The sequence below is a fragment of the Lactuca serriola genome, chromosome 1 (genome assembly GCF_051521515.1).
Source record: "Lactuca serriola cultivar US96UC23 chromosome 1, Lser_US96UC23_V15, whole genome shotgun sequence".
In the NCBI taxonomy this organism is placed as follows: Eukaryota; Viridiplantae; Streptophyta; class Magnoliopsida; order Asterales; family Asteraceae; genus Lactuca; species Lactuca serriola.
Genome location: NC_136408.1, coordinates 58766734 through 58838822, shown reverse-complemented (window position 1 = coordinate 58838822; position 72089 = coordinate 58766734). Strand labels below are relative to the sequence as shown.

At 31.8% G+C, this 72089-nt stretch overlaps 4 protein-coding genes across 4 annotated transcripts; 2 read left to right on the top strand and 2 right to left on the bottom strand.

Annotated features, from left to right (window-relative positions):
• Positions 1-16373: 16373 nt before the first annotated feature.
• LOC145089323 (sulfite exporter TauE/SafE family protein 3-like) lies at positions 16374-20326 on the top strand. Its single transcript, XM_079027776.1, has 13 exons — positions 16374-16868; positions 17728-17887; positions 18123-18323; positions 18407-18471; positions 18564-18585; positions 18710-18780; positions 18884-18970; positions 19076-19126; positions 19207-19425; positions 19504-19597; positions 19660-19800; positions 19882-19973; positions 20096-20326. The coding sequence occupies exons 1-12, from the start codon at positions 16632-16634 to the stop codon at positions 19971-19973; spliced, it is 1440 nt and encodes a 479-aa protein (XP_078883902.1). The 5' UTR covers positions 16374-16631; the 3' UTR covers positions 20096-20326.
• A 3519-nt stretch (positions 20327-23845) lies between these two features.
• On the top strand, positions 23846-26010 carry LOC145089315 (DNA N(6)-methyladenine demethylase ALKBH1C-like). The gene is made up of 5 exons (XM_079027770.1): positions 23846-24030; positions 24118-24253; positions 24471-25064; positions 25153-25482; positions 25560-26010. Exons 2-5 carry the CDS (start codon positions 24140-24142, stop codon positions 25833-25835), a joined length of 1314 nt encoding a protein of 437 aa, XP_078883896.1. The 5' UTR covers positions 23846-24030; positions 24118-24139; the 3' UTR covers positions 25836-26010.
• A 3319-nt stretch (positions 26011-29329) lies between these two features.
• LOC145055707 (SKP1-like protein 14) lies at positions 29330-30021 on the bottom strand. Its single transcript, XM_079004100.1, has 2 exons — positions 29547-30021; positions 29330-29397 (listed from the first exon to the last, which is right to left on the bottom strand). The coding sequence occupies exons 1-2, from the start codon at positions 30019-30021 to the stop codon at positions 29330-29332; spliced, it is 543 nt and encodes a 180-aa protein (XP_078860226.1).
• A 37988-nt stretch (positions 30022-68009) lies between these two features.
• Positions 68010-69703, bottom strand: LOC145068761 (uncharacterized). The gene is made up of 3 exons (XM_079015762.1): positions 69171-69703; positions 68726-68806; positions 68010-68530 (listed from the first exon to the last, which is right to left on the bottom strand). The coding sequence occupies exons 1-3, from the start codon at positions 69526-69528 to the stop codon at positions 68154-68156; spliced, it is 816 nt and encodes a 271-aa protein (XP_078871888.1). The 5' UTR covers positions 69529-69703; the 3' UTR covers positions 68010-68153.
• Between the last annotated feature and the right edge of the window lie 2386 nt (positions 69704-72089).

The window sequence follows — 72089 nt, the reverse complement described above, 5'->3', positions numbered from 1 at the left end:
AACCTTATACCCCCTTATAGACCGGCTTCGTGAATGAGGCCTACTAATGGTAAAACGACTTGTTCTTATACATATATATAATTATTAACCATTAATCTTATAATAGTATAAGGTTGAATTTTAAATTTTAAAACTTCTAGGCTATGGAACTAAAGTTTGTGTGAGACTTTACAAATTCCAAAACTTGAAGGAAAGTTTTGAACAATTCAAAAATTTTTGGATATTCATAACTTATGATTTTTAATTAAGTGTTTAAAACTTTTAATAAAGAGACTCTTGGACATCCATAACTTGAGGACAAGTTATGGAGTCCATAAAACCATTTATTATGAAAAAGACTCTACAACTTATGTAATCTATGTTTTTAATGGACTTTTTAAAAGAAAAAGACTTTTGGTAATCCATAACTTGAGGACAAATTATGGATTCCATTAAAACACATTAAGATCAAGAATTAACTAACAAACAATTTGCAAATAATTCCTATGATCTAACAAAACTCATAAGAACATGAACATTCATATCAACAATTTCAAGAATCATATGAACACATATAAAACTTGGAATTTTGATATTATCCTTGAAATTGGTTTACCACAATCATTACCGCATCAAAATCAGGTTTTACAAGTCAAAAACAATTTATGGTAGTGATTCTAGACCAATTCCAGCCAAAACAATCGAATATATGCTGTCAGGGGGTCTAACTCGTCGAGTGCATGAACAAACTCGACGAGTTGGATGCATTTTGCCTTGGACTCGTCGAGTCCCTTCATGGACTCGGCGAGTCTGCTGTGTAGACAGCATATAAACTTTGATTTTCAACAATTTGCATCAAGTATTTAAGAAAACAAGCCTAGTCTCTGATATCACTGTTGGGTTTTGAGCATTCTAACACTCCTAAGGTGTACATGCAACCCTAATAACCTTGGATCTATGTTTTCTCTAAATACATGCAAATAATGATTTCCAAGGTTACTTCCTAACTAGCATAGCATAAGGATCTTGAATCATAAAACTACTAGTAGAAAGACATACCTTTTGATTGTGATTGATTGCTTGGAGTTTGAGAGCCTAGCACCAATAGTGTGAATGCCTCAAGTGGAATCACAAATCACCACAAACTTTGGAAACTTGAAAGAATATTATATTGCTTCTTGAAATTGGCCACCCTTAGTTCTCACACAACTAGTTGTCATTTCAAGCATCACAAGCATCTTTATATAGTGTGGAGGATTAGGTAACCCATGTCTTTTCTTTTCCAAGGATCCATGGGTTAAAAGCTCCATGGATCATCCATGGACCCCCATACAAGCTTAGCCCATTCCTAATGAGTGTAAGCCCACATTATATAAAATGCAATAGCCCATGTTTAATTAGTCATCTTTTTTATCACTAAGTTAATTCATAATTAATTTAAGATCAATACTAATTAAACAATATGATTTCATATTAATATATTATAACTTATAATATATTAATTAAATAATATGATTTCATATTAATATATTATAACTTATAATATATTAATAAATCATAAACATACTATTCTCATAAGATTATCCATAATAATTGTTCGGGTGAAGTGTAACCCAAATGGACCATGCCGGGTTGGGTCAAGTATATACCAAATAAGTTATGGACTTAGACACCTTATCCAACAAACAGTCCATGTTTGACCGACTCACCGAGTGCACCCATGTGACTCGTTGAGTCCACTCGTTTCTTCAGAAGTCTCATGAAATTCCAGCTTAGCTCGTCGAGTCGACCCCCAATTCGCCGAGTTATCGCATGATCAAGCTCATCGAGACAAACCCTCACCGACTCGTCGAGTCGGCTCATAGACTCGGCGAGTCCATTCAAACTCAATCCTCATTCAGACGATACTAAGCAGATCTACCACTCCACACACTAGATCTAGCATCTCAAGACTCAGTTGTCATGTAAAGCTTCGATCTTTACGCTCATGCATGGTAGTTTTGCTCCAATCTACCAATACATGTTCTCATAAGGTGTTAAACACCATACTCCTCATATGGATGAATAAAGTTGGGACCTTTGGACTCTGGGGACCTCACAAGGTCCAGATCTGAGGTTTAAACCCCATGATAACTCTATATGCTTGAAGTCCCATCAAAAGGTGGAAGAAACCCTAATCTTCCATAATCATGATATCTAGGCAAATAAATGAGAAAGGTGCAAACTTTTACCTTCCACTGAAGCCCTTGCATGAAGATACACCAGATCCAACCGATTCTCTTGCTTCCTTGTTGGATAATCTCCTCTTCTCCTTAAGGGATGCACTAGGTTACTCCAAGTTTAGCTTCCAAGACTCTCATAGCTCACTACATACGTTTAGGGTTTTACATAGGAAGGTTAGGCAGCTGGTGAGATAGAAATGGGGGCATAAGTTCCTTTAAATAGGCCCCAACCCTGGAAATTTAGGGTCTCACAACACAGCACCAACTCGGCGAGTCGACTCTCTGACTTGTCAAGTCCATTCATTAATCTCACGCGGTCAACTTGACTCTACTCGACGAGTTGGACTCACAACTCGTCGAGTCACTCAATAAACTTCAACATTGAACAAACGAAATAATATACCTGGGAGTCCAGATGTTACATTTCACTGGAAAATCAAGTTTCAAAATTTTAATTATATATTAAAGGAAAATTGACTTATTAAGGTAATTAAATTTTTGGTTTGTTCACATCTGGATAACAATTTTTTTTGTATACATTTAGGTAAAAAGCTTTTTGAAAGTGTTCACATATAATCACTATGACTAGTTATAACAAGTTACACCCGGTCATAATGATTATGTGTGAACACTTCCAAAAAGTTTGTTACCTAGATGTGTGTGTGTGTGTGTGTATATATATATATATATATATATATATATATATATATATAGTTATCCATATGTAAACAAAACGAAAAATTAATTACCCTGATAAGTCAATTTTTTTTTCTTTTTTATTTTACCTTTTAATTTTGATTTGGTATAAAATTAACTTAATTGTAAATATTTTTAACACCATACCATTTGGTAAATATGTTTTAAAAATACACTATTTTGGTTATTAAAAAAAAAGAAAAAAAAAGTAAACTCTAGATTTGACATGAAAAAAAAAACACATCGTCGTTTTATAGACTTTTATTATTTAAGATGTTAAATATAAGAAATCGAATTTACTAGAGACTAAAAGTATCATAAATTGATACCAATAACATGAAGAAGAATACAATCTTCAATGAAGTTTGCTCTATGTATTATTAGAATTTAAAATACAAAAAATATAAGTAATTTCTATCTACATTGATAACTTTTATCTACACCAATAAAAAAATAAAAATAAATAAATAAATAAATAAATAACATTGTTCTTGCTCCATGTATTATAGGAATTTAATGATGGCAGATAAATCGATAGATTTTGGTTCTCTTAAAGTATGCGGAATCAAATCCATAATGTTGTCAGTTCTCTTATGATGTAATTTGATTCCTTTGAATTGAAAATAATCGACAAATTGTTTCTACAAAAGGGGGTAAGACAATCTTTCTAATGCTAGATTTTTATTCGATTTAGAGAAATCCATATAGATGGCACCGTTTGATGAGTTAAAACTTAGAATGTTGTTAATAGAGTTTCAGGTTTTGATTTGCATTTCAAGTTATGGTTTTCAATTGATATGGTTCTCCATTTTTTCTTTCTGGTATCAATTTTCATTTTCTATAAGGATTGTTATGCATTGGGTTGTGGTGGTGGAAAATTCGATGAAGAGACAACGAGTTGTGGTGTTGGTTCGCTAGAGTTAAGGGGCCAAAAAAGAAGGGATGGTGAAGACATCGATGTTACTGAATATGGAAAAGAAATGAAAATTAAGGAGAATAAGAGATGGGATGGTGACTGGTGGGACCCATATTAAATTTCTGGAATGTGGTTTCAGGGTTAGGGTGAGCTGAATACAGATATGTGAGATCTATTGTTTTTTTAATATATAAAAAATAAATACATAAATAAGAAAATTAATTAATAAGGGCACACTAGTCTTTTTAGGTAAGATATGAACCAAACGTACAACAAAAATAAACAGTAAGGACCATCCGAGTTAATATATATATTAACTCGGATGGTCCTTACTGTTTATTTTTGTTGTACGTTTGGTTCATATCTTACCTAAAAAGACTAGTGTGCCCTTATTAATTAATTTTCTTATTTATGTATTTATTTTTTATATATTAAAAAAACAATAGATCTCACATATATGTATTCAGCTCACCCTAAACGCACAAATTACCCCAAACCACAATGACCATGTAATTTACTCTTACATTTTTGTTTTGTTCATATTTTTGTAACTTCTATTTTTTATACACATCTTGGTAATGAACTTATTGAAAATATTCACATATGACCAGTATAATCGGATGTAACATATTACAGTTGGTCATAATGGTCATATGTGAACACTTCCAAAAAGTTCGTTACCTAAATATATACATAAAAAATAGTTACCTAGATGTGAAAAAAACTGAAAAGTTAAATACCTTAATAAGTCAATTTTCCTATATTAAACCTAAATCAAAATGTCTCTAGTGCAACGGTATCAGGCGTTGTCCTCTCTATGAGGTCGAGAGTTCAAGTCACATAGTAAACATTTATATATATAGGATTGATATATATATATATATATATATATATATATATATATATATATATATAATTTACAATTAAAAATTAAAATAAAAGAGAATCATAAAAATATTTACATTGGTGGTGGGAAACAATGTGCTGTAATGGAATTTGGGCCCAATCATTGGTCATAGTTGAAACTTGAAAGTTAATCATTATCATTTATTCATTTATCGTAGGCTTGTTCAAAAGCCCACAAAACTCGTTCATTAAAAAAGTAATGCAAACTTAAGCATGAAGAAAAGAAAAACTTATATTTCTTTTGTTCTATTCTTGCATCTATTGATGAGCAGTGGAAATGGGTACCTGTTTTTGGAAGCGGAATCGACTAGGAACTGTCGGTTCCGGAACTGGAACGCTTTATGCGGTTTCGGTTCCGGTTCCTAATGTCTCGGAACCGCATTCCAAATCTCATTTTTACGAAACCGATACCCATTGGATACCAGTTGGTTCTAGTTGCAATACCGGATACCTAAAACCGGCGGTTACATAATTTACATGGCATGTATAAAATAACAAGTTTTAATACTCAAGAAGTCGGATACTCGAAACCGAAACTGATTTCGGGAGCTCCCAAACGTTATGTGCCGAACACTCCCTAAGTTTTCATTATGTGTTTATCTAATTAACAACTTATATATAATTTTTAAATATTCATAGAATGTTTTGGTTTATGTTTCTAGCTAAGTATCATCAACATTAACTATTTGCTTTATTCATTATATATAATTATCAACAATTAAGTTATAGAATGTTTTGGTTATGCTCCTTCGTATTAAGTGGATTCAGATAATTTGATTTAGGGTTTGGTTAAGGTATTTGAGCTCATGCTCTTAGGTTTGCTTTTCCTTACACTTCAATTAAATATATAAGTCTTTAAAGAACAAAAATATAATTAAAAGTACTATAAATCTTTGACACTCCCAAACAAGATGTTTATCACCCCTAACACGTGGGTATCAACCGACTTCGTATCATAATATCACATGCAATAAAATGACTAGTGCTTTCCAAAATCATGGGAATTACTTTAAAGTTTTATAACACTGTAAATGCACAATTTTAATTTAAAACCCTTTAGCATTACTCTAGCAGTTCCAACATTCATTTGGTTACTTGCTTTCAATATAGTTTCTATAAGTTTCAACACACACAAAAAACAAAAACAAACAAACAAACTCAAGAGATCTGAATTATTTGCATCCTAGTTCATGGGTTTGCAAGGATTCTTTGAGATGTCATATTTATGAGTCATGGGGATTGCTTTTGGTATATGTAGAGGCATGGTGGTTAATTTATCGATTTTAGGGGCGTTGTGCGAAAACTAAAAAGTACGTCTTAAATATAATTTTTTTATTTATAGCCAAAATTCATTAATACTATCATATTTAGGGAAAATGACTTATTAAGGTAACTAACTATTTCAATTGTCCATATATAAGTAATGTTCTTTTTTTTGTACACATTAAGGTAACTAACTTGTTTTGTTTGTTCACATTTAGGTAATATGACCGGCTATCACCTGTTTTTGCTTATGTGGCATCCACCTGGCATATGACTTGAATACGTTGAACCTACGTAGCATGGTGCATATATGGAAAAATGACTTATTAAGGTAACTAACTATTTCAATTGTCCATATATAGGTAACGTTCTTTTTTTTGTACATATTAAGGCAACTAACTTGTTTTGTTTGTTCACATTTAGGTAATATGACCGGTATCACATGTTTTTGCTTATGTGGCATCCACCTGGCATATGACTTGAATACGTTACACCTACATGGCATCCACCTGGCATATGACTTGTTTTGTTTCTTCTTCCTCATCTTATTCTTCAAAACAACAAGATGAATTTCAAGCTGATCATCCATGTGATTGCGGCTTACCATCTCGTGTGAAGATTTCAAGAACTCCTGACAACCATGGAAGAAAATTTAGAGTTTGTCAAAACTCGATGGTAAATCAATATTGTTGAATGGAAGAAAATTTAGAGTTTGTCAAAACTCGATGGTAATCAATATTGTTGAATATGTTGCAGGAGTTCTTGAAATCTTCACACGAGATGGTAAACCGCAATCGATGATCAGCTTGAAATTCATCTTGTCATTTTGAAGAATAAGATGAGGAAGAAGAAGCCATCGTCGATCGATCTAGGGTTTAGAATTAGGGGTGGAATCGTATGACACAGTTATAGTGTAATCGAATGAAGACAATATATGCACCATGCCACGTAGGTGCAACGTATTCAAGTCATATGTCAGGTGGATGCCACATAAGCAAAAACATGTGATAGCCAGTCATATTACCTAAATGTGAACAAACAAAACAAGTTAGTTACCTTAATGTGTACAAAAAAAAAAGAACATTACCTATATATGGACAACTGAAATAGTTAGTTACCTTAATAAGTCATTTTCTCATATATGCACCATGCCACGTAGGTGCAACGTATTCAAGTCATATGCCAGGTGGATGCCACATAAGCAAAAACAGGTGATAGCCGGTCATATTACCTAAATGTGAACAAACAAAACAAGTTAGTTACCTTAATGTGTACAAAAAAAGAACATTACCTATATATGGACAATTGAAATAGTTAGTTACCTTAATAAGTCATTTTCCCTCATATTTATTATAACAATACTTATAACTTAATTATTATAATTTTTTTTACTTATGAATCATAATTTTTAAAAGTAAAATAACAATAATCATTCGAATACTCAATGAAAAATGAAACTATGAAACTAGAAATGTAGAATTCTAGAAACCTAAATGATTAAATTAGAATTCTGAATACAAAAGAAAACTACCAATTACACTGGGCCACTGGCTAAATCATGATTTTGATTTTGGATTTAAGTAAAAATAAATAAATAAAAAAAAACAGATTTCAAAAACTTAAAAAAGAAATGGTTCGTTGGTTGAAGTCCTCGGAATAGCCGAAGTTGCGATCCCTTTTCTGTGAATATGATTAACAAGTAAATCAATTGGGTGTGACGGTATTGGACTAAGGCACTAAGCTAATATGTTAATGCTTAATGGGCTACTATTGGGCTAATGGGCACGTGATGTTGTTGATTGCTACGAGAATAATACTTTGAATTTGAGGGATGGTATATGGATTTTTTAGGTGGCTGGAAAAAAATATATAAGCGTGTTTTTTAATAAACCCTGTTTCAAACTCGGACTTAGGGTTGGATTGTGGAGAGTTTTAACAGTTTGGTTGTTATTCTTCTAATAAAATTATTATATATAGAGTAGAATTCAGTTATACAGCATAGATAATAATAATAATAATAATAATAATAATAATAATAATAATAATAATAATAATAATAAATAAACCCGTAGACAATACGGACACTGTGTGGTCATACATCCAGCATGTGCTCAAGGCCTCTGAGTAGAGGAAAATTTAACATCCAAGAGTTTTGTTGGGTTTTCATTACACTTGAGGATCTTGGAAGCTTTTTAAAAAAATAATAATTAAAAAAAATACTTAACTAAGATATAAATATATTTTTGAGCAAAACTAGAAATTTGTTATTTTCTGAAGACAACCTCACTGCCATCGTATATCCACGTCAACATTTCTTTCTTTTTTGCGGCTAGAAAAGGGACTAAACATTCTACAACATGCCATAGATATTTTTTTACACGCTTTAGAAACTGTAATGGTATAATATGTAAGGAAAAAAAAGACTTTAATGATGTTTTTTATAACCAAAATAAAACTTCATTACCCTTCTAAGTCATTTTATCATCTTTAAATTATATAATATATTTAGAATTTTGTACATGATGATATCTTTTGCCAAATAATTAAATCATTGTAGATGTACAAATTTATAATCTTAACAATTATATTTCGATCGTATTTTTTTTATCCAAAATGTTGTTCGCCATTGTTTATTTGAACACCATACAAGCGGATGGAATCGTGTTGAATATTTTGTTGTTTCTTGCTCAAAATATAAACAAACACCCCTCTTTTACTCTTCTTGAATTTGCTCACCGAGTTTGGTTGGAAATAAATGTAAGTCTCTGATATCTTATAGTCTTATTTAATGAAATAACATTTGCTTTTTCTAAACTAATATAGGTAAAATATCTTTATAACAAAAACAATAAATAATGCCATCGATGATAATAAGTTTTCTAACCACGTGCTGTAAATATATAAGAGAATTAATTTTTTTTTTGAACCGATAATTATATTAAAACGGAGACCCTAACAAGATACTAGGGGCTGAAAACCTACATCATATAAATGAAGCAAAAACAGAGAAAATAGACACCCTCTATATACAACAAATGGGTACCATACACCACTTATCCCAATCAACCCCATCGCCTTTAGATATCCTATATTTCCGCCACGAAAAGACCATAGATTTTATAGAGTCCAGAGTAGACGCCGGTCTCGATATCACACCTCTGAATACCCGATCATTCCTCTCCTTCCAAAGACTCCACAATGTACCATATAAAATGCATGTCAACAACTCTTTCTTTTTTGGGCAATGACCCCAACTCTGGGCAAAATCTATCACATCAGTAACTTCAAAAAATTGTTTGGTTGGAACACCACACCAATTAAACACCATGTTTATCGTGTCACTCGCAAAGGGACAGGATGTAAGGACGTGGTTTGTCGTTTCCACGGTGTTCCTACATATTCCACACATTGAGGAAGCTACATGAATATTCCTTTTTTGCAACTCATTTGCCGAAGGAATCCGTCCTTGTTTAGCCCGTCATATAAAACTCACAACTTTCTTCGCTGAATTAATTTTTATTTTCTCTTATATTATACCATAAATATAAATATATTGCATGTATGGCATAGAAATCAAAGGAATTTATATAGAATCAAACAAAAATGAGATTAATGTACTGAAATACATTTAATTTACATGTTAGTACATGCTACTTTAATTGTTAAACAATATCAATAGAAAAAGTTATGGAGATATCAATATAAAAAGTTATGCATATAAAAAAACAATATGAATATACTAGATTTTTATTAGATTACCAACGAAAAAAAAAACAACTAACTCAAGTAATATGCAAAAAAATATAATTTCAATAGTGAAAAACCGATTAGGTTGGGCATGTGTAAATAAATTTCCATAATTATAATCAATATAACAAGTATTTATAAAATTACTTTGTACTAAATTTTAATACTATACATAGTTTCATACAATTAGGATATTAGATCATTACTATAGTAATATTACACAAAAAAAAACATTCACATTGCAAACCCATTTATGTAAACCAATTTGACCCTTCTAAAAATGTATTCATTTTGATAACTAGATAGCAACCGTCGATTTTACTTCTATTTACCTGAATGTTGTTTGAAATTTGGATGTCATCGATTGAAGTTTCCAAGAAGCTTCGTTGTTTCTTTATTTGCATGAATACAATTCATTGTACTTCTGATTGCGTAATAAATTCTCCCAATAAATATTCAATAAATTGGAATCAACATTATCTCAATTTTTTAAATGATATATTTCAGAGAATATACTTAAATTCACAAAAGTCCCCGCTTAAATCCTTCACTGTGATAAAATTACTTTCGTTCAAAATATGTAAATACGTAAGTACGTAACTTCAAAGTTTAAATTCTAATTTTAGTTAACTTAAAACACTCTATTTCTATCTTAGATACGTATGTGTTACAAAGGTTAGATTACAAAAATAGATAAATATGAGGAGTCAAAATTAAGGATTTTTAAAACAAAATTTTACATTTAGAACTAACTAAAATTAAGAATAAATAAGTGCTTTTAATAATAATAAGAACATTGTTCAAAATTACAAAAAATAGTTGTCTCATGAATAAACCAACCTTATATATGAATATCATTTACTCTTATTTATTATCATAGCAAACCATACAACGAGTAGAACTTGTCTTCACTAAAATTTGAAAATAACCATTTTGTCAGAAGGTATCAAATGTATTCTTGGAGTAAATGTCTAGTTTTTAATATTACTACTACATATGATCTCTACTTCGATAACAAAGTTACTCAAAGATATTACATAGCCTAGTTCTATTACGCAAAACATTTTTTGATTAATATTCTTAGTAAGTGTCGGTCCGTTATTTTTGAGGGCCCTGTGCTAATAATGATAAATGGACCCCTAAGATAAGAAAAATGATTAGTTATAAAAATCATTCAAAAAAGTTTAAGGCAAATGGTTCAAACCCTTGACTATTAATGAGAGAGCTAACAATGCTTACACCATAAAGCCAGCCAAGCTGTAGGATTTTTTGTTAAAGATTTACGTAAATGTGTATATATATTAAAAACAGATCAGTTAAAAACTAAAATAACGGAGCAGATGGGAATCGAACCCACAGCATTTTGCATGAAAATGCAGCTCATAAGCCAGTTGAACTAGAAATAGTTTGTTAAAATTGTTGCGTAACATAATATATAATATATAATAACTATATAAATTGGCGAAAAATCGGGCCCTATTTTTTCCGGGGCCCTGTGCGGTTGCACACCTTGCACACCCTCAAAACCAGGCCTGTTAGTAACCTAACTAAAACACCTCATATACGGTTGTCATAAACTCTCTCTTCGTTCTTCGGCATATGTCTATGCTGGTCCATCGTCTGATCATAAACGACATTGTTGTCTTGATCTTCTTACCCAAAAGGTCACCATCTCCCGACATGTCATGCAACGTCTCAAAACTCATAACAAAAAAAATGTTTTTATTTTAAATAATTCATCAACCAAACATGTTTTTCAAAACCATAAAATATTCGGTGTATATCAACAAACATCCCAAAAGTACATCACATTCAATAAAGTGGAAAATCATGGTGTATGCAATGCGATCATCCCGAACTCGTCCTCTTCGAACCAAAAGTACTTGAAACATAAACTGAAAATCGTAAGCACAAAGCATAATGAGTTTCCCAAAATAACGCACACCATACATATATGTCAGCTCAAAGTTGTACCAGGTCTATTTCAACTTATATTTCAGCCCAAGGCTGTACTGGTTCTACTTCACCCCCGAGTCTATTTCAACTCGTACGTCAGCACAAGATTATACCGGGTCTATTTCACCTCATATATATATATATATATATATATATATATATATATATATATATATATATATATATATAGCAAACAGGCACACCTGCATACAACACATACATCAGGAGTCACAAAGACTACAAACACATACAATCCCTAGTGTGCTAGAGTATAGCGAGCAAACTCACCTCGTAAAGCAGCTCAAAAGTCAACACACCCTCAAAATCCCACAACAGGTGCTAAATGCCACCTAGATAATCACACAAGGCAAAACCTTAATCTACCTATTAGGACACTAATAGCTGAACAAAAATCCACAAAGTCAAAAGTCAACCCTCAAGGTCAACGATCAAAGTCAATAGTCAATGTTGACTCCAGCCGACCGCCATGACGTGGTCTTCCTTGGCCATGTTGTGGTCCACATACGACCAAACAATCAGGAAAATCTCAGCCGGCACACCGTGATAACCTGGGACCACGTCGTGGTACCTGAGTTTCCAACAACTTAATGCATTAAGCTTTTTTCTTCAATTCCAAGAGCTCTAAAGCTCATATCTGGTCCAAAATGTGATCTAGAAGGATAAAGTTTCTAACTTTATCTATTAGGACCACCCAAAAGGTCGAAAACCCAAATCTCTAAGTCCCCCAAAGGCTTACCAATACACGACTTAACCAATAAGCACTTATTCCATAAGGTCAGAAATCCATCCTTTCCAGAAGTGATTCTAGCACCAAAACTAACCTAAAAATTGGTGCTTTATAGACATGTATGTCCAGTTTTGGGCACTTACAAATTTCCAGAAGAGTGCTAAGGTAAAGAATGGAGACTTGCTTGGTTGGTCTTTGCTTCCTTCTTCCTTCTTTAGCTTTAAGGAACACCAAAACTAGCTCAATAATAGATGAAAGTGATTAGGGTTTTCTTTAGGGCTTGAGGGTGTTGATAGAGGCTGAGAATGAGCAAACCCTAGCCTCCTCATTCCTTTAAATAGGGACCAAACCCGGAAAAATAGGGTTTTCACGTCAGTTGTCCACCACGATGTGGCCAATACTGTCATGTCGTGGTTGCTTAAATGAAACACACGAACCCTTCTCGCATCGCCACGTGGTGGTGGTGCCTCCATCACATCGTGGCATTCCTCAAAATGTTAATTTTAATTACAAATAAAGTACCTCAAGATTCGAGCATTACATGTCATCTTTAACGATGACCATTTTCTGTTTTTTGACTTTTATGCCTCTTATATCCTATCTGACTCTGGCTCTATTATTCTCGAGGATAACTTACATCCTCCTTCTCCCTCTTTCCTATCGAGTTCTTCTCTCCTTCATCACCTCAAAACGAAGTCGTCCATCACATTCTACCCCAAATTGAGGGTGGAGCCTCGGTCATGAATTACAACCCTTATTTTCTTTAGTTAACAATAACCCGTTTGGTGCCCAACCTACTTCGATTGCAATCGATCATCCTATGACTACTATCTCTAAAACATTATCCTTTAAACTTCGACAAATTTTTAATTTGTCTGTTGTCTCCAATACCTTTCATATTTCATGTTCTACAACTCAAGCGTTGTGTGACCCTTACTGGAATGCAGCAATGTAGTGGCACATCATAAATTTTTTATTTTTCAGGCTTAATATGTATAAAAATTAAAGGGTAAGAACTATTTCTAACAAAAAAAATCAAGGGGGAGGGGGGGGGGGGGCACTGTGTAACGTCCCAAAATTTAAGACTAAAAATTTCTTTTAATACAATATTACTTAAAGTAAAATCATCGATTCAAATCATAAATCAAGTATTAGTTTTCAAAACACATGATCATTATCAGAGTAAACATTCCCAGGCTGACAAATCCATGGTGTGTGCCATGCAATCACCCCGAGCTCCTCCCTCCGCTACCGGAAGTACCTGAAAACAAAACTGAAAACCGTAAGCACGAAGCTTAGTGAGTTCCCCACCTTACCACATACCATGCATAACCACATACTGCACATACTGGGCCACGCCCACTATCCGGGGCCTCGCCCCCTACTTCGGGCCTCGCCCGCTACCACGGTCCCACCGCTCCAGGCCCCGCCTGGCTTCGAGCCCCGCTCGGATACAGATCTGTTCACTTAGGCCTCGCCTGTCACAGGGCCCCGCCCATTAACATATAATAGCACATACACATATCACATAACATCACATAAGCTAAACATATACTAACAGCTCTTGCTCCAAGGCCTCGCCTATCTCTGGGCCCCGCCCATGTCCTGCTACTGATGAGTCATGGAACCTCGTCATTGCTCCTGCTGATAGTGAGATGCGAGCCCAGCCCACCCTCACTCCTTTCCTAACTTGGGCCTCGCCCCTGGACTGCTGCTACTGAGATGTGGAACACCATCCACACTCTGCTATTGGTGAGATACGGAACCTTGCCCCCACTCACTTCCCTACCAGGCACATACAAGTATCACACAAACAACAAGTATAAACTATCACATAAACCATTTCTTTGGGCACCCGCCCTCTATCATTGGACCTCGTCCGAATATCATGCTAGCATACTGTGCCTAGGGCTAACCCCCGGGTCTTCTACTCATAACTACATGGGCCGGCATTGTGGCTGTAGACCCATTCATACAAAGGGAAACTCACCTGCACTGGCTGAACTTGTTGATGATCCCACTAGCTGCTGCCCGACCACTCACTGAACTCCTGCTCTACTTGCTCCCCGAGCTATCAATATCAATGCAACACTTAGTCTAACTGACCCCGACAGTTAACCAAGTCAAATCTGGTCTAAGACAAAGTCTTGGTCAAAGTCAACCTTTCCAAGTCAACCCTACTCGCCGAGTCCACTTACTGACTCGCCGAGTTCCTATACTCAGGGTCCTTCCATTCGCGACATGACTCGCCGAGTCCAACGATTACCGAGTCCTGACCTGTCCAACTCGCTGAGTCTCCAACCGACTCACTGATTCGATTCTTAACTCGAAGGGTTTGGGGTTTCGCGACTTGACTCGCCGAGTCCATGAACAGACTCGTCGAGTCCAAGACAATCTTCAACAGACTCGCCGAGTTGTTCATCCAACTCGTCGAGTTCATCTCCCTCTTCATACTACTCGCCGAGTCTATTCAGTCCTTAATCCATGCAGTGGCTTTTCGAGCCAAACAGGGCTTCCAACTCATAGATCCATACTTCTAAGGCCTATCCCCCACGTAAAGTGGCAAACTTTACGTGTAGATCAAGATATCTAGGCTAAAAACAATCCAAACTAGGGTTTAAGACAAAGAGGCTCCACTATCAACCCATTAATAGATGCTTTATGACCTTCTAGGCCAAGATACACTCAGATCTGAAGTAGCAACTTCAGATCTAGGCTTCTAACTCGAAATAGTTCTTAAGCATGGCATAAAATCTCCAAATCTCATAACAAAATAGATCTAGATGCAAAGAAGGGAAAAATGGCAGCTTAATACCTCCAAGAAGAACACAAACTGAAGTAGATCTCGGATCTACACCTCTCCTTTGAAGCAACCTTCTTGATCTTCAATTTCCTTCCAAGATTTCCTTCCTCCAAAGCTATTTCTCTCAAATGATGGAGGCTCCCACGAAATCTAGGGTTTACAGGTTCTCTAGGATGATATGGAGGCTGAGGGAGGGACATAACTCCCTTTAAATAGGATACAACTCCCAGAATTAGGGTTTTCCTCGCACAGACCAGACTCGCCGAGTCTCCTTGGCCGACTCGCCGAGTCGGTCACTTACTCCCCGACCCGGATCCCGCTCGGACTCGCCGAGTCCCTCCTTGGACTCGCCGAGTCGACCCCTAGACTTAGGGTTTTCTTTCCTTTCTTGGTCTTCAAAACTTTGGGTGTTACACACTGTCCCTTCTGGCCTTAAGAAAGCTCTACTCATGTTTCCACTCCAATCACACTTGGGGATCTTGTTTCTCAACCTCCACATGCCAAGATTATTGGTTGTTATTGGCTTTATCGCAACAAGTTCGATAATCATGACAACCTTGACCAATACAAAAATCACTTTGTTGCTCAAGGTTTTTCTCTACAACTTGGCTTAGTAAGGAGATTGAATATCAACATTCGGGAGGCAACATTGAGGAAGACGAGGGGGGGGGGGGGGGAGTTATTCGCTCATGCAAGTGAGAAAGAAAGATGAGGAGACAAAGTGATGAACGAGACTAACGAGGGAGAATGTAAAGGGTCAAGGTGAGAGGGTAGTGGTGTATTATGTGTTGATGTGGCAAGCCATATAATTCCTTAAGCCTCCGATCAGCCCCGTTAGCAGCAAAAGTGGCAAGCCACATCACCCAGCTTGATGATGTGGTGTTGACTAATGGCCAAAAGCAAATGGTGTTTCCCAAATTAACCATGGGCAATTTTTTGAAACCACAAAGACCAATCACATAAAGCTTTTTAACTTCTCTCATAGTGTTAAATATAGTAAACCACATGGGCTAACCTTATAATTTTGCCTAATTTACATTCATATTTACACTTTACTACCCTATTCGCCTACGCGAGACAACACATCCCCTAGCTTCTCAACATCATTTATATTGCAACACAAATTTCTGCACCTGTAACCCACAAAACACAAAATAACACACAAGCAAAATGTCTTAGCTTCAGAGCAACAAATGTCGAGTTTCTTTCTGAATTCCTTTGATCGATAAGCATATTATTATTACTTTTGCTTTGTTCCCTCTTCTATTCAATCGGAGAGACACAAGAACAGTATCGAGAAATTGTCGTTCGGTTGCAAATTACAGACGACGTGCGTGGGAACATTTTATCTGCGGGAAATTTACAAAATCCTGAGGCGTTTCGATCATTATATCAATGACTGAAATTGGTGCACATAAATGGAGGCTTATGAGTTTTGTGACGATGATGCTGATGAACTTCGTGTTCGCTTCGATGTTCGCTTCCGCGGAAAGAAACGTAATGACAGAAGATGTGTCCGCAGTTGCAAGCTATGGCGATGGCGATAACGATGAATCGAAAATGGAGTATTTCATGAAGTTGACGAACTATTTGTTCGAAACAGATGGATCGGGTTATCACCATGTCTGGCCTGTAAGTGTTAATATCTATTTATGATCTAATTTCAATAAAATATTAGGAAATCATGGAGTACCAATTACGCAGATTGCAGAACGAACAATTTCACTTTCTTAAAATGGATCAATAGATTAGGTACTGAATTGCACACAAATCAATCTGGGGGCGTGTATTATGTTTTCCTTTTAAGCTTTATTGAAGTGTTTTTATAAACATTTAGGTTAAATTTGTTTTGCGAGTTCTAATTTTCGATTTTGTTGGTTCTAATTTGGGTATTTTTCAAATATTATGACAATGAATCTAGAATGGAGCCACATGATATATTAAAACCTTTTAAAGAAATTTTTGCTCTCTTTTTTACTTACGTAGAATAGAAAACCTTCTGTGCTCTAAAAGGAAAGAGGCTTTCATGGTCAGTACATATCAACTTAACATAAAGTTGAAAGATTCCTAGAAACAATTCACTATCTTTCGTACTAAAAATGGTTTTTAACCAGGAAATAAAATACTATATTCCTTTTCCCCATTAAAAAGGCAATTTCTTTTTCATTTTGCAAGGCCTCAATAATGTAATTCCTCTCACAGTTTTAAAGATTTACGTAGTTCTTTAATTTGGACCACATTTTCTTTTGTCTTTATTGAATGGTGTTCAAAACATTTGTCAGATTGACAAATACATTTATTGTAAATATGTCGTGTAAAGTCTTTTGTTGCAGTTGCTATATGTGGAAGGAATTACCAACATCTTTTGATTTCTTTCTAGATGGTTGTTACCTTAACTAGCCAAAAAAAAAAAAGTTTATGTATTACATTAACTGTTGATTAATACTTCAAGAATAAAAACTCAAGATGAAAAATCATAATAAATTCACAGGAAATGAAACTTGGTTGGAAAATAGTTCTTGGTAGCATCATTGGATTTTGTGGAGCAGCATTTGGGAGCGTAGGTGGAGTTGGAGGCGGGGGTATTTTCGTCCCAATGCTTACCCTAATTATCGGTTTTGATCCTAAATCCGCCACAGCAATTTCAAAATGTAAGACAAAAAGCATATCCTACACATATAAAATTACTTTAATACCCTTGTCTTGTCTTGTCTAATTATGTCATCCACTGTACTCGTCTCTTTCCACTTTTTTCAAAGTCTAACAAAATTTTACAATTTTTGTCTCGTTAACACCAATACCTATTGAGAACAGTAACAACAGTAATAGTAATAGTAATAGTAATAGTAATAGTAATAGTAACAGTTTATTGATTTTGTTGAACAGGCATGATTATGGGAGCAGCCGCCTCGACTGTGTACTATAATCTAAAGCTGAGGCATCCAACACTTGACATGCCAATAATTGACTATGACCTGGCACTTCTAATCCAACCAATGTTGATGTTAGGAATTAGTATTGGAGTGGCATTTAATGTAATTTTTGCAGATTGGATGGTCACTATTCTTCTAATTGTTCTTTTCATAGGTATTATTGTTAATTATTTCTTTCTTCCATAAATCTTTTTCCCTAAATGACCTTTCATATATGAATGCTAATTAAATGTTCAGCCACATCAAGCAAGGCCTTCTGTAGAGGTGTTGATACATGGAAAAAAGAAACCATCATGAAAAAGGTAATAAAAATTTCATTGATTGATTAATTAACAATTTCCAAATCCACATGGTAAATATATATTAACTTTTTTTTTTTTTTTTCTCATTTCAGGAGGCTGCTAGGCGTTTGGAGAGTAAGTTGATTTGATCATTTCATGCAACCCCACAAAAAAATAAATTTCATGATTTTGTTTTTGACTTAAATGTCATGTGACTACTTTTAAGTTTTATCATTTTATGTCTTTGCCATGTCAACAGATGGCAGCCAGGCAGAATACAAGATTCTTCCTGGTGGTCCCAACAAACCCGATCGACCAAAAAAAGAAGAGGTGATACTGATACTGATACTAATACTGATACTATACAACCTGTGAAAATCTGCTTTTTGTTTTTAATTTTTAATTAATATTTTTTAATATATAAACATTTCAGGTCTCTGTCTTCCAAAATGTTTGTTGGAAAGAACTCGCGCTTCTTGTCTTTGTTTGGATTGCATTTCTTGCTCTCCAACTTGCGAAGGTAGTGTATAAAAATAAAACTATAACATAATATTTAATATCCTCAAATTTTCATAGTTTTATTATTTTATATCACCTTATGTTTTTTTATATATATTGGTGACAGAATTATACATCTAATTGTTCAACATGGTATTGGGTGCTCAACTTATCACAGGTATCCTTACAATTTTTTTATTCTTTTCATTTTCTATTACCTCAATAAAGTGTTCTCTAAATAAATATAAATTTGTGTAGATTCCAATTTCTTTTGGTGTATCGGGGTACGAGGCAATTAGCCTATACAGAGGAACAAGAATTATATCCTCTAAGGGAGACTCCACCAATCTTACCATAGGACAACTAGTATTGTATCTCACATGTGGTGTTTTAGCTGGTATGGTTGGTGGATTACTTGGTTTAGGTGGAGGTTTTATTATGGGCCCACTCTTTTTGGAGCTTGGTGTACCTCCTCAGGTAACATTTTTTTTTTTTTTAAATTTTTATTAAAATTTAAAATTAAACTTTGTTTGAGCAATAAAAACATTTGTGTAGGTTTCAAGTGCCACTGCCACGTTTGCAATGACATTTTCGTCCTCGATGTCTGTTGTGGAATATTACCTTCTAAAGCGTTTCCCTGTTCCTTATGGTAAGTCGATTCTTCTAGGGCTATTTTTTATGAAAAGGGTATTTACGTAATTTTGTTGGCAGCACTTTATTTTCTTCTTGTGGCAACAATTGCTGCTTTTGTGGGGCAACATGTGGTGAGAAAGCTGATTATGATAATGGGAAGGGCGTCGCTAATTATATTCATTCTCGCTTTCACTATATTCGTTAGTGCAATATCATTAGGTCAGTATTTTTTTTTTTACGTAATTCAATTTTATTTTTATGAAATATATTTTTTTATAAATAAAAAATTTGGTTTAATAGGTGGAGTTGGAATTTCTAACATGATTTGGAAAATCGGGCGACATGAATACATGGGATTCGAGAATCTATGCAAGTATAACGTTTCAAATTAGGTAAAAGAAAAACTTTACCCAAATCATAATTGGTTGAATTTTATGCTATAATGACTTGTATCTTATGTTGTATAAGTGGTACATTACATATGCTGATGATGTTTATGCAAATCTAATTTTAGATTGAAGACTTTTGGGTTGTGGAAATTGACGTTGAAGTTGGGTTGTGGAAGTCAGATGTTGATACAACGTTGTTTTGTTGAAAGTGTTTTTAAGTGTGTTTATGTGTTTATTTGTATGTAATTTTAGGACTTTGATTTAAGGTGCTTTAAGTTTATGTCGTTAAGAATAAAATGATGAGATTCATAAAGCAAAATTAAAGGTTAAAAAAGGCTGATTCTCTTGAAGTTAAAGTGAATGTGTGAAAAACGTGTTGAAGGAGATGAAGGTTTGACTTTCGTATTATATGGAGATAAAAACGTTTATACTTTATAGTATAGAAAAAACAAAGTTTATAAAAGTGAAAAAAATATGGTCCTATAAAGTTGTTTAAAGTGTGAAAAGACGATACTGTGAAATAATAGAAAAAGTTAGGAATAGGGTAATAATACATTTTTCTTTTTTAAAAGTTCATATTTAGGGAAACCTCATAAAAAGTCAAAATATTATTCGTCATTGTTTTAATAACATTTAGGTTATATTTTTGTCTATTGAAACCATTTAAATTCTTTTTTTTTTCATTTAAAACTATTTTATGTTGTGAGTTTAACTGAAGTTATGTTTTATGAGCATTTTATGTTTTGGATTTTTAAAGAAATTTTAAAATTATTGTTTGATTTTAATGAACATTTGAAAGAAAAACATATTATTATACTAGTTGTGGGACTCATGTATTATATGAGTTAATTTAAAAAAAAAAGTTAAATATAAATTTCTAAATATTTTATAACTTTGAATTTATAAGAAAATAATAAAAATAGAGTATTATTATAATGGAAATGTTTTTTAGCTTTTAAATTTAAAAAAATAATTTAAATAAATAAACAAAAAAACTATTAAGTTTTAATTTTGGAAGTTTTGAAATTAAAAATTAAGTTCATTAATGAAATTGATATCAATTTATTACTAAATTTATTACAATTATTACATTAAAATATTATATAGAAGTTAATAAAATAGAAAAACTCATAAAATGACATATGAAAAAAAATTAATTCAAAATAACCACAAAATGACATTTTAACAAATTGAATGACAATGTAACAAATGACAAAAAAAAACATTCATTTATTGAATGACAATGTGACAAATGACAAAAAAAAAACATTCATTTATCGGAATCTATTTTAATGAAAACAAGTTGACATAAAATGGCCACAAAGAAAAACAAAACATATCATTTTTCGGGAAGTAAATTGCAAATTAAAAACATGCTAGCAAGAAACTAACAAAAACATATTAAGAGTCATGCAAAAAAGAAAAAAAAAATTTGTAAAACCATCCAATCCAATTTAAATTATACTATTTAGTACCACTATTTCTAATATAAAAGAAATAACAAAAAAATAATCTCATCAAAGATATCCATTTTCTTGAGCCTGATATTCCAAACATATCATGGTTTTAATGAACAAAGGTATTTACATACATCCAAAATTCCAAATAAAGCTTATGCATTTAATAATGTGTGTTTTCTTTTCTCCTTATAATTGGTTTTGTACCAGTGAGCTACCGACTATCTTTTTTCTTTTAATATTTTATCTTTTTAAAAAAGTTAACAATATTACCATCTGATTTGACAACAAAATTTGCATATGTTACAATGTTACATGCTATCACAACATGGCATAAGAAAAATAAATGCATAAATTTATGATTTTTACAACTCCCAGCAACCATTTGTGATTTATTGAGTACGAAATAAACGACAACTTCTCCAATAAACAGACAATTGTATTTTACTTTTAAAATCGCAACAAAAGTCTTATAGATTAGTTTACAAAAAATAAACTTTCACATTTAAATTCAGTGTGTATAAGACTTATAAATTTTTTAGTTAATTCATCAAATATTTTCAACAACAATTCTATCAATAAAAGGGAGTCACTTCAGCATGTATTTCATCTTCGTCCTACATAAATTCTACCCAATGAGAAGTGTTAAGTTTTGCAGATATTGCATGCTATTGAATATTTATATAACAACATTTTAGTTTAGATATCGTTATCAATTCAATTCAGTACACTTTATTAATTTCAAAACTTAATAAAGAAAAAAAAAACAGGCCTTAATTCAAATCATTAGAAACTAGAAACTAACTAAATTGTAGGGACTAAAAGATTTACTTCAAAACAACACGATGTCAACTGTCAAACATACGGGTCTGGAGGCTGGGTCCAGATCTTCACCAGACCCACGAACGTGGCCTCGATCCAATATTTGTTCACAAAGGTCTTCGGCCTGGTTCTCTTTACTTGATTCCAGCCCAATATTAATTATGACATAGCCCAATTTTCTTCATAATTTGATTTTAATCCACATAAACTATTTTATTCCTTTACTCACCACCCTAAAGAGACTTTATACACAGCTACCAAATGTTATGTCATCTTTTGATATTTTCTTTTTATAGTTGAAAGTCTTGCTTAAAACATTTTATAAACTTTGCTAATTTGATTCATTATCTAAAGTATAATTGATGCATATTTTAAAAGCTAATATAGAAATTTGTTGTATTTAATTAATATACACATGGAAATTAAAGGATAAAGACTTGAAAAGATAACCAATTTTCAATTTTATTCATATTTAATCGTTGATTTTTTTTTTCAAGATTGATTTACCCATTGGTTATTTGGAATTGTTTATATTTCACCATCCATATGATCGTCTACAATCAATCATAAAGGTAAAATGTGAACAAATTTCAATTCATTCATGGGTAAATCACGCACAACAAAAAGTATGGTGACTAAATTTAAACAAAATCGAAAATTTGTTACCAAAATATCTTATCATCTCCATTTATTTTAAACTATTTCAACCATGTTTTGTTAAGTGAGTGCTCAAATTTATTACAAACCCTTATATTTAAATTTATTTATCATAATCTTTAAACATCACAATAATCATTTTGATGGATACATCTCATATGTATTGTTATGTTAAGTACTCTAATATTTCATACATCATAGATACATTACTCTTGTTAAACATTGTTACTTTGTAACATATAACTATATATGAGCTATATTAGTGCATTTAGAGAAATAAAAAGATATAAAGACGAGGTGATAAAATGATAATACCAACACTATAAAGTCAATTTTATTCAAAAGATTTGCAAGATGTAACGTGTCGCTCTCAAACATATTTCTTGTTAGAAAAATCAAATTCTACAAACCAAAAGCTTTCACTTTCGGTTTTGGAAGAATGTGAGGTCAATGTTTGCAACAAATTTGAACACCTACTTAACATGATTGATATGGTTTAAAATACACGGGGATATAAGATATTTGGTAATTTGATCACAACATATACAATGGTCAGTATAAACAATAAAGATAAGCATTTTTTCTAAAAATCTGAATTCCTTAAATTTTATAATAATTTTATGCAACCATAAAAAAGAATTATATTGACCGTGACAATAAAAGAAGAAATAATGACTTGAAAATGTAACGAATCAACTTTATTTATATTTAGTTGCCGATTTTTTTTTCGTGTTTAATTTATCAATGAAGTATTTAAAATTATTCATACTTTACTCTTGCAACTAATTATAATCCTAATAAAAATAAAAGGTAAATAATTTCAAATAGTTTATTGATAAATCAAAAAAATAAAATTAAAACTAGGTTAAGTTATTATTCAGGAAATTGTTTACTTTAAGTCATTATACCGGAAATTTTAACCAAATAGAAACCGCCATATACATAATATCATACGAATGCGAATCGTTGCTTACGCCCTTTCTTAAACCCTCTTTTAGAATCAATCACTGCAGATTGTGCCTTTTGCTTCGAGCATCGATTCTCTCTCTCGCACACAATACTCGTGAATTTTGTTTTAGGGTTTTGTTGGCGTACAATTCAAGTTTAATAACTTCCGATTTCAGGTTTTTCGCACTCCAGTTTGAATAGTATGATCGCAATTAGGGCAGCAGAAGAAATTCGATTACTGAAATTGTGTTTGCTAATTGCAGTAATTCTCCGAACAATCGAAAGATGTCCTCTGGACGCTCTCGTGGTCGAGGCAATCAGTTTCCTGCTGGTAAATCAGCCGGTAGGTGGAAACAAACGAATGCTGGTCCTCCATTTGAGTGGAAACCGAAGACAAAGGTACTATCTGGCCTCAATTTTTAGCCTCAGATTGTTAAAGATCCGACAATACTCAATCTCCACACAGTAGTTTTGAAATATCTGACGAATTAAAACCTATAGTCATGGAAGAAATCAAGAAACACAAGTTAATCATCATTAGCAGGGGCTATTTTTTCTGCAAGATAATAGTTTCTCAAGTTTCTATAACCAATCTCTTTACGTAATTAACTCGCAGGTTGCATTAGATGAATCTTGTGTTGGTGCTTCCAGTTGTCAGAAGGATGATTCTTCACTTAGTGCCGAATATACTTCAGAGAAAATGTGTAATTCAGTTCCTAAACCAGATTTAACTCCTCAATTACAAGAGGAATCTTCATCCCATCCTGTCAAAAATCCATCTTCTGGTATAGAGTCAGAGAACGTCAAGCCAATCCCAGATTCAAGTCAGAAAGCAGATAATGTTTCAACAGAACCAAAATCTGTATCCACCTTTGATTCTAATTCAAAGAATTCAAATCATACGTATCCAATCCCATTAAAAAGCCAGAAAGGAATGGAATCACAGGATGGAATTGCTGAGAAGGGAAAGCAAATTGGGGATAAAGGTGGAAAACCAGAGGATACTATTACTAACCATGTTTCTTCTATAACACGATTTGACATCTGTCCAAAGAAGGTTAAAACTGGAGCTGTAAAGCTAAAACCTTCACTACATTCAACAAACAAAGAAAAAAGAAATCAATCTAAACGCGAAGCAGAAGGGCCAAAAATCAACATATTGAGGTCTGGAATGGTACTCTTGAAAGGCTATATTTCTTCCGATGATCAGGTACATTTTGCTTTCATGAGATTATGAAAAGATACTTTCAAACTTTCAATTATCATACCCTTTGACTTTTCTTGACTTTTTCTCTCAGGTGAACATAGTAAAAACTTGCAGGGACTTAGGTATAAGAGAAGGAGGTTTTTATCAACCTGGGTATCAAGATGGAGCAAAACTGCATTTAAAAATGATGTGTCTTGGTAGGAATTGGGATCCTCAGAGTAGTGGATACATTGATACAAGACCAATTGATAATTCAAAGCCTCCAGAAATTCCTGAATTTTTTCATGATATGGTGAAAAGAGCATTACAAGATTCAAATGCTCATATTCAAAAAAACAAAGGAAAAATCATTCCTTTCATGTTACCTGATATCTGCATTGTCAATTTCTACACAAAAACCGGAAAGCTTGGTCTTCATCAGGTTAAAATTTTAAATCTTGGTCTTCTTTTTATATTTATGAGGAATCGTTTTGTTTAAATTGTGTTTTATTTTTTCAGGACAAAGATGAAAGCAGAGAGAGTTTGAATGAAGGGTTACCTGTTGTGTCATTTTCAGTAGGGGAAACTGCAGAGTTTTTATATGGAAATGATAGGGATGTTGAGAAAGCAGAAAGGGTAAATTTGGAATCTGGAGATGTTTTGATATTTGGAGGGGAATCAAGACATGTATTTCATGGCGTCCCTTGTATTTTTCCTGATACTGCTCCTAAATCGCTTCTTGAAGCAACAAATATGCTCCCAGGTCGATTGAATCTTACTTTTAGAAAGTATTAAAATCTTTAATCTGGATGTGTTTTGTTACAATGTTTGTTTTTGGTGAATATGGTAATGAATGAATGGATTTTGGATTGTTTAGAGGTTAGTTTTTGTTAATTTTGTTAAACTAACGGGTGTTTGATATGCCTCTTACTGGCTTTAATAAGAAGTTGCGTATGACTCGATTCAGATTCGGACTGTTTGATACCACACCGCACATCGACAATCCGATTCTTTTTTATTTTTATTTTTATTTTTTTGTCTATTGCATATTGGTGGCTTAGTCTATCAACGATTTAGGGTTTTAAAGTTGATAAGGTTTCTTGCTTCCTAAACCATATGTAAGCATTAGCTACATAAAATCTACAGATTAGGGCATATTAAGTTTTCAAAATGTATAAAAAAGTCACCGGTGAAAACTAAGCAAGCAAGTATGTTTCCTACTCAATGGTCAGTCTAGACTCCGCCTACATATATCATAATCATTTCTAATTAACAATTTATAATAACTCCAAGGATGTTCAACTATCCCCTTACCTACTCTCGGAAAGTGTGAAAGACCATTTTACCCCTCCATGGTCTCCTAAGTCCATAACTTGACCAAACCCTAAAAGTCAACGGAAGTTAACCCTCAAGTCAACAGTCCATGTTGACCCAACTCGTCGAGTGCATCTATTCAACTCGTCGAGTTCCTTCGTTTCTCTGAAATATCGGGAAAATCCAACTCAATTCGTCGAGTTTGTAACGTGTCCAGACTATCGGGGAAAACCTTAACCAACTCATCGAGTTCCCCAGGCCATTCTCTTATTCAAACGTTTTTAAGCAAGGTTAGGGCCCAAACTCTAGATGTATCCTTTTAAGATTGAAATAACACGTACAGTTGCAAGCTTTATGTCCATGCATGACATCTAGGGTTAAGTTTGCCAAACCAAAGCTCAACAAGGGTTTAAGGTATGGAAGTTGGCCAAAACTGGATAAAGCTCGACTGCTCGAGTCTTTAGGCCTAAAGGGACTAATAATGTCCAGATATGAAGTCTTGGCTTCAAGGTAAGATCAAAGCCAATAAGGACCAAGGGAATTGCTAGAAATGGCCATAACTCTCTAATGGAGAGATCTAACAATCAAATGATCAAGTTAGTGGCTTTTTTACCTCCAAATGGCCACTTACACCGAAAGAATGTCGGATCCAAGGACTCCTTCGCGTTCCAAACCTTTTGCTCCTCCAGCTCCTTCAAAGAATGCCCCAAAACACACTCTCTTAGCCTCTCTTTCTCTCTCTCTCTCTCTCTCTCTCTCTCTCTCTCTTTCTCTCTCACACACACACAGATGATAACAACTCGATTAGGGTTTCACTCAGGGTGCTAAGGTGATGAGGGAGGCGGGTTTAAGGACTTAAAGTCCTTTAGATAGGGTGCAAACCCTGAAAATTAGGGTTTTCACACTCAACTTCTACTTGTCGAGTTGACTCTAAAAATCATGCGACTATCTTAATCTCTACTCGGCGAGTTGGGGCCTCCAACTCGTCGAGTTGCCTTGTCAAAATGAGTATATATTAATTTAATTTTATACTTGGGAGTCGGGATGTTACATATTACTTTAGGTAAATTGAAAAATGACTTAAAAGCATAACCAAATTTCCAAACTGTTAAAAAAATACCACATTTTTTTATGACGATTTGTGGATGTAGAGAGTAAGAGTTACGTTTAATTCTCTGGGACCAATGAGAGTAGAATGACGAGGAACACTCAGCGTCATGTGGCTGATTTGATGACGATTTGTAGTCAAAGTAGAGAGAGAAACACATGTGTTGGAGTGTTTGAACGACTTGCATCCTAATTGATGGATTCTTATTTATGTCTTTTTTTATGATTGTATTTAGATACAAACTGAACTAGTGAGGGAATGAAAGAGAGTACACAACTGTTATGAACTGGTACGACGGTGAATAATCTATGATGACCGTGTTTTACATAATTTGAAAACAATAAAGTTAATTGAAGGTGCTCTGAAAAAACAACAATGATATTTTTTTGAACATTTTGGAAACTTCAATCGTATTTTTGTACTAAAATGTGCACTTCGTTGGTATTCTTTGTAAAAATGGTATACTTCAATAGTATTTTTATACTAAAAAAACAATCATATTTTTTTGAATATTTTGGAAACTTCATTACTCTTTTAAGTTATTTTTTCGTTTATCTGAGGTAACCAGTTAACACAAGATTTTTTAACACATATGTAGTTCGTTGGTATTCTGTATACAAAAAATATACTTTAATAGTATTTTGTGTACTAAAAAGAAAACAATGGTCTTTTTTATATATTTTGGGAACTTTGTTGGCTTTTTAAGACTTTTTCCCAAAGAGTTTATACAAATTGAGGAGAGATTGACACCAATATACCCAAGGGATTTGAACATTTTCACCCTTATATTTTCTTCAAACATACAACATAGAAGTAATACCATCTACAATTATTGAAATAGAAAAAGCATCTCCTGTTGAAGATTAGATCATTTTTTGCATTCTATATATATATATATATATATATATATATATATATATATATATATATATATATATATACTATTTTATAAAACAAATCCCACTATTTCTAAAAATAAATTGAATAAAATAATAATATATTTTTAAGACGTCCAAATCATTAAGCTAATTGTACAACTAATCACTAATAAAATAATATTAAAATTTAAACAAACTCCTATAAATCTTCTCTTCCAAGGTTTTGACCAGATTTTTTTTCATCCAAATAAATACTCAACACCCTATAATTTGGTCATTTCATTAATTTTCTTTATTTTTAATATGACATGTTTCCTAAAACAAACTAATAATTGAATAGAAAATAATCATTCTCCATCGAAAAGAAATTAATTGTCGAAATAAACTATTTGTCGTCCGCCGCTTTGCGCGGGTAAACGGCTAGTATATATATATATATATATATATATATATATATATATATATATATATATATATATATATATATATATATATATATATATATATATCGACTTTGTTCCTCCCCAAAAATGAATAATTAAACATATTAAAATAAATATAGAAAAAAGGAAAAATATATAAGAAGGGTAAAAGCGTATTTTCATGTTGGTCAAAACTAAATCCAAAAAAAAATATTTTATTTTGAACTAGCAAGTTAAAAAAAATTGGGACTTCATCCATAATTTTTTTCAAGCAACAGAGACCAATTTTTCATTTATTCTTTAATTTACAAACCAAATAATGAAACCATTTAACCGGAACTTTAAAAATATGGCGCCACTATAAGTTTTAGTTTCAAAAGAAAACATTAAAGATGACATGGACAATTAAAGATGACATGGACAATAAGAAGCGAATTATACAACACATCCACGCCACTTCTCCATTGTTTTAGTTCAAAATTATGCGTCAAGATTTAAGGTCATCCTCATATTTCCAATGGTTTAGAAGAATACCAAAACAAAAACGTGAATATTTGGTTTTTCAAATTAAAAACCGACAATTTTTGTTTTAGTTTCAATCTTAATAGAAAATTGCACCACATTACTCCTAAACTCTATTCTCAAACAAAACTTTGTTAAAATGTTAAAGAAAATAAAAGTAAAACAAAAATTTTCTTGAATTCGAAACCAATAAAAATAAAATAAACTAAAACATCAAATTTTCTATCGAAGATGTATTCCTTAGAGTTAGAGGGGGTTTTACTTTTATCAAAATGCCATGTATTTTCACAGCGGACCTCCGGTTCCTCCTCCTGCGAGATGTTGCTCTTGATCTTGAATCTTTCAGTATCGCAGATGTATTCCTTAGAGTTAGCCTTGATTTTCCTGTTAGCGAGAGCTTGATTTATCAAAGGAATCAAGCTCCGGATATTCAGAAATAAAATGGCGTCTTTCAGATCATGTAGAGTCGCATCATCTCCGTCAAGGAACATCCTGTCGAACGACGTTAGAAGGTCATCGTTGTCGGCGAATTCGGCGTGCATCCGGCAGTAGTTGATGATCATGGCGAGGGTGTTTCTGGTGACATCGGCGATAGAGATGCAGGTTTTATTGCAATCGGGTTTTATCAAATTTTTTATTGCTAGTAATGGCTGTGCCTCTGCTTCGTAAATCTCAAACGTTTCTCCGTCGGAGCTCATCAAAACGACTGTCCTTGACCATGACGATGACGGTGACATTGCGGCGGTGAGATGATCGGAAATATAGAGTTTACAAGAATTTAGAGAGCAGAACAGAGTGTTTATCGTTGATGGAAACAGGGGAAATACTCTAATACTTGTATGTTGTGAATGAAAGAATACAAAACATTAACCCCTATTTATAATAAAGAAAATAGAAAGCAAATCAAACTCTAAAAACAATATATGGAAAGTTTTCAAAATCAAATATTTCAAAAAAGAAGATTAATCCAACTCAACCGAACGTAACGGAATCCAAACAACGGCAACGAAGATTCGTGACTATTGAATATGCACAAAAGAAGCCCTCCAAATCATGTCAAAACTACAAAAGTTATTGCTTAAGGAATATTTGTTAATTCATCCCCTGACCAACAAATTGTAACGCTAGAGGCGGGAATTAGTGGTTGTGGGTATATCAAGAAATTTGTGTGTTGAATGAGTTTGATTTAACATTACTAATCATAAATAAAATTATATTACAACATTAATTCAAGAGTAAATTACACAATTAGTCTTTCGTGCATCTGTCAAAATGAACGTTCAATTTTTTTTTTCAAAAATTCACTTCGACCGTGCCTGAATTGTGATTTTGTTGTATGCTTCATACCTACACTTGAGTATATTACCCTTATCTATTCCTTTCTCATTTTTTAGAAATTACCTATTATTTATAATTCTTAGACAATGTTGGTCAACAATTTCAGTACATATCATTAGGCCTGACAATGGAGCGAGTTTTGACCCTGATCCGATCCAAACCCTTAACAATTATACCGGTTTGGAGCATAGTTTTTGATCCATTTACCCGTTAACGACCCATACCCGCTAACTCTTTTATTAATAAGGTCAGGTATGGATTATCACTGATCCGCTCTATTTATAACCCGCCTCATATAAATTTTAGAATTATACATTTATATTTTATACTGTCTAAGTTTTACTTTAAATTCTAATCAAAAGTCCAAAGCGAAAAGGCCAAAGACTAAACTGTTTTTACATACGACTCGATGACTCAACTTCTAGACTTCCAGTGTTCTCCCAATAATCATGATGTCATTTCATTTATATTTCATCATATAATCACCAATTTCATTTATAAATCAATAAATTCATTTATCAATCAGAAGAAAGTTTGCAATTGCTATTCTCTATCAATGTAATCGAGGGTCAAAAGTCAATCGGAAGTAACTACAATAATGATTTTAATTTCAATCGAAACTCTTCGAATACATAATGTGTTTTCTAAATAAACATTTGTTTTATTTAACAAATGTGATTTTATGATTTAAGTAAAATGAGTTTGATTATTCAAAAAACCTATGGGTTACGGGGCGGGTTTGGATATCTGCTGATTCGATGGATAAGGATATGGGTTTGATTATTCAAAACCCTGCGGGTTACGGAGCGGGTTTTGGAATTTGTTAAAAGGGTTTGGATTAAGGTGGATTCGCTCCAAACCCGCCCATTTCCAGGTCTACATATCATGTCCGACCACAACCACCTTTTCTTCCGGTCATCCCTTATATCATGTCATCTTTGACTCTCTCTCTCTCTCTCTCTATGTATTCTTTCTAAATTTCGGAATCACATCCAATAACCACCATGTTCTATTTTCAACAACCACCATGCTCTACCTCTAATAACCACCCGTAACCAACACCAAACCAAATTTAACTAAAATATGAAAACTAAACCTGAAAATCGAAAATTGAAAACCTCAAAATCAAACCACTAATCTAAAACTCCAAACCTTAAAATCAAGGCACATCAAATCAGGAAACCTTAATCAGTCCTACCCTTAGGTGATTAAGTTCTTAATGGGTTAAGTGTCCTTACTTAAACCCTAATCATCATTTTATGTGGAGCCCTAATCGGCATTTCATGTGAAATAGTTACTATTGCAAGTGACTATGACTTGTAATCGGGGATTGACTCAAGTATCTTCCTGTAGGTGATTGGAAGTGAGTTGAAGCTGATAGAGTTCTTCATTGCTGCGGTGGTTACCTACACACATATCGAGGTGAGTTTTTCCTCATTGTATCGTGGGTTGAAAGCACCAATGTCGGCCCACTAGTTTTGGTTATCTGTTAGTAGAGGCATGCCTTAGGGACTGTATATAGTCACGTAGGATAGACTGAGGACTCTTGATCTAAGCTCTCTTACATGTTCCTTGTTTGGTTGTGGTTCTAGAGTAGGATCACCTGTCCGGGTGACTATCTCACCACTGAGTATATACGGCTATGCATTCCTTGGATTGTTGATAGTTAGTATGTTGCTATGCTGTAGTGATCTATTAGATCCGTGTTCTGGTATCAAGTATGCTGATATGTTGTAGTGATCTGTTAAATCTGTCTCCTGGTATTAAGTATGTTGCTTTGCTGTAATAATCTATAGAACTATATGTTATTTGTGCTTTTTGGTCATCATCTATAGAGTGCCCTTAAGGACTGTCTGTGGTCATGCAGTATAACCTGGGAACTCTTGGTCTAGGCTCTCTTACTTGTTCCTTGTTTGGTTGTGGCTCTAGATTAGGATGATCTGTTCGGGTGGCTATCTCACCTCTAGTTACTTATGGTTATGCATTTTACGGAGGTTAGTTGGTAGCAGGACTTTATGCTGTGAGACGACTAGTAGGAGGTAGTGAGTTGTATGATTGTTATTTGTCTGTATTATGTGCCTACTTGATCCTGATTGTTTATATGTCAACATATGTTTTTGGTTTGGGTTGAGGCGGTCCTGCTTTGTACTATAGGTCAAGATACTCGGTGCGGGCCGGTTGTAAGTCGTAGTCATGAAGGCTCGGGATGAGCGGTTGGGTTGAGGTGGTAGGCCAACAAACCCTGGTATTATGGCTCGGAAAGACTGAAGGCCTGTGAGGCGGTCCAGTCAATCCGAAGGCCCGGAGAGTGGTTGTTATGCATGCATGTATGATCATTCGTATGGGGTATTTTGAGGCAAACTCACTAAGCTTTATGTTTACCCAGTTGTTTATTGTTTCAGGTATCATCAGTTGTTATGGGAAGGCGAAGACAGGACTGTACACAATCCATAATTAGAAGTATGTTTAAAGGTACCAAACTATGAATCGATTTATGAACTTCTTCTTCCTTGGTGTTAAAACCAACTTCCAGGCCTTCTTTCTCTCTGATTTTCGACTTCTGGAATCTCTCTAAGCCAGCCAACCTTCTAATGTCGTAGGGATCAAGGATATATATATAGTTTTGAATTTTGCCCGATTCACCTCGTGGATTTTCAATATTCACCTCGTGAATACGTAAATATTTGTATACAACACGGATTCCCGATCCGCAATGTTTATCTTTTAGAAGGCCATACTCACCTCGTGAGTCTTCTAACTCTCACCTCGTGAGTACGCATTTTTCTGATTTTCTTGTCTTTCAAGCCTTCAACCTCCAAAGTTCCATTCTTTAACGCTTTTAGTCTCTTTCCTTCAAAATGTCCTCTTTTTGGCTGCAAAATATATTTTAACCTTATAAGTACCATTATTCTATTCAAATAACCAAAATATATGTAAAATGTACTTAAATATTGCCTAAAAACATGTATAAATATGGCAATATCACTTTCTTTGTTTGGATCTCATTTTGGTAGCTTTATGATGTTGTTTTTGTCTCAAAAGTCCCATTTCTATGCATGTTTGGTTTTGGATATTTTGGATTGTCCTTTCAGACCCTAGGAAGTGTTCTAAGCCATAAAAATGATGTCCCTTTAGCTAGTTTGGATCCATGCTTCTTGTAGAAGGTCTTAATGGATTAAGACCTTACATTAAGGACTGTTTGGATGTGGAAAGTCATAAAGTTGGGAACTTTATGACCCTAGTATGCCTCTGGATCTTGGATTTGAAGTATAATTGCATGTAGGAAAGTCATAAAGTTGGGAACTTCATAAGGTCATTGACCATTTCTAGCTTTTTCACTGCATGTTTTATTCAAGTACAATTGCATTGTTGGTGAGTGGCTATAATTGATATTAGAAGATTGTTTCAATCCCCTCTCTTATTTCTTGGTAGAATAGTCATCTCAAATCGGGCTTTTATCAAAAACGACTTATATCGAAGGGAAAATGACATAAAAGCCCTTAAGTTTTTACAAAAATGTCGGTTTTACCCTTGGACGTGTTTTAGGTCCAGTAAAGCCCGAAGTTTTGATTAATTTGTTCATTTTTACCCTTATAGCCGGTTTTCAGGTAACCTACCGGTTACCTAATGCCAGTAAAGCCCTTGAATCTTCAAAAATCTTCGAATTTACCATTAAGTTTTTCAAAAATGTTCGAATTTACCCTTACATTGATTTTTATTTTGATTATTATTATTATTATTATTATTATTATTATTATTATTATGAATTTTTAATACATTTTTAAATGTATAAAAATATTTTATACATACATTTTTAAATGTATGGAAATATTTTTACTAATATAAATATATTGTTAAATGAAATAAATATATATTTATACCTATTGTATACAAATAAATACTTTTTTAATATATAAATACGTTTTTAATGGAATACATGGTAATTCAAATATATATAAATACCAAATACAAGTATATATATTTTTAAAAATATCTTATATTAATAAAAATATTTGTATACATTTAAAAATGTATGTATAAAATACTTTTATACATTAAAATGTATTAAAAATACGTAATAATAATAATAATAATAATAATAATAATAATAATAATAATAATAATAATATTAATAATAATAATAATAATAATAATAATAATAATAATAATAATAATAATAATCAAAATAATCAAAATAAAAATCAAGGTAAGGGTAAATCCAAACATTTTTTAAAAACTTAATGGTAAATCCGAACATTTTGAAAATTTAAGGGCTTTACTAGCATTAGGTAACCGATAGGTTACCTGGAAACCAGCTACAAGGGTAAAAATGAACAAATTAAACAAAACTTCAGGCTTTACTGGACCTAAAATACATCCAAGGGTAAAACCGACATTTTTATGAAAACTTAAAGGCTTTTATGTCATTTTCCCCTATATCGAATTATATCGTTTTTTTGTTTTTCAGTTTTTGGTCACCTCTAAATTATTAACCATTTTCATAAATGTTTTTTTAGTTTATATTAGTAATCATTTAATTCAATATCTCCTATTTTACTCCTTTTGGACATTTAAAACATTATTAGTTCTTGACCAACTTTTTCTTTTTTTAATTTTAATCTCCAACATTAAATATAAGGTGGTGTTTTTTTTTTTAAGAGATAAAATGTTTGTAGTATATATTTACATCTGTAGAATAAGGTATGGACCAAAAATCTATATAAAAAAACTATTGTTTTTAAAAGCCTTCGGCTTATATAAAAATACTTAAAGTTTCTGCAAAATACCATACAAATGTGTAAGGTCTCACTTTTTGGTATATTAGTGGTCAAATTATAAAAATAGTAACCTAATCACAAACATGAAGTTGAGAGAAAAGATTTATTCGTATCAATCAAAATATTACTACGAATTTACAACAAAAGATGTCAAATCAATTCTTCATACCAACTTCAACAAAATTAAAACATGCAATGCAAGATAGTTGGTTAAATCTCATCCTTAATAGATATGGACCACTTTCCTCAATTCATCCATTGCTTTGTTTAAGTTCAGTGACAAGTTAATAACAAGTTCAAATCATTCTCTAAATACAAGTGCAAGATATAATATATTGCATATTTATTAGACAAACACCATGTTGACCATGGTACAATGTGACCATGTGTATCAAGCTTGCTACACATCTCGAACAGCAATTGCAACCTTTAGCTTAAACACGATCTTTAGACAACGATCTAGTCCATTAATCAATTAGTCTTGATCAATATTTGCATATCATGAACCACATGTCCACGTGTGATGATGTGATTTCTTTTGATGGCTCAAACTCATCTACATTATAATGTTTTTTGCCTTTTAATTGGACACGAGCTACTTTTTTATTAGACCAGAAGCTTGGATGTTATGGATACGCTTGTTTTTTAAGGTATTGAATTCTATTACGGAAGCATTACAAAACTCAGATGTGGCTTTGACTCATGCCACTATATATCTCAATACAACTTGATCTTGGGAAAATAGCAATTAGAGGACTCACATCCAGTGCCAAGGTACAAAAGCATAGCTTAATTTTACATTTTATTAGTTTTTTTATTATATATATATATATATATATTTGAACAGTAGAAATTTTACATAAAAAACTAACTAAATGCTAGAAAAAAGAACAACATAATTCAAAATTACATGATTAGGTTTTTGACTCCTGCGCTCCATTAGTATTTCTATGGCAAAACCATTGAAAACCAAAAGCTACAATATTATCAAACATGGAAGCTTTTCTATATTGTTGATTTTGGAGAACCATAACTTTCTGTAAGACCAAAAACCCCAAAGAAGTGTAAAAAAAATATATTCCAAAAGTTTTTGTTTGAAGTGGACCACCACATGTAAATCAATCCATTGAAACATATATGTGATGTTTGAAAAATAAGGAATATCCATGTTTATCAAAAACCACATTCTTTTCCTTATCCACGAGTCAAATCACAACCGAAGAATATCGGCATTTTCTAAATGGTTATAACAAATAGGACATAGAATTGAGTCAACATTAATCCTCTTTTATTCAAGTTCACTCGAGTAGGAAGATTTTTTTTTATTAAGAACTAATCGCCAAACAAGTTGACTTTTATAGGAACAAACTTGATCCAATTATTAAACCATTAGTTTTGTTGTTAAGATATTAAACCGTCTTAGGGGTGTTTTCCCCCATTAAGTCATTTATGGGTAAAGTGGTTGAATGAGTAATTATTAGTATCCAGAGTAAGTGCTTAACATATTAAGTCACAAAGAAATAACCCCTTAGACCATCCAATCCATTACAACATTTCTTGGAGCAAAATAGTTTAATATTTTGGGAAAATAATGTTTCATATCCAACACATTACATTATTTTTAATACCAAAAATAATATTTCAGTAATATTCTTTTTTTTCCCTAACTTATATTGATTATAAAAATATATTTTATCCTTTTAAAATTTTGACTCATACCTTATCCTTCCTAATAAATGAAAATAATTTTGTCACTTGTCAATCTCTCATGAGTTTTGACACTTGTCATTTTATGATATTTTTGAAATATATAATATCCACATGTCAATTTTTAGGGTTTTTCAATTTTTAAAATTAAAAAAGCCACAAAATACTTATATATATATATATATATATATATATATATATATATATATATATATATATATAGTATTAAATATAATAAATGTAATAGTAAGGTGCAATTAATACATTTCTTTATTCCTTTTTTCATCTAAACCGAACCATTATAAACCAAATCGAACCAACAATATTAATAAATGTTTTTAGTGTAATATAATTTTAAATATACGGTATGTAATTATATTAGAAACTAACTAAAAAGTCATTTTGAGTTATATATGATAAGTAATCTTCTATCAATATTCACCTTTTATGATACACTTTACGTTTTTCAATTTTTATAGAAATTTTATTTTTATTTTTATGTCACATTTGACCATTTTGGTTAACCGATTAAAACTATTGATAAAATCAAATATTAACCACTACCTAATGATTATTGAAATACATTAACCAATTGTAGTGGTTATGGTTCGGTTTTGACTAATAACCGAACCAAATTGCCTCATACACACCCCTAATAGGGGTGAGAGTATTAATCGAAAAACCGAACCATAACCAAATTAACCGATATAACCGAAGTACCATTACTAAAATATAAGGTTCAGTTTCTAATTTTGATTAATCGAATACATATAGTCCGGTTATGGTTTTCATTTAAAACAAAACCATTATAAACCGAATCGAACCAATAATATTAATACATGCTTTTAATGTAATATAATTTTAAATATATGGTATGTAATTATATTAGAAATTAACTGACATTTTTTTGAGTTAGATATGGTAAGTGATCTTCTATCAATATTCAACTTTTATAACAATACATTTTACGTTTTTCAATTTTTATAGAAAAATATTTTTATTTTTATATCATCATGGACCATTTTGGTTAACCGATATTAACTATTAACTATAACCATTAACCAAATCTAATATTAACCGCTACCCAATGGTTATCGAAATACATTAACCAATTGTAGTGGTTATGATTCGATTTTGACCAATAACCGAACCAAACCGCCCCATACGTACCCTTAGTTTTGCATATGAAGGATTGTATCTAGTGTAATCCCAACATGAATAAACGAAAGATCACAATATAAATGCAAGATCACAGTAAGAATAAACAGATTACAAAATTTAAAGTGTAGAGTAGGACAACTAAAAGGAGCACATATAACTATATAAGCAACAATGATAATAGCAACATACTTATGTTAAAAGTCGGACCTAAATCCCATATGAAGGCCAATGAAGACAATCCATGGAATTTTTTCCTTTAGGAGTGTGGCATCCGTAATTTTTGTGGTCAAATAAAACTTTTTCTTTACGCTTTATTAAAACAAATTATGATTTAAAAGAATATATTAGTTCATAAATTATCCCGAAACATTTTGATTGCAAGATGAAATCAAAGACATTTTCAAAGAAATATTTTTCATTAATATTAAAAACTTCGGATGTCAACATTGATAAAGAAACATAAGCTTAAACTAGTCATTACAAGAATTTTTGGAGAAAGTTCGGAAAGTCATGGGCATAACTTTGACTCCGAAAACTTCTTTTTATTGGGCTCTCTGACGCTCCAACGCCTCGCTAAAGTAGATGGAAACTCGGGAAGGTCGGAATCGGAGTAGGGGAAGGTTTTCCAGAGAGAATGGAGAGTTTGGTGTGAGAAAATGGGTTAAATTTGACTCCTATTTATAGTTGGTTGAGTAGGGTGTGTCGCGCCTCAATGTGTTCCCCTATCAACTTCTACCACGTGGCAGGTGCTTGTTCATCCACGTCATTGAGTCGCTAGATGAATGCATCCGTTCTCAGACCACGTGGCGCGCTCTGGACATGCCAAGTCATTGTTATCGGGTTAAATCTCAAATCTTCGAAAATTATATTTTTCGCATACAAGCTCCGTTTTCGGTGTTTTTTATATCCCGGGTTTCGTATCGAGGACTACAACAACTTTCATTTAGACTATTGGCTAATTCACATTATATTTTTGTTTTACATTCTATGAAGGTTACACTGTAAAAGGCTTTGCGGAATTCATAACTTCTTCATACGAACTCTGTTCTCGACGTTCTTTATAGATTACATCAATTCTCATTTAGATTGCTTTGGCTAAAAAGTAACCAATCTCCATTTCACTTTTTATGACACTTATTGATGTGTCGGGTAGAACATGAAACTTTGAAAAATCATAACTTCCTCATATAATTAATGTGTAACGTGCCAAAAATTCCAAGTAATATTTCTATTTTTAAAACAAAAAATCCATACAAATGAGTTGTTCCAAAACCAGTCAAGGTGAATATATCATTTAAACATCAGAGTAAAAATTACAAATAGCCAATGCGGAAAACTTTGGGGAATGTTATGTAGTCAAGTCAGGTCATTCCCTTTGGAACTAGAAGTACCTAAAAAATGTTAAACCACAAACTGTAAGCACAAAGCTTAGTAAGTTCCACAAAATACCACATACAACGTACATATAAACGAGCCCTGCCACAATTGCATACGGGCCCCACCCACAGCACAACGGGCCCAACCCAAACTACATACGAGCCCCGCCCACAGCATAACGGGCCCCCGCCCAAAATGATATATAACAGGCCCCGACCAGACTGCATATGGGAACCGACCATAGCATAACAGGCCCCGTCCATGTAAAACATACATACATGTGCGAGAGTCACAAAGATAACTTGCATCCTACAAACATAATCTAGTGGGCCGACATTGGTGCCTTCGACCTATGAGTACAATGAAGAGACTAACCTGAGTCACAAAGCCGAGTAAAACTCAACTCAATATCACACCAACCACAACTAACAACACTTACTACCAAACGATGGGTGGTAAACACATCTTAACCATCCACATAAGTTAAACCGTAAGTCTACCTTCTAAAAACAGAAATTTAACCACAGGTCAACCTATGCCAAAAGTCAACGGTCAAGTCAAATTCAACAGCCCACATTGTCTACCATTGAGCCTCACGTCGTGACCAGGTCTTGGTCACGTCGTGAGGGGACACTTGACCTGATTCCCACTTGACTCGCTCCAAATCAGCCAACTCAATCACAAACATCTCATTAGGCCGACCTCACGGCGTGAACATTGCTCTGTCATGTTGTGAGCCCAAAAGACACACCAAATTATGGGTTCTCTCATGGTCAATGCGTGACACCCTGATTGTCACATCGTGACTACATTATGAAGCAACAATCCAAAAAATTAAGTCCTTAATCCATTAAGTCTTTCACTCTAACTTTTCAAGAAGCTAAAGGGGACTCCAAAGGTCCATAAAAATGATTAATTTATGGGCATGCAAGCTTCATGCATATCCTTCATCCATTCTAGGTCAAAAGTAGAAAAATGGCACCAAACTCTCATGTATGACTCTAATACTTCACCAATTTCCATATCTGGACTTTATGATGCTCAAAGGACCCTTAGAATGCATATAGTTGCTAACTTTATGGATCTTCTCCATGCAAACTTGCTTAATCATGAAGAAATGGGACAAAGACCTAGATCTAGCCATATAATGCAATAAAGTTTGATCCTTTGACACTTACAAAGGTCCAAGAGAGCTATGAGATGATGATGGTGATGCTTCCTTGAAAACGCCACCACTAGGACACCTTCTTCTCCTTATTCTCTTCTTCTTCAAGCTAACAAACGCTCCAAAAAGCCAAGAATCACCAAGAGAATTAGGGTTACATTTTTCTGATGTAAAAGGGTAATGGAGGCTGATAATGAACCCTAAAATTGACTTAGAGGGGTTTAAATACAAAGGAAACCTTACAAGGTTATGGGCTTGGGCTGCAACAGGTCTCACGTCCTGATGATGATTCTGAAACGCACATCTCGTATTTTGTTGGTCACGTCGTGACACTCGATTTTCTCTAAAAATCAACCTTCTGACTCCTTAAAACCCTAAATCGATCCATCCTGGAAAACGGATGTTACAACTCTCCCCCACTTACATTATATTTCTTCCTCAAAATCATTCCCTACTATTCCCTCTACCACACCATTCGATTCTGTCCAAACTTCCTAAATTCTGATTAGGACAGATAAGCCATCTCATACAAATGACTGCCTCCTAACATTACCATCAATGCCCATTCTTAATAGTAATCACTTACCCTTAAAAAGAAGCAAACCTTGTCCTACTAAATTTTAACCAATGAAGAGTAACCATCACAACTCTGCCCAAAATCCAAAACCTGACACCATGTATGACTTCCAGATAGAATAAATTATTCCAACACAACTATAATGACTCCAATCTGCAACCCGAATTGAAAAAAACCCTCCAAACCGGAGTTATCTGACTAATACCAGAGAAATGGAACCTTTGAGCATTATCTGAGGTTGATAACCCTGCACCTGAAAACAAGGGAGACTTTTACCATAAGTCTCAACCATTGGTGTCATACCAATATTCGGTCATATCCTGCTAAACACACATTTGCATTATCGATCTATCCAATATCTCTGATGTGCACAAAAGTAACTACTAGTTTTAAATTTATAACCTAACAAACTTAACTAGCTAAAATGCACCTAGGCAGTGTACCTAGTCAAATTATAGAATAGTTTAGGTAAGTCTGGTATCGATCTTAAGGAATGAATTAATCTAACTAATTTATCTACCATAAATTAACCTAAAACAAGCAAAAGTAAATTGGTTTTTATCTAATTTTACAAGTTCAGACAAACTTACTCTCCTAATTATTAAATTCAATCAATGACTAAAAACACTCCTGTTTAGTTGAATTCACTTTTCCTCAATGGTTAGCTATTAATTATGGATAATTCAATTTGGTTACCAGTTAATATATTATTAGCAATTCAAGTCCAAATTTACTAATTTTGAATTAATCACTACAACAAAATGAAGCTAATGCAACCTCGCTAAAAAGTTGCATTAAACCTTGAAAAAGTTGCATTATGCCTAAAGCAACCTTTTACCCAAGGTTGCATTAGGTAAAGTTACATTAGACCTAAAGCAACCTTTTTATTAGAAAATGCAACCCTTTTAGAAAAAGTTGCAAATATTATTTCGATGCATCCTTTTTTGTATGCAAAAGCAACTTTTTTATGCTCAAATGCAACTATTTTTACACTTAAATGAAACTTTTTCTACAATCAAATGCAACCTTTATTATATTTTTTTTAAGAAGTGCAACCTTTTTCTAAAGTTTATGCAACATTTTTTACATTTTCAATTCAAAAAAATGCAACCTTGTTTACACTCAAATGCAACCTTATTTTTTGATTTTTCAAATGCTAATTCTCATGCTTCTAGTGATAGAGACATTGTGTGTTTTATTACATTCATAGCATGATACTGTTTCTACATTGCTACAAATATACATTATTATTACAATTGGACGATAACATTAATAAAATTAATATCATAAATAACTTTATGGTATACTTTGACATATATCCAAATTCAAAATAATAACCATAAATCAAAGTTAACAAAAGTTGTTAATTATAATCACAAAAAGTACAAAACGCCTCCTATATGTGTACCAAACATAGACGAGAATTCATTTTAGAAACTCTCGACCTTTTTCAGGTAGTTGTTTCATAAATCTCTACATTATGGATTCAAAGTTTTTTCATTGGTTGTTAATATCTGCCTTTTTTCTTTCATGGTCCTCTTGAATCTCTTGCCATCTATAGATGTGGTTTCACTTTCTTTTTTCTTTGTTTTTTTACTTTATACCAAACTTGTCAAAGACTTTGCAATGCTTTTAATGCCCAAATCCCATAGTCTTGCTTAGTTCTTGAACCCTCAAATGTATGTTCTTTTCATAATCATTCATTTGTGTATGTGAACTTTTATCTTGCTTGTTTTGTTTTCCCATTACTAACCTACTCAAAGTCAAAATAGTTATGTAGAAAATTTTCAGTTGTTTAATCTCACAGCAATCCATTGTTAGTGTCATTATTAACACCTGATAAGAAAAAAAATCAACACATGGACCATTCTGTAATTTTGTCTTATAGACAAACCACGAGGACCATTTCTGAAACTTCATCTTAAATAGGTACCATTACTGAGCATAGGGAGCAGTTCTGTAACTCTTTCTAAAACAAAGACCATTTCTATAAAGGAAATTCAACAAATGGACCTTTACTGGAATTCTGTCTAGCACAGGGACTATTTCTAAAAAAAATTCAACACAAGGACCATTACTGTAATTATATCTAGAAAAGGTACCATTTATGTAATTTGGTATTATAGAGGAACCAATGGACCATTTCTATAACTTCATCTTAAATAGGTACCATTCCTGAGCACAGGGAGCATTTCTATAATTCTTTCTAAGACAAGGACCATTTATGTAAAGGAATTTCAACAAAGGGACTATTACTGTAAAATTGTCTAGCAAAGGTACCATCTATGTAATTTTGTCTAGCAAATGGACCGTTTCTAAAAAAAATCAACATAGGGACCATTACTGTAATTGTCAAGAAAAGGTACCATTTATGTAATTTGGTATTATAGAGGAACCACAGGGATCATTTCTGTAACTTCATCTTAAACGTGGACCATTACTATAAATTTGTCCAGCATAGCAACCATTTCTACAAAAAAAAAAAAAAAAAATCAACACAGAGACCATTTCTGTAATTTGGTCTTCTAGTACCCAATATTAGCATTGTATTATCATTATTTTTTTCTTTTTAAACACATTGCACTGTAAGTTGAAAAGTGTACCCAATATTAGCATTGTATTATCATAAAACTGAATATGTTGTTAGCTCCTTATATAATCAAATGATCATGGATAAAGCATAACCATTTAATTAAATTTTTTAATCACTTAACCCTATTTTTAAAGTTCGACACCACTCACGTATATTAATATATTTATATACATACTTAATGTTAAAGAAATTTTGCTCCAGACTATAATACCTCATGAAATTTATACCACTGTTTCATTTTTTGCAAACATATATATATATATATATATATATATATATATATATATATATATATATATATATATATATATATATATATATATATATATATATGGGAAAAGTGAATATACCCTTAAGGGTATATAATCGATTTAGTCCCTACATATTGGCCTCATAATCGATTTAGTCCCTATATATTTTTTTTATTCAATTAAGTCCCAAAAACCAGTAATCGTATTCAATTTAACCCCTTGACCCGGTCAACAGGTCATCCAACTTTCGAAAATTACATTTTTGGCCCAGATTTCAAAATTTATTACAAATTTGGTCAAAAATTTACACTTTTGGCCCAGATTTTGATTTTTTTTACAAATTTGGTCCAAAATATACCCTTTTGGCCAAAATTTTAGAATTTTGTTATGAATTCATCCTAGTTTTAGTTATTTTTACAACTTTTTTTCTTCAAAAACATGTACTCGTCTTTATCTTCTATTATTTTTGAAGTGTACTATGAATTTAGGTAGAAAATATAATAATTTACATTAAAACGACAGTTACATAGTGCTAACAATAAGTCATTCATGTTGTGGCATTGTTATCACACAAACAAACATTATTTTCACACAATAAAGAGACTTAAATTAGTGAAAAACAACTTTTAGTATCATTATTTTTTTTTAAGTATACTATTAAGTTTAAGAGCCAAAAAGGACTAATAAGCGCATTGTTGTTGACAATAAGTCATTTATGTCAATGTAGCAGTATAACAATGTCATCGTAGCACTATAACACACAAAAAACATTGTTTTTACAGACAAAAAGAAACATACTTAATATCTTATGTTATTGGAAATGCTCTAGAAACCGTCAAAATGTACCATGTCAACAATACATAAAACTCTGTCATTTGTAAACCTAGCGACACTATTGATAAACTTTGAAATGTTTATAAATATGACCCACTTTTATTTATTGAGCTATTAACTAAGACAACGTACTTTAAAAAGTCTACCTAATGATGTTGTGCTTTAATATCTTCGTTGTACTTAAAAAAAAATCTTTGTATTTGGTTTATGGTTAGGTAGGTTGTTCAAAATACAATGCTATAATAAAAATCAATGAAATTAAGCACACTATTATTTCATGCATTTAACTCTTTCTTTATTTATCATATGTTTTTATGCTGAACATAGAACAAAAAATATATATTATTTAACATATTAAACAAGTTAAAAAAGAAAATATTAATAAAACTCATTGGTATAAGTTTGAAAGTACCGAACATCTATTTTTAATGTTAAATATAACTAAAAAGATTACAGTTTTTTTTTTTATTTTTATTAATTACTATGCTTCCAAACGCAAAACATTCGAATTCATAAAGAAAAAACATTCAATTTTTTTTTGAAGAAAAAAAGTTGTAAAAATAACTAAAATTAGGATGAATTCATAACAAAATTCTAAAATTTGGGCCAAAAGGGTATATTGTGGACCAGATTTGTGAAAAAAAAATTAAAATCTAGGCCAAAAGTGTAAATTTTGGACCAAATTTGTAATAAATTTTGAAATATGGGCCAAAAATGTAATTTTCGAAAGTTGGATGACCTGTTGACCGGGTCAAGGGGTTAAATTGAATACGATTAACGGTTTTTGGGACTTAATTGAATAAAAAAAAATATATAGGGACTAAATCGATTATGAGGCCAATATGTAGGGATTTTATTGTAGTTTTCCCTATAACTAATGGATGGAATGAGATGAAGGGTTGAAGTAGCTAGCCCTTCTTAGTAAGATGACCATTTTTTCCCTTCGTATCATGGCCGATACCACACTACTTATAAATCGGTTTCGTGCTCGGGATAAAATTTCGAACAATTTATGTATTATGGAAATTCGGGTCGGGTTCCGTACCATGCACATCGCTACTAATTACATAGAAAAACACATTAAACAAATAGAATGGAGTTGTAGCAACCTATGAGTAATTACCTAATCCACAACCAACTTTAAATATTAATAAGAATCCTAAGCCAAATATAACTTGCACTTGACAAGTTAGACATGCCAATTTGCAAAAATGTTTAGCAAAGGTAGATTCTTTAACGCATAATGAAGGACCCTAACTTAAATCATAAAACTGTAAGGGCGAAGAAAGAATCAGAAAGAAGAAAAATGCTATAGTAGATTGGAATTTAGATTCATCCACATAAACATGATCGGTTGGCATATGTGAAGGTGCACAACATATATCTCTCTCCATGCTTACCATGGATTTCTCTAATGCCTTTAACCTTGTTGACAGATCTGCATTGCTTCATGAGGTCAGATTGAGATGTCCTTCTATATCCTTGTGGGTAGAATTCCTCTATGGTCAAGCAGCAAGGTTGTATCTAGACAACACGCATATTTGGTCCACTAGTGGGGTTCAGCAAGGAGACTCCTTGGGACCACTTCTCTTTGCTCTTGTGTTACACCCGCTCTTGCATAATATTAGCAACAATTGCAAGCTTCTTCTCCATGCATGGTACCTTGATGACAGCACACTTATTGGAGATTCGGAGGAGGTGGCCAAAGCGTTGGACATCGTTACGGTGATTGGCCCAAAATTGGGCCTTCAACTGAATATCAAGAAAACCGAGCTCTTTTGGCCCTCGTGCGACGGTAGGAAGCTACGTGAGGGGCTATTCCCGGCTGACATCGGGAGGCCACATTTGGGGGGTGAAACTTCTTGGGGGAGCTGTTAGTAGAGATGCTAGTTTCATTAGCAGCTTAGCCATAAAAAGAGCCGAAAACGCTGTGAATTTGATGTGCCTTCTTCCTCAATTGTCTGACCCTCAGAGTGAGCTCCTTCTGCTTCGGTCTTGTATGGGTATTGCTAAGCTTTTCTTTGGGCTGAGGACGTGTCAACCCGTTCACATGGAGGAGGCGACAATATTCTTTGACAATGGGTTGCGCGGGGCCATTGAGGACATTGTGGTCTGTGGTGGCCTTTCTTTGGTGACATACAACGGCGCATTGCTTCCTTACCCATCAGGTTTGGTGGTTTGGGTTTATACTCAGCAGTAGAGGTTACTTCATATGCTTTTGTTGCCTCAAGGGCCCAAACTTGGGTATTGCAAGACCACATCTTACGGGATAGCGACATATATGGTATGAATTCTGATTATGATGGTGCCTTGGCTTCTCTTCATAACAAGCTTCCAGATTCTGACCTTAGCAGTTTTACTACTAAAGACACCCCCCCCTAAATCCCAGAGTACGCTGGCGAGTGCTCTTTTTCGTAAAATTGTCCAAGATATGGAAGTTCATCTCGACATGACGGCCCGTCAAAAAGCGGTTTTCCAGTGCTTATGTGCACCACATGCCCAAGATTTTCTTCTTGCTATCCTTATAGATGAGATTGGCCAACATATGTCTCCTGTGGAGTATCGTACTATCGTCAAATATCGACTCATGATTCCAATATTCCCAGCTGACAAGATATGTCCGGTGTGTCGCAAGGCATGTTTGGACTCCTTTGGAGAGCATGCAGTTCACTGTAAAGAACTCCCGGGGTTCAAATACAGGCACGATATGGTCAGAGATGTTTTGTTCGATATATTTAAACGTGCAGGAGTTTCCGCTAAGAAAGAGGTACCTGTGAATTTCTTGACTGACCCGGCAGAAGGAAGGTTAACCCTTAGACCGGCTGACATTTTGATTTTTGGATGGGTCGGAGGGAAACATGCATGTGTGGACCTTACAGGGGTATCCCCTCTCGTGGGCTTGAGGGCGGGGGGTTTCACGGCAGGGCTGGCTGCTTTAAAAGCTGCTACCGGCAAAGTCGACAAACATGAGAAATCGTGCATGGAAAATCAACACGTGTTCATACCATTTGCGTTTGATACGTTTGGTTTTCCTCGCACCGGATGCGGTAGAGCTTCTTAATAGAGTACAACGGATTATGCATTGCAATGGTATATCCCCTAGTTCTAAGAATTTAGTCTTTAAAAGATTGAGCTTTGCTATACAAAAAGGCTTAGCGGCTCAGTTTGTTGCCCGTTTGTCATCTCATTTGTTGTACGATGTTAATTAAATCCAAGGAAATCAATAACTTCCATTGACCTAAAATACATGTTAAAACCTATATGGGTGGCTATCACAAGCAGAAAAAAAAACATGACATTCTCTTTTGGCAATTTCTGATAATTGTTCCCAATATGTACACAACGGTGGGTATTGTTCCTAATAAAGGATTTGTCTTATTTCTGATTAATAATCTATGATGGTTACTTATGATGCTAAATTTCTGCAGAGTATGCCCAATAAAAAACGTTGGCAATTATGACTAATAGAGGAATCATCTTCTTTGTGCTCCATAATAGTTATTTATGGTGCGAAACGTTTACAAAAGGATCGATATGAATGAGAACAAAGAAGTGAAGTTACTATTACCTATCTTGCTCCTTGCCATGAATTCGTAAAACCGGTATGAAGATGGACGTCGCCCTACGCGATGAATTGAGCCACTGGGAAAGAGACGACCGACAACTCTAGGAAGGAGATGAACGGCACCCTAGCTGACGATGTCGCCCTTCAGTGGGATAACATAACAGTGACTTAGGTTACGTACAATAGGTTGAAAAGTCAAAATTGAAAAATACGTCATGGAGGGAAATAAATTTTATAGATTATTACGAGGAAAATGAGAGGGAATATTGAAACCAAGAAAGTAATTATAAATGGTTTTTCTAAATAATTGAAGGAAAATATATTTATAAAAAATATAAATTTAATTATTCAGTAATTTTCTTCCATATTACGTATATATAGATTTATATTATAATTAATTTTTAATTAATTATATTCTTTAGTTTATATTGCATAATTATAAATAATCTAATTATGTAACTTTTTATATTAAGGTTTCATTCAGGTTTTAATAATGTAACTTTTTAAATAAAAGCTATAATTTTTAGTAAAATTTGCAATTTCTAAAAAAAGGGTTGCACGAGATCTTTTAATGCAACCTTTTTCTTGAATGAAATATTTTTTTTTCTAATCAAATGCAACTATGTTAAAAGGTTGCATTAGACTTGTTTTGTAGTAGTTTCATATGCATGGTCCACATAATTTAACACATAATAAATTATTAATTATGATTGGAGCTATGAAAGATTGATTTAAACAAACACTATTGTAGTCATAATATATGTTCTCCATCACAACTAAATTTTAATACTTTAATCACTTAACTTAGATTTTGTCGATCCTAGCTCTAGCAATTCAGTGTTCACTAAATTACTAGGGTTCAAGTTCATGCAATTTAATATTCATTAAGCTACACAAAACATGAATTTAAGCAATTTAAGTATCAAATTCTAACATGCTAGGTATTAACAATCAAACACAAGCATATAACTAACTAGAAAAAAAATCCATCATCAAGTAACTAATCCATGAGTTCAAGTTTCATCTAGCTAAACAGGAGTAGCTAGATTCAGCTACTCATGGCTAAAATCAAACGTGAAAATTCAATAATTAAAAACATAGTCAATTGTACCAAATTAAAATTAAGGTTATAATCTTCGGCTCCTTCTTTCTTAGGTGCTAAACTTAATTCCTCTGCCTTAAACTCCTCTAGAATTCGTCCTTAGAACCTTCTAAACTCTCTGGCCAACCCTCAAATCCGTAAACTCAAGGATATATATAGTTTTTGTGATGTTTGAACTTCACGTCGTGAATTAGGATAAATCCTTATCGGGCAAAGATTCTGACTTCCCGCGTACTCATCTTCTAAAAACAACTGCCCCACGTCGTGAAAGTGATATACATGACGTGAATTTGGCTTTTTGCTGAAATTTTCTTCTTTAATTCTCCAAACATCCAAAATTCTGTTACTTGTCGCTTTTAGTCCTTTTTCCTCAAGATTGCTCCTTTTGGCTGCAAAATACAATTCATTCCAATAAGTATCATTTATCTTTACAAATAACCAAAATATGTATAAGAATGTAATAAAATATTGCCTAAAATATGTATAAATATGGCAATATCAAATACCCCACACTTATCTTTTGCTTTTCCTCAAACAAATCTAATTAATTTTAATTCAAACTTTCATTACCAGCATCACATAAAACAATCCATTTTGAACTCAACCATTATACCCAGACCGCAATGTGTATATTTGTGTCTAAATCCTAACAACTTCCTAATCCTAAATACTCACAATCCTTATGAACCTTCACCCATTAGTTTATACGAAACTCATTTCTGCAACCCTCCGAATCAATCCTCAAAAATCTTTCTTAACCTCAAGGTCTTTTTGTTAAGCTACCCAAGCATACATAATCTAGATATTACAACCTTAGATACCACAATGGAGCTCTTTGGAATTCTTCACTTCTTTGATATTTGATCTTTGATTTCTTTGAATTCACCATTTTTTTCGTTTGATTTTTGGTATCTTCAACTCTTTGATTCTTCATAATTTTTGATCTTTTGATCTTCATACTTTAACAGCTCCGAAATTCTTACAACTTTTTTTTTCTTTTTATCTCTTTTTTTTAAATAATATCTTGTTTTTTCGCTCAATTCCTACATTCTTAAGCAAGAGAGCTTAACTTCAACATTTATTGATTAAGGTATTAGTCTAAGTACAATGACCACATAAGTTCTCCTAGATAGATTTCAGGTTTAGGCTGCAAAACATATTGTGTCATTTAAACTACCAAATTACCTTTCATATCTCATGACTTTTCACTAGGAATTGAGAAGCCACAAATATACTATAAATATGTTGGCCCAGCTAAACATTTGAGCTCGCATTGGATCATCTCATATAACACTAACAACTTAAGTTTCCATATTATTACTAGATTTAATTTGTAGATTATTATTTCAAACCTATTTTTAAAATTTTTAAATTTTTTAGCAATTTACTTTTTCGACCCCTACCCCACACTTATTACATACAAATGCCCTCATTGTATGCATAAAATAATATGAAGTAATATAAAAAGGGAGAAAAGGAACAGACTTCCCTGGGATAGAAATAGCAAGATTGATTCTGAACGTGTAGATAGCTTGAACATCTTGAATTTGGAGATCTTGCAATATAGTCATATAGAGGATGGAACTTGGATCTTCAGATATACGTAATTGTGTCGTAAAAATGTGAATCCGAGACTTGAATCTTCAACAAATGTAGTGTAGCAAATATACAAAGCATAATTCATCAATGTGGGAAAGCATACGATGCATCGTATTGTCGAAAGAAAGAAAATACTCCAATTTCGCACTCCACGTCGTGATGTCAGAGGCCACAACATGTTGTTGGTTGAAAATTACTTTTGAAATCGCGATTAACTCAGAGGCCACGCCATGTTGTCGGTTGAAGAACACACAAAAAAGTACGTTACTACATTTAACCTATTACATACTAAATAACATCTAAGCTAGATCACCATCACCCTCTACACCTCGCTCGGGGATTCTATACGCACCTAGTTGAAAACCATTTCAAATGGTAAAACCCACTTTTTTTTTAGTCATTTTGTAATCATATTGATATAAATATGACTATTTTAATATTTTACTTAGAGGCGTTCTCTTTCTATACTTTTGGCATGACCATCTTTTAATTTTATTTTGTAGTATAAAATATTTAACTATTATATTAAGTTTTAGAGTAAATTACAATTTTGGTACCTATGGTTTGGTCAAACTCACGGTTTCAATCCAACCTTTGAAAATTTGACAAGATTCATCCTATGGTTTAAAGATATTGCAATGTACATCTTTAATCCATTTAAAATAATAATTTTACCCTTATTTATATATTTTTGTTTTTTCTTTTATCTTTATATATATATATATATATATATATATATATATATATATATATATATATATATATTTCCGCTTAAATTTTATTTTATTTATTTATTTAATTTATGATTTCTTTTTAAATTTATTTAAATGCATTTTTTAGTGTTTTTTATATTTTGTTCGTTTACAATTTTTTGACGTTTTTTATAATAATTTGTACAGTCTTTTTTTTATATTTTGCTCGAATATCTAATACGTATATTTAATCTTTTGTTTTTTTATATTTTTTTTAAATCGTTTTATAAATATTTTTTTGTATAAAATATATAAAGGAAAATTTGTTAAATGTGAGTATGATTAACACATATTAGGTATAAAATTATTTATTTTAATCAAGTTATCGTATATGTTGTTCGGAATTCAAAATGAGTGTCAATAACTTTGATTTCAATTAGCCATAATATAACTTGAAACCCATTTTAAAAATCCGATTACCTAATCTATTAATCCTATTAAAAAAATAGTTTTATACCTATGAAAAACAAATATATATATATATATATATATATATATATATATATATATAACAAAAATATAAAAGTAAGGGTAAAATGATCTTTTTAAGTGCAGTGCAATTTCTTTAAAGCACAGAGATGCATTTTGTCAAATTTTCAAAGATTGAACTCAAGATCCGAATATGACCAAACCATATAGACCAAAACTGTAATTTACTCTAAGTTTTACAATTATATAATTTAAATTATAACAACTATTATACACATTAATTAATTTCTTATATTATTATTAACGTCAAGCAAAAACATATTAACAGTCACAATTATAATCTTTTTGATCAAACATAAAATTTTGACTATTTAAACATATTAGACTATTTTAAATATTTTGGGTTATTCTGTGTTTGAATTTATAAGTTAAAAATAATCCAAACTTTTTTAAGGATGGGCTAATTTTTTCAACACTAGCACCACAACGTAAAACAAAAGAACACCCGAAAAAATTAAACTATCGGACAAAATTTAAGGGGTAGCATGGGCTCCCCCGGATCCTTCAAAGCCCCGCGTACTCGTTTTGCAGCTTGTACACTAAGCATACCATGTGGTACATCCCACGTACAATATAAGGACCAATTTGCAATTATCAAATATACGAAGAGGGCAAAATGAACATATCAGGATTTCAAATGTTACATTAATCAATATTAAAAATAAAAACAAAATATTGAGATGAAACTAATCAAGGATAAATAAAAATACAACGACAAATAATTAAAAAATAAAATGTGTTTAATAATGGTTAAAAAATTAAATTATATAATTATAAAAAATAATACAAAAATAATATTAATGTAACTACACACAAAACTGATGGGTTTTAAATAAGTATACTAAAAATAACTTATATTACATTATATATATATATATATATATATATATATATATATATATATATATATATATATATATAAAAGAAAGAAAAAATGAAAAGGAAAATGAAAACGTATATGAAATAAAAAAACAAATCTATTAAAATAAGAAGGTAGAAAAAAGATAAAAAGATAACAATAAATAATTAATATGCCATATCAAATATAATAAATTAAGTCAATAAGTCATATTAAATTGAGTTTTAAGAAAAAATGATATTCACTTTAAGAAAAAATGGTTTTGACTTGGGTGCCATTAACAACACCCACCTCACCCTCACCACCATCACGTTGACGACCTGTTTGTCTAGTCTTTCTCAGAAAAAAACATATCGAGAATGCAACCATTTCAGCTACGCATATGACCAATACAGTCAATTTAACAGTTATATTTTTTTGGGTATTTACCCCAAATGACGGATATCACCTAGAAATAAGACAGTAATAAGAGGCTATAATGGCTTTCTCTAGAGTGGACACGAAGACATCTAATTCTTGCTTACTTTTATTGTTGACAGAAAAGTGTAGTAGAAAATTTCCCAAAGTCATAACCCCTAAAAAAACGTTAAAGAACACAAATACCTTGAAAGCAGCAGAGCTGTCATTACTTCCTACGAGGGTGCCGATGATGCCTCCAAGTCCGAAGGTTGTAGCAGTCTTTGTTGCGTTTCTAATACCTTCCTGATGATTTTTTTGTTCCTCTATCTCCCTGTCGGCAGCAGTATTTCCATGTTGCTCCCCTGTTTCTCCTTCTTCACCCTGAACTTCTGGTAGTCCACGAAGAACTCAAAGTTTGTCAAAAATAACTGAAACAAAACAAGAACAATCCAAAGTAACATCTTTTCTTTGTCACTGAGTGAAGAAATGATAAGAAAACTAAGAGTTGTAGATGAGTCTAATGGTGTTTCACAGTAGCAAGATATACTCATATTTCCAAACCTTTTCTATTACTGTAACTACCATTTAAAGTACATTGATTGTTCTTAGTAAATTGTTTTGACAAAGGATACCCATCTTACATGGGGATGGTTATCGTCTCGCAATATTTATGTAGTCCCGCTTACTTATTGTTAATTATGTTACAAAAAATAACTTTCTTCCAACTTTGTTTGCAACATGTTCTATAGAATTCTTCTTGCACTCTGTCCACTAATTTATAAACCATAAACACAGTATCTTTCTCTTTAACTTTTTCTTATCCTTGTTGTCTTCCAGAAAATTCAATCAAGTTATATGAAAAAACACGAACACTATAAAATTAATGTCTGAAAGGTTTGCATTGGGCGTTGTTAATTGCACTCAAGTCAAAACCATTTTTTCTTAAAGTCAAAATCATTTTTTTTTAAATCCAATTTGATATGACATATTTACTGAGTTTAGTATATTTGATATGACAAATTAATTCTTTATTGTTATCATTTTTATTATTTTCTGTCTTCTTATTTGAATAGATTTGTTTTTCTATTTCATATACGTTTTCTTTTTCATTTTCATTTTGTTCTTTCTAATATATATATATATATATATATATATATATATATATATATATATATATATATATATATATATAACTTATAAAAAAATTAATAAGCTATTTTTAGTATACTTATTTAAACCCAACAATTTTGCATTTAGTTACATTAATATTATTTCTGTATTATTCTTTATAATTATATAATTTAAAATTTTAACCATTATTAAACACATTTTATTATTCCGTTATTTATCATTGTATTTTTATTTATCTTTGATTAGTTTCTCTCAATATTTTGTTATTATTTTTTATATTGATTAATATAACACTTGAAATCCTGATATGTTTATTTTGGCTTCTTTGTATATTTGATAATTGCAAATTGGTCCTTATGTTGTAAGTTGGGCGTACCAAATGGTACGCTATGCATACAAGCTGCAAAACGAGTACGCGAGACTTTGAAGGACTCGGGGGGAGCCCATGCTAACCCTTAAATTTTGTATGGTAGTTCAATTTTTTTAGGATTTTTTTTTGTTTTATGTTGTGATTCTACTGTTGAAAGAAATTTGGCCATCCTTAAAAATTTTGGAAACTTTCTAACTAAAAAGTTGAAACACAAAATAACCCAAAATATTTAAAATGGTCTAATATGTTTAAATAGTGTAAATTTTATGTTTGGTCAAAAACATTATAATTGTGATTTTTAATACGTTTTTGTTTGATGTTATTAATAATATAAGAAATTGATTAATGTGTAGAATAGTTGTAAAAAATTGAAATTATATAATTGTAAAACTTAGAGTAAATTCCAGTTTTGGTCCATATGGTTTGGTCAGATTCGCATCTTCAGTTCAACCTTTGAAAATTTGACAAGATGTATCTATGTGATTTAAAAAATTGCACTGCACTTAAAAAGACAATTTTACGTTTATTTTTATATTTTTGTTTTTCTTATATATATATATATATATATATATATATATATATATATATATATATATATATATATATATATATATATATATCAGTGTTGTAGTAATCGGCCTTAACTGACGATTAATCGTTTGGCGGTCTTGAACCGATTCCGATTACGGTGCTTGGCGGAAATTTGTCAAAATCGGTCAAAGTCGGATTTGGCGGTCCGCGGTGGTCATAGGTGGGAATTTTTTAAAATACTCAAATTTTTATTTGTTAAAAAATTACACCAAATTTTTAAATTTTCAAATTTTTAAGCTTTCAACTTTTAAAGTATTATATAAAAGTTTTCAAAATTTCAAAATTTTAAATGTTCAAATACTTAGTATTTTAGGAAATATTAATTTTTTAATTAATTTTAATAATAATTTAGGGTCCTCGATTAATCTTCGAATAATCCCCGCCTCGTCCTATTACATGTTCATATTTTTTTATATTTTTCCGCTTTCATGAAATAAAAAACAAATCTATTTAAATAAGAAGACAGAAAAAGATAACAATAAATAATTAATATGTCATATCAAATATAATAAACTCAGACATTATGTCATATCAAATTGGGTTTAAAAAAAATGATTTTCACTTTAAGAAAAATTGTTTTTGACTTGGGTGCCATTAACAACACCCACCTCACCCTCACCACCATCACGTTGACGACCTGTTTGTCTAGTCTTTCTCAGAAAAAAAACATATCGAGAATGCAACCATTCCAGCTACGCATATGACCAATACAGTCAATTTAACAGTTATATTTTTTTGGGTATTTAGCCCAAATGACGGATATCACCTAGAAATAAGACGGTAATAAGTGGCTATAATGGCTTTCTCTAGAGTGGACACGAAGACATCTAATTCTTGCTTACTTTTATTGTTGACAGAAAAGTGCATTAGAAAATTTCCCAAAGCCATAACCCCTAAAAAAACGTTAAAGAACACAAATACCTTGAAAGCAGCAGAGCTGTCATTACTTCCTACGAGGGTGCCGATGATGCCTCCAAGTCCGAAGGTTGTAGCAGTCTCTGTTGCGTTTCTAATACCTTCCTGACGATTTTTTTGTTCCTCTATCTCCCTGTCGGCAACAGTATTTCCATGTTGCTCCCCTGTTTCTCCTTCTTCACCCTGAACTTCTGGTAGTCCACGAAGAACTCAAAGTTTGTCATAAATAACTGAAACAAAACAAGAACAATCCAAAGTAACATCTTTTCTTTGTCACTTAGTGAAGAAATGATAAGAAAACTAAGAGTTGTAGATGAGTCTAATGGTGTTTCACTGTAGCAAGATATACTCATATTTCCAAACCTTTTCTATTACTGTAACTACCATATAAAGTACATTGATTGTTCTTAGTAAATTGTTTTGACAAAGGATACCCATCTTACATGGGGATGGTTATCGTCTCGCAATATTTATGTAGTCCCGCTTACTTATTGTTAATTATGTTACAAAAAATAACTTTCTTCCAACTTTGTTTGCAACATGTTCTATAGAATTCTTCTTGCACTCTGTCCACTAATTTATAAACCATAAACACAGTATCTTTCTCTTTAACTTTTTCTTACCCTTGTTGTCTTCCAGAAAATTCAATCAAGTTATATGAAAAAACACGAACACTATAAAATTAATGTCTGAAAGGTTTGCATTGGGCGTTGTTAATTGCACTCAAGTCAAAACCATTTTTTCTTAAAGTCAAAATCATTTTTTTTTAAATCCAATTTGATATGACATATTTACTGAGTTTAGTATATTTGATATGACAAATTAATTCTTTATTGTTATCATTTTTATTATTTTCTGTCTTCTTATTTGAATAGATTTGTTTTTCTATTTCATATACGTTTTCTTTTTCATTTTCATTTTTTTCTTTCTAATATATATATATATATATATATATATATATATATATATATATATATATATATATATATATATATATAAACTTATAAAAAAATTAATAAGTTATTTTTAGTATACTTATTTAAACCCATCAATTTTGCGTGTAGTTACATTAATATTATTTATGTATTATTATTTATAATTATATAATTTAAATTTTTAACCATTATTAAACACATTTTATTTTTCCGTTATTTATCATTGTATTTTTATTTATCTTTGATTAGTTTCTCTCAATATTTTGTTATTATTTTTTATATTGATTAATATAACACTTGAAATCCTGATATGTTTATTTTGGTTTCTTGTATATTTGATAATTGCAAATTGGTCCTTATGTTGTAAGTTGGGCGTACCAAATGGTACGCTATGCATACAAGCTGCAAAACGAGTACGCGAGACTTTGAAGGACTCGGGGGAGCCCATGCTAACCCTTAAATTTTGTATGGTAGTTCAATTTTTTCGGATTTTTTTTTGTTTTATGTTGTGATTCTACTGTTGAAAGAAATTAGGTCATCCTTAAAAATTTTGGAAACTTTCTAACTAAAAAGTTCAAACACAAAATAACCCAAAATATTTAAAATGGTCTAATATGTTTAAATAGTGTAAATTTTATGTTTGGTCAAAAACATTATAATTGTGATTTTTAATACGTTTTTGTTTGATGTTAATAATAATATAAAAAATTGATTAATGTGTAGAATAGTTGTAAAAAATTGAAATTATATAATTGTAAAACTTAGAGTAAATTCCAGTTTTGGTCCATATGGTTTGGTCAGATTCGCATCTTCAGTTCAACCTTTGAAAATTTGACAAGATGTATCTATGTTGTAGTAATCGGCCTTAGCTGACGATTAATCGTTTGGCGGTCTTGAACCGATTCCGATTACGGTGCTTGGCTGAAATTTGTCAAAATCGGTCAAAGTCGGGTTTGGCGGTTCGCGGTGGTCATAGGTGGGAATTTTTTAAAATATTCAAATTTTTATTTGTTAAAAAATTACACCAAATTTTTAAATTTTCAAATTTTTAAGCTTTCAACTTTTAAAGTATTATATAAAAGTTTTCAAAATTTCAAAATTTTAAATGTTCAAATACTTAGTATTTTAGGAAATATTAATTATTTAATTAATTTTAATAATAATTTAGGGTCCTCGATTAATCTTCGAATAATCCCCGCCTCGTCCTATTACATGTTCATATTTTTTATATTTTTCCGCTTACATGAAATAAAAAACAAATCTATTTAAATAAGAAGACAGAAAAAGATAACAATAAATAATTAATATGTCATATCAAATATAATAAACTCAGTCAATATGTCATATCAAATTGGGTTTAAAAAAAATGATTTTCACTTTAAGAAAAAATGTTTTTGACTTGGGTGCCATTAACAACACCCACCTCACCCTCACCACGATCACGTTGATGATCTGCTTGTCTAGTCTTTCTAAGAAAACGCCATATAAAGAATGCAACCATTCCAATTACGCATATGACCAATACAGTCAATTTAACAGTTATATTTTTTTAGGTATTTAGCCCAAATGACTATATCACCCCAGAAATAAAGACAGTAATAAGAGGCTATATTGGATTTCTCTAGAGTGGATAGGAAGACATCCAATTCTTGCTTTCTTTTATTGTTGATAGAAAAGTGCAGTAGAAAAACTCCCAGAGTCATAACCCCTCCAAAAATGTCAAAGAACAAAAATACCTTGAAAGCAGCAGAGTTATCATTACTTCCTACGAGGGAGCCGATGATGCCTCCAAGTCTGAAGGTTGTAGCAGTCACTGTTGTGTTTCTAATACCTTCCCAGCGATTTTTTTGTTCCTCTATCTCCATGTCGGCAGCAATATTTCCATGTTGCTCCTCTGTTTCTCCTTCTTCACCCTGAACTTCCCGTAGTCCACGAAGAAGCCAAAGTTTTTCATAAAAAAACTAAAACAAAACAAAAACAATCCAAAAGAACATCTTTTCTTTGTAACTGAGTGAAGGAATGATAAGAAACCTAAGAGTTGCAGTTGATTCTAATGATGTTTCACTGTAGCAAGATATACTCATATTTCCAAACCTCTTCCATTACTGTAACTACCATTTAAAGTACTTTGATTGTTTCTAGTAAATTGTTTTGACAAAGGATACCCATCTTACATGGGGATGTACATCGTCTCAAAATATTTATGTACTCCCGTTATCTTATTGTTAATTATGTTACAAAATATAACTTTCTTCCAACTTTGTTTGCAACATGTTTTGTAGGATTCTTCTTGCACTTTCTCCACTATTTTATAAACCATAAACACAATATCTTTCTCTTTAATATTTTCTTACCCTTGTTGTCTTCCAGATCAAGTTATATGTAAAAATACGAACACTATAAAATTTATGTCTGAGAGGTTTGCATTGAGTGTTGTTAATGACACCTACGGCAAAACAATTTTTTCTTATTGTCAAAATCATTTTTTCATAAAACCCAATTTGATATAACATATTGACGTTTATTATATTTGATATTTGATATGACATTAATTCTTTATTGTTATCTTTTTTTATCTTTTTCTGTCTTCCTTTTTGAATAGATTTGTTTTTTTATTTCATATACGTTTTCTTTTTCATTTTCATTTTTTCTTTCCAATATATATATATATATATATATATATATATATATATATATATATATATATATATATATATATATATATATATATATATATATATATATCAGTGTTGTAGAATCGGCTTTGGCGGACGATTAATTGTTTGGTGGTCTTCAACCGATTATGATTACAGTGGTGGAAATTGGTCAAAATCAGTCAAAGTCGGGTTTAGCATTCTGCGGCGGTCATAGGTGAGAATTTTTTAAAATATTCAAAAATTTTAATTTTGAAAAATTACACCAAATTTTTAAATTTTCAAAATTTTAAGCTTTCAAGTTTTAAAATATTATACTAAAATTTTCAAAATTTCAAAATTTTAAATGTTCAAATACTTAGTTTTTTAGGTAATATTAATTTTTTAATTAATTTTAATAATAATTTAGGATCCTCGATTAATTTCCGAATAATCCCCGCCTCGTCCAATTAATTGCTCATATTTTTTATATTTTTCCGCTCCCATGAAATAAAAAACAAATCTATACAATAAGAAAACTGAAAAAGATAAAAAAGATAACAATAAATAATTAATATGTCATATCAAATATAATAAACTTAGTCAATATGTTATACCAAATTGAGTTTTAAAAAAATCATTTTCACTTTAAGAAAAAATGTTTTTGACTTGGGTGCCATTAACAACACCCACCTCACCCTCACCATCATCACGTTGACGACATGCTTGTCTAGTCTTTCTAATAAAAAACCATATCGAGAATGCAACCATTCTAGCTACGAATATGACCAATACAATCAATTTAACAGTTATATTTTTTTTGGGGTATTCAGCCCAAATGACTAATACCACCCCAGAAATAAGACAGTAATAAGAGGCTATAATGGATTTCTCTAAAGTGGACATGAAGACATCCAATTCTTGCTTACTTTTATTGTTGACAGAAAAGTGCAGTAGAAAAACTCCCAGAGCCATAACCCCTCCAAAAACGTCAAATAACACAAATACCTTGAAAGCAACAGAGCTATCATTACTTCCTACAAGGGTGCCGATGATGCCTCCAAGTCCGAATGTTGTAGTAGTCACTCCTGCGTTTCTAATACCTTCCTAACGATTTTTTTGTTCCTCTATCTTCATGTCGACAGCAATATTTCCATGCTGCTCCCCTGTTTCTCTTTTTTCACCCTGAACTTCTGGTAGTCCACGAAGAAGCCAAAGTTTGTCATAAAAAAACCGAAACAAAACAAGAACAATATAAAAGAACATCTTTTCTTTGTCACTGAATGAATGATAAGAAAACTAAGAGTTGCAGTTGATTCTAATGATATTTCACTGTAGCAAGATATACACATATTTCCAAACCTCTTCCATTACTGTGTAACTACCTTTTAAAGTACATTGATTTTTCTTAGTAAATTGTTTTGACAATGGATACCCATCTTATATGGGGATGATTATCGTCTCACAATATTTTTGCAGTCTCGTTTTCTTATTGTTAATTATGTTACAAAAAGTAACTTTCTTCCAACTTTGTTTGCAACATGTTCTATAGAATTCTTCTTACACCCTATCCACTATTTTATAAACCATAAACACAATATTTTTCTCTTTTAACTTTTTATTATCCTTTTGTCTTCCAAAAAAATCCAATCAAGTTATATGAAGAAACACGAACATTATAAAATTAATGTCTGAGAGGTTTGCATTGGGTGTTGTTAATGACACCTACGTCAAAACCATTTTTTCTTATTGTGAAAACCATTTTTTTCATAAAACCCAATTTGATACGACATATTGACTGAGTTTATTATATTTGATATGACATATTAATTCTTTATTGTTATCTTTTTTTTATCTTTTTCTGTCTTCTTTTTTGAATATATTTGTTTTTTTATTTCATATATGTTTTCTTTTTCATTTTCATTTTTTCTTTCTAATATATATATATATATATATATATATATATATATATATATATATATATATATATATATATATATATATATATATATATGAGTGTTGTAGAAATCGGCATTGGCGGACGATTAATCGCTTGGCGGTCTTGAACCGATTACGATTACGATGCTTGGCGGAAATTGGTCAAAATCGATCAAAATCGGGTTTGGCGGTCCGCGGCGGTCATAGGTGAGAATTGTTTAAAATATTCAAAAAATTTAATTTTGAAAAATTACATCAAATTTTTAAGCTTTCAACTTTTAAAATATTATACTAGAATTTTCAAAATTTTAAAATTTTAAAATTTTAAATTTTCAGATACTTAGTTTTTTAGGGAATATTAATTTTTTAAGTGATTTTAATATTAATTTAGGTCCTCGATTAATCTTCGAATAATCCCTGCCTCGTCCAATTAATTGTTCATATTTTTTATATTTTTCCGCTTACATGAAATAAAAAACAAATCCTTCAAAGCCCCACGTACTCGCTTTGTAGCTTGTACGCCAAGCGTACCATATGGTACGACCCGCGTACTACATAAGGACCAATTTGCAATTATCAAATATACAAAGAGGCCAAAATGAACATATAAGGATTTCAAGTGTTACATTAATCAATATAAAAAGTAAAAACAAAATATTGAGATGAAACGAATCAAAAATAAATAAAAATATAATGATAAATAACTGAAAAATAAAATATCTTTAATAATAGCTAAAAAAATGAATTATATATTTATAAATAATAATAGAAAAAATAATATTAATGTAACTACACGCAAAATTGATGGGTTTTAAATCAGTATACTAAAAATAACTTATTAATTTTTCTAAAAGTATATATATATATATATATATATATATATATATATATATATATACACTAGGAGTTTACTCGCGTCAAGCGACGGGTGCGAATTGAATTGTTTACCAGACTTCACACACTGATACTTTTTTTGTGGTACGTGATATTCTTCTGGATAATGTCACATAAAATTGGTTTTAAGAGAAAATCGATTATGGAAGATAAATACTTACATTTATAATTGTTTGTCCCTGAGCTTTATGCAATGGGTGTGGAATCTAGGGGCAGTGAATACTTTCTGTTCGGCTAATATTTCATTTTGGAAGATAGTTTCTTTTTGGTGGGCATTAGATAGTTTTCTTTGAAAAATTAATTTTTTTAGACAAATAATTTTGTTTAAGAAATATGTCATATCAGAAAAAAGATGTAATGTTTCACCGAATGGTTTCTTTATATATATAGTGTTTCATGTTTCATATTTGTTTAATGTTTTGGATTCAAAGTTTATATGATTTTTTTACTAAAAGAAAGAATATACAAATAGTTATTGTAAAACATAATTTGCTTCTTTTTAATAGCATCGTAGTTTTTTTAATAACTTATATTATATATTGGTTTTTTTTTGTTATTGATGATTTTGGTATGCAGGTTGTCTAAGTGAACAACCTATCTTTCAATTTTTTAATAATACCATTTTTCACTAGAAAAGTTAAAACAAATTATATATGATAACAAAATTTGTAATTTCAGTTACCCTTTAACTTAGATATAATTTTTTTAAAAATTGTCCAATTTTGCAAATATTAGAAATTTTAACTAAAGGATATTAGAATGTTACAACTTTGGTCCCTGGTCCATATGGTACTATATTTTTCCAGTTTAGTATAAAACAATTGGTCAATTATTATCATAATAAAAATTTTACTACATCAAAAAATGAAATGTTTAATCTTGAAATATATTACCATAAACAGAAAAAAGCTTGTGCTTTTTAATACAATTAGCCTAAATAATTAATTATCGACTTCAACATAACGTTAAACTAAATTAATTAATAAAAATCAAAAGTAAATTAAAGTTATTGAGAAATTGTAGTTTGTATATATAAGTTTTTAATTGTAAAGATAACGAATCAAATATATGACATATGAGTAGACATAAAACAACCCTTTAAAACTTAGCCGAAGAAGCAGAAAAATATGTTAAGATATGCTTAATCCAATAATATGACTTAAGGTCGTAAGATTTGCGTTAACTTTTTTGCATAATTCTCATAACTTGAAACAATCTTTTCTACTGAAATCTGTTAAGTAACTCACCAAAATTCTTTTGAAAGCATAAAAAGTTGGCTTATTCTATCAATCAAAAGAGATTGAGGCAAATGGAAAAACGACATAGCAAGGGTTCATGGCAAAGTTGAATGTTAAACAATCTATAAAGTTATAGTAATCCCCTGTTCTATTGATGTAAAGGGATAACACAATGCAGTTATTTATCTTGCATATGCAATTGTATCTGTAATTAGAACAAAAAGAGAATGGGGAATCACTGAAATGGGTTATTGCAAGTGAGCCCAATAAACGGGTAGATATAACCTGATTTCAGCAATGACAATAATCATGTAATCTATATACCAAAGTTCATAGAAAATCAAAACTTTTAGTTAGGTCTATAACATCGTCTTACAGCCCATTCCATACATCAAAACCATTGCAAGCAATAAATAGAAAATATTCAAAGTTAGTCGATTTGCGCAAACCAAACTATTCTCACTATGAGAACTCTAGAGGGTGATAAATTCTCTAAATTTGGTCTTTAATGCAAGGAAACAAAAAATGGATTAAAAACTCTTATAAATAGCCTAGATTTCCATAAGAACTTGCGTAAGAAATGTACATATACAAGAACTTGTGTTGTTGAAGATAATTTCAATTGGGGGCCTTGATGAAACCTACAACCAAACAAAGACAATATCAGTGGATAGAAATGAGTGGTGGGAACCCAATCCAATTTTATATGCATGTATCTCCATGGTACCTAATCCTACTGTTTGGATCAACAAAGCTTTGTCTAATAGCTTTGGGTGTTGTCACTACACATTAAAGTTTACCATGAGTATTAGTCTTCTTTCTAACATATTTAATTTGATAAAATATAAGCACTTGTAAATGTAAATCTTGAATAAAAACTCCTCCAAAAACATGAAAACAAAGCAGTTTCCTTTCAAAGTTTTTCGTTCGGGCTCTCTAGTCTCTAACAGAAAGAGCAACATTAGCAACAGAAGGAGAGGTTATACATTTATAAAATGGTCAAATTAATACATATATGATATCATAAATACTATTTTGTTCCCCAAATTTACAAATATAAAAATGTTGTGAGAATGTTCATAAGCTTATCTGATTGAAATAACAAAAATTTGCTCCCAATACTCTACATTCCCATAAAAGCAGCCTGAGGACAAAGGTCACATAAACTTCTAGAAGCTAACTCACACAAATTAAATATATATCTGAAATATAGTTTGGATGCTTTCCAAAAGCAGATCAAGATGATAAATCCCTTCTTACTTTGACTCCCCTTCATGCATCTTAAAAAGAACTCAAAATATATGATTCGGCTCAAATTCTAACCCTCATCCCACATATTGAAACCATTAACCCAGAAACCTTAGTCCTGATCATAAAAAGGACCATTGTGTAAACCAACCTACTACCATTTAAATGAAACACAACTCAGTTTAGAACTCAAAAAAGAATGAAGACAAATGATGAATTTACTTTGTTACCTTCTTTTTCCAGCAAGAAAAGTTCATGTAGATAAGGAAAAACTGAGATAGTGTAAGCACTTTACTGGTGTTCTGCAAGCCCTAATTACAAAATTAAGAAAAAGTGAAACCCCTGCAAAGAGAAGATATATGGAAAAGAAAGAAAAAATGAAACCCCTAATCTCATATCTACCTGAAGCATAACAAAAATATAGGATTCAAAGTCTAAATATATAGGGGAAGCCGGGATTAAAGGCGGGGACCGAGTCAAAAACTGTTGCATAGCGGAAACGATTTTAGTGCATAAATTCATTGTACAAATTGTATAACAGATTGTATCTCTTAAAATTCAGCATTTAGGCTTAAATGCTTATTAAGGTATATATATATATATATATATATATATATATATATATATATATATATATATATATATAAAAGAAAAAATGAAAAGGAAAATAAAAAGGAAAAAGAAAACGTATGTGAAATAAAAAAACAAATCTATTCAAATAATGTCATGGTTTTGACTTGGGTGTCATTAACAACACCCAGGATAAAATGTCTTGGTTTATTCCTAACAAGACATGTATTTCATGGTGTCCCTTGTATTTTTCCTGATACTGCTCCTAAATCGCTTCTTCAAGCAACAAATATGCTCCCGGGTCGACTGAATCTTACTTTTAGAAAGTTTTGAATCTGTAAATCTGGATAGAAATTTGGTTTTTGGTGTATGTGGTTTTGAATGAGTTAGAGATAAAGTTGAAATGGAGAGAATAAGAAGCATGGGGTTGAAGGGAAAATAACTTGGTTTTGTATATACATTTTAAAGTTTGAGAGACAAAATTAAAAAATGGTTCATGGTGTTTACCCTTGATCATCCATCTTGGTAGCAAGAGTTTTACTAGTCAAAAGTAATTAAGCTCTTGATCTTCGGAGCTTGATTAATTTTAACAATTGGAATCTAAAACACAAAAATTTGTTCGTTTTGAGCTTGTCCAGTTTCGATCCTAAATTTTGAAGTATTCCTGAATAATGGTTTCCTAGGTTTCATAAAAAATACAATGGCCCTACAACTATTCTTATAGGATATCGCCGATGTATTGAAAAATCAATATACAGGGTGAACATTTGTCACTAGTTGAAAAATCAATATACAGCTAAGTACTAATATGATGAAGATAAAAGCTTATGATATGTTTCAGGTGAACATTTAAAAAAAAATGAAGAAACAATAAACTGTAGTCCCATAAAACCCCTCTAGACTAGCGCATGCTAAACTGAATTCTCCCTATCGTGGGCTTATTAGGGGTTTCTTCTTACCATGTGCTCAACAAGGAGGTGTTATATCGGGAACGGAAATAAACAGTTCCATTATATATATAAAAAACATTAAATTCTGAAATTTTAGGGCATTTTTGGTTTTTTCACAAAAAGATGTCAAAGAGTTTTTGCTACAAAAATATAGGGCTGTCAAATTAGGCTATCATATCGTGTTTCTGTCTGACACGACACGACACGACACGACAAATTTTTATGTAACGCGAACGCGACACAACATGATGTCATGTTTATTTTCATTATTATGAAAACGAGCCGATTAAAACACGAAAAAAGTAAATAGTAAAATTATTAGTTTATTTAATTTATACTTAATCATATATAACATGACAAACACGGCAAACAAATACTAAATAGTATCAATTTCATGTTAAATATTAAGCACAAAAATGACACGACAGAACAATGACTTTTTTACACTTGACACGAAAACGTAATGAACACAAATTCAAATTTAGATTTTTCCCAACTTCATTTCACATGACCCCACTTCTAATAGGTTGACACTAGCCTTGACCAATTATTTCTAACCGTTGTGGTTCTATGCACAGTTAATTATGACCGGCGAGATGGTGACTACTAGATTAACGACGAAACGCATCTAACCCAAGTCCAATCATAGATCGGTTATGATCTTATCTTTCATATTAGTTTCTTTTCTTAATTTATGTGATAACTTTTCTATATCTCGTATTGTAGTATAATACTATTATCGGTATCTCGGTAAACATAGCATCAAATCAAAATGATATTGGGGTTCTCAATTTCTACAAAACTATGTTGCAACTTTCGGCTATGATACAAATTGTTGGTTTAATTTTGGTCTCTATAATTACTATTTCTTGTACATATCTATGAATCTAACACTCTTTGCCTTCAAAATCTAACCATTTTCATCTTCATCTTCATCATCAGAAGACAAATACGATGTTCCCATCCATGATCTAAACCCTTGATTAATTCGTCTCTCAACATCCGGTGTCATTTCCACATCACCAAATTCCAACATTTCTATTCCAATAATCTGGTTATGCCCATCAATGTCACCATCATCAAGAATCATGGCAGCTTTCCTTCTTAACAAGGAGGCAGTGGCCCCATATAGAGTAACTAGGCCCCACCATTGAACCTCATAACACCAAAACAATGGTAATGAACAAATGCTCTCACTTGTAAGGAGAACTAAACCAAAAAATATTGCTACAAAACCAAACATTATTGCAAATATTGAATTCAAAATGTATAGACATCGCACACCTCCTGTAAAAACACAAAAAGTAATATAAACTTCTTCTGTTAAGCCAAAAAAACATGGCTTAATGTATTAAGACACTAACTTTTTACATATTAGTGCTTCTTTTTGTCCTCCTAAATCCACTCATGTTAACATTATTGAATATGATGAAATTTGTTTTTAGAATGTAAGGGTAAAATGGTCAGAAAAAAAAGACCTACCTCCATTTGGAGCACAGTAGTTATTCTCGACCACTTTTAGAAATCCATGTCTTGTTGGAGCAGTATAAGCTACAGTTATCCCTGTAGATCAGTTATTCTTTTCTGATTACACAAAATGCTGAATTTCTGATATATATAAGTTGTGCTTTTTGTAGAGAAATTAACTACATATGCATTGAAAAAAAAAAAGATGATTTACTGACACATATGAGCACTAATTCAGTATTAAAACACTGATTCTTCGAAGACTATACAGATAAGCAAAATTTTGAAGATGAAGATTATAAGCAGATAAGAAACCGAAGAAAGGATCAAGAAATATATGGCTCGATCTCATTCTCCTAAAATTAGTATAATATCATCTAAAACTCAACACAATCATTCTTCTATCCAATAGTAGTCGTTTGAATCTCAATAAAATCTTCTAAAATTTTGAGTTACTCACCAGCAACAAGGTAAACAGCAGACGTCGAGAAAAGGATAGCCGAAGGAACAAACGCAACCATCCAGTAATAATAAACAATCTGTTGATCCGCAAAATTGAAATCTCTATCCTCATGGTCGTTATTTGTTGTCGATTCAATACGATGATGTTTGCAGAAAGGCCGGTGTTGAAGATCACTGGGGAACACCATTTTGAAGCTGAGTGCAGATGAAATGACAATACAAAAGATCAAGAATACGAAAATAGAGATGACGATCGGCCGTCGTAGCTTAATCCATGCTTTGTCTTCGTTACGGAGGTTCTGGTACTCGTGTTTCGGCATGAATGCTTGTCGTAGAGCATCTCCTATGATCGCCATATCTTGAGATTCATATAATGTATAAACCCTAGGCCCAAGCAATTGGGGGTTGTAAATGTAAAGTAAACTCGATCGATTCGTTAATGGAAGTTAGTTACGTTGTTCGCAGGAAAAACCAATATAGAAAAGTTTGCGCCATTTCAAAGAGCATGCATTGCGCCATTTATTTAGATGATAACTCGTTAGCTTATTTGCTGCTGAAATAACTAAAATCAACTTATTTATGTTATTTCTATCCAATAAGTTATATGTTGATTTTTAAAAATTTCTATCCAACCAATTAAATTTAGCTTATTACCGTGTAAATAAGCAATAAATAATAAACCCTTTTTTTATCCTATCAACACCCCCAAAATTTGTTTATAACCCAAGGTCACCGAAAATCCCTGTTAGCTTTTAAAGATATTTTATTTATATGGTTGTGACTTGTGATATTTGAAATTTATAATTATAACATAGTCCAAATCCCAATAAAAAGAGGTAATTACAAAACAAAACAAAATCATTAATTAAATATTTATTTATTTTTAGTCAAAAATTAGCATTTATATAAAAATAACCACTAAAAACGTAAATAATTAAATGTGATACGATCAACGGCTTGTCGCAGTGGCGGACACAGAAGATTTGAAGGGGGGGGGGGGGGGGGGGGGGGGGGAGGGGGGGTATCACTCGTATAAAAAGGTGGTGCACTTAATAGGATTTTTTTACACTACGGGCAGAATCGGAACAATGGCCCAGGAACCAAAATGCTCTACATAAGTCCGCCACTAGCCTCTCGGCCCATAATATATAAAGTTCAAATTTTAAGTTTTGATATTTTGTGTGTGTTTCAAGATTGAAATTATCTTTCAATGGAGGCTTCAAATAACAACCAGGTGATACTCCGAATTTTTGAACTTTTTTTCTTGTTTGGTATTTGAATTAGTCGATATGTTTTTTTTAAATAAAATCGTAGGTTCTTAATAAACCTACGTTGTACAAGCTTTCAATGGACAAAACGTGCATTAAATACTTGTATACCGTAGGTATCTTAAGAACCAACGGTTTTTGTAATATTTTTACTTTTTATTTTATTTTTTTGTTTGTAGCTTGTATAAAATGTCTAATATAATGCAATGTTGTAATTTTGTTACAAAAATAAATAAATAAACTTAAATAAAAATAATAATAATAATAATAATAATAATAATAATAATAATAATAATAAAACCGGAGATTTTTGCCCGAAACAGTCAAAGGAAACAATAGACTATTTATGGTCTACAGTTTTGTTTTGCAAAATAAAATAAAAATCCTTAAATACTTAACCCGAAACCGTACATTGTATAGGCGAAACAGTAGATGATTTAAATGGCCTACGGTTTTGATGTCTATTTTGGGATAAGTTTTAAATTTTGGCTAAAAATAAAAAAGTTATTAGGGAATATAGCTAGATTAGTAATTTCCTCCGATAAAACCATTATATTTTTGTTTTTTCAGTTTTCCATTCTTTTCTTATTTAAATACCAAGGGTTTGTTTCTTGGGTTTAGATCATTTTTTGTTATTTAATTTTTGGTTTTTTGTTCATTTGGTTACTTAACTCTTTTTAAGTTTTAAAATGTCATTAACTTTTGGTTTGGTCACTTAACTTTTGGATCTGTGCTCATTTAATCACCTAACTTTTAAAATTGTGCTCATTTAGTCACTAAATTTTTAAAATATTTTAAAAGTTTAGTGACTAAATGAGCACAATTTTAAAAATTAAGTGACTAAATGAGCACAAATTCAAAAGTTAAGTGACCAAACCAAAAGTTAAATGACTAAATGAGCACAAATCCAACAGTTTGATGACATTTTAAAACTTAAAATAAGTTAAGTGACAAGATGAACACAAAGTCAAAAGTTAAGTGCGCAAAAATGACCTAAACCCTTTGCGAAAACACCGTAAAAGTTCTTGATAATGAGTTAGAAAAGACCTTGGGAAAAATATTTTTCTAGTTATAATTGTTTTATAAAAAAAACTTTAAAGTTTCTATATTTACGAATAGTAATGCTATGACACTAAGATTATGGATATGATTTTTAAAAGAATTAATTTCATCATTCAAAAATGATTACCAATACAGGTAATTGTTTATTTATCTGTTACATCGATGTAAAGCATTTAATATTATGAGTGTGATTTTGAATATTGTTTTAATCATAAAATTGTTATTTGGGTGGTTAAACCAAACAAATTTCAAATTGCAACGGTTCTTGTGAAATTCGATGTTTTATACAATGTGGTTTTTTTATTAAAAAAAATCAATTTTTCAATAGTTAAATAAAAAAAATTATATTACGTTGGTTAAAACGAAACAACAGTTTTTATGAAAATTTGTCAATAAAATAATACAAAAATCATTAAGTTTACATCAAAATTATAACTAGACGTTGTTTTTTTATCTTAAACTTGACACTACGTTTTTCAAATTGTTACAATTTTGATCACTTGACCGGTCAAACCAGTTGCCTGCTAATATGGCATGATAACGTGTCAATTTTGATGACATAGCATGTTGGCATGTCAAAACTGGAA

What these genes read in the sequence shown, in the direction of transcription:
- LOC145089323 (XM_079027776.1), top strand. Translation starts at nt 16,632, where the DNA reads ATGACTGAAATTGGTGCACATAAATGGAGGCTTATGAGTTTTGTGACG. An exon ending in TCTAATTGTTCTTTTCATAG is followed by an intron (nt 18,324 to 18,406) that starts GTATTATTGTTA and finishes TTAAATGTTCAG; the next exon opens with CCACATCAAGCAAGGCCTTC. An exon ending in AGCTTGGTGTACCTCCTCAG is followed by an intron (nt 19,426 to 19,503) that starts GTAACATTTTTT and finishes ACATTTGTGTAG; the next exon opens with GTTTCAAGTGCCACTGCCAC.
- LOC145068761 (XM_079015762.1), bottom strand. Translation starts at nt 69,528, where the DNA reads ATGGCGATCATAGGAGATGCTCTACGACAAGCATTCATGCCGAAACAC. An exon ending in TGCTGTTTACCTTGTTGCTG is followed by an intron (nt 68,807 to 69,170) that starts GTGAGTAACTCA and finishes ACTGATCTACAG; the next exon opens with GGATAACTGTAGCTTATACT. An exon ending in CTACTGTGCTCCAAATGGAG is followed by an intron (nt 68,531 to 68,725) that starts GTAGGTCTTTTT and finishes GTGTTTTTACAG; the next exon opens with GAGGTGTGCGATGTCTATAC.
- LOC145055707 (XM_079004100.1), bottom strand. Translation starts at nt 30,021, where the DNA reads ATGTCACCGTCATCGTCATGGTCAAGGACAGTCGTTTTGATGAGCTCC. An exon ending in TACATGGCATTTTGATAAAA is followed by an intron (nt 29,398 to 29,546) that starts GTAAAACCCCCT and finishes GTTTGAGAATAG; the next exon opens with AGTTTAGGAGTAATGTGGTG.
- LOC145089315 (XM_079027770.1), top strand. Translation starts at nt 24,140, where the DNA reads ATGTCCTCTGGACGCTCTCGTGGTCGAGGCAATCAGTTTCCTGCTGGT. An exon ending in AGTGGAAACCGAAGACAAAG is followed by an intron (nt 24,254 to 24,470) that starts GTACTATCTGGC and finishes ATTAACTCGCAG; the next exon opens with GTTGCATTAGATGAATCTTG. An exon ending in GAAAGCTTGGTCTTCATCAG is followed by an intron (nt 25,483 to 25,559) that starts GTTAAAATTTTA and finishes TTATTTTTTCAG; the next exon opens with GACAAAGATGAAAGCAGAGA.